The 71,768-nt window shown below is 53.6% G+C and overlaps 1 pseudogene; it reads right to left on the bottom strand.

The window, feature by feature from the left end:
- Positions 1-47,377: 47,377 nt before the first annotated feature.
- Positions 47,378-65,174, bottom strand: LOC149328737 (uncharacterized; annotated as a pseudogene).
- Between the last annotated feature and the right edge of the window lie 6,594 nt (positions 65,175-71,768).

Here is a 71,768-nt window from a genome sequence, read left to right as displayed (position 1 = left end):
GCGGCGAGCAGAACGGCGGGCAGCGCAGAAGACGGCCAGTCCAACCCAAGCGATCTCGTGCAGCGCGGCGGCACTTCGTCTTTTAGCGACGCTTCGTCGTCGTCGGCGCTCTGGCAGCGAACGGCCTAGGCGGTATCAGGCGCGGCCGTCGTGGTTCGCTACAATTGCCCCGGGAACGAAGAGGAGCCAACCTGGCGACTTATGGCAAGGGCAAAAGGAGCGGGTCGTAGTAAGTCTTCAGGCGGCTGACTTGGACTGTTTCCCGACCGCGATGGCGCAGGTCCGAAGAGGGGTTGAGCGGCTCCACGACGTAGTTGACTGGCGACGTTTGCTGGACGACGCGATAGGGCCCGTGGTATTCTGTGCGAAATTTAGATGACAGTCCGGGTGGTGTGCCGGGAACCCATAGCCAAACTAGGGATCCAACCGGAAAAACGCGTTGCCTGCTAACGTTATCGTGGCGATGCTTTTGGTGGCCTTGGGATTCGGAGGTAAAAGAGCGCGCCAACTGGCGGCAGTCTTCTGCATGCTTTGCGACTTCGGAGAGAGGCGTCCACTCGCAGGCGTCAGGATTATAAGGTAATATGGTGTCCATCGTGGACGACGGCTCGCGCCCATACAGAAGGAAGAAAGGGGTAAAGCCGGTGGTGGACTGCGTGGCGGTGTTGTACGCGTATGTCACGAAAGGGAGGACGGCATCCCAGTTGGTCTGATCTGCTGCGACGTACTTCGTGAGCATGTCTCCGAGAGTACGGTTGAAGCGCTCGGTCAGCCCGTTAGTTTGAGGATGGTAGGCAGTGGTGGTGCAATGTACGATGCGACATTCTGCAAGCAGTGCTTTAACGACTTGGTAAAGGAAGGCGCGGCCTCTGTCACTGAGCAGCTCGCGCGGCGCGCCGTGACGAAGAACAAAATGGTGCAGCAGGAACGTAGCAACTTCGCGGCTAGTTGCAGCAGGAAGGGCGGCTGTCTCGGCATACCGGGTGAGGTGGTCGACGCCGACGATAATCCAACGGTTCCCAGAGACCGTACAGGGAAGCGGTCCGTAAAGGTCAACGCCAACGCGATCGAAAGGACGTGCTGGGCATGGGAGTGGTTGTAAGGGGCCGGTCACTTGGGGAGTGGAAGTCTTCCGCCGCTGACAGGCGATGCAAGATCGGACGTATTTTCGAATATAGGCGTACATGCCGCGCCAATAGTAGCGCTGAGAAATTCGTTTGAATGTTTTCAGCACACCAGCGTGCGCACATGAGGGTAAGCGTGGTAAGATGCGCAAATTTCAGATCGTTAATGGCAGGGGATCGCGAGAAGCCTCCGCCGACCATCAGACATGTAGTTGCGGCGGTATAGAAGGCCGTCCCGGAGGGCAAAGTGCGGAGCTTGACGCCGTAAAGTTCTAGAAGGCGCAACGTTTTGTGATAAAGACACGGCGTCTATGAGGGACGCAAGCCACGGGTCTTTTCGCTGCTCCGCCGGCATATCAGCGATGGTAAGAGACGAAAGCACGGGATCGGTCGCCGCGGAGCAGGCAGCGGGAAGGGGAGACCGAGACAAAGCATCGGCGTCCATGTGCTTACGGCCCGAACGGTAGATGACGCGGATGTCAAACTCTTGAAGGCGAAGAGCCCACCGAGCGAGGCGACAGGATGGATCTTTAAGCGACGATAACCAGCAGAGCGCATGGTGGTCCGTGACGACGTCGAACCGGCGGCCGTATAGATAGCGCCGGAATTTCGTTAGCGCCCATACAATAGCTAAGCATTCCTTCTCCGTAACGGAATAGTTGGATTCAGCTTTGGTAAGCACGCGACTCGCATACGCAACTACGTATTCTTCAAAACCATCTTTTCGCTGGGCCAAGACAGCTCCGAGGCCAACGCCACTCGCATCCGTATGGACCTCGGTAGGTGCTGTGGGGTCATATTGTCTGAGTATTGGCGGCGAAGTCAAAAGATGGCGCAGGGTAGTGAACGCTTCATCGCACTCGGCCGACCAGCCAGGTATGCCATTGGTCCCGCCAAGTAGCTTCGTCAGCGGCGCAATGATGGACGCAAAATTGCGTACGAAGCGCCGGAAATAAGAACACAAACCTATGAAGCTTCGAAGTTGCTTGAGCGAAACCGGCTGAGGAAATTGCGCCAAAGCACGGAGCTTTTCCGGGTCAAGGAGAATGCCTTCCTTGGAGACGATGTGCCCTAATATTGTCAACTGCCGCGCTCCGAAGTGGCACTTCTTGAGATTCAGCTGCAGTCCGGCGTCTGTCAGGCAAGTCAAAACCTGTTTTAAGCGTGCAAGGTGTGTGGTGAAATCGGCGGAAAAGACAACAATGTCATCCAGGTAGCAGAGGCAGGTCTGCCATTTCAACTTCCGCAAGATGTTATCCATCATCCTTTCGAATGTGGCGGGAGCGTTGCACAGACCGAACGGCATCACGTTGAACTCGTAGAGGCCGTCGGGTGTAACAAATGCTGTCTTTTCTCTGTCAGTTGCAGCCATCGGTACTTGCCAGTAGCCGGAACGGAGGTCAAGGGACGAAAAGTACTCAGCGCCTTGGAGGCTGTCAAGAGCGTCGTCGATGCGGGGAAGAGGGTAATTGTCCTTGTGGGTAATTTTGTTGAGGCGGCGGTAATCGACACAAAATCGGATTGAACCATCTTTCTTCTTGACAAGTACCACCGGCGACGACCAAGGGCTGTGAGACGGACGGATGACACCACGGTGCAGCATGTCCTCAACTTGTTCGCTAATCACGCGGCGCTCCGCCGCCGACCCACGATATGGCCGCTGGCGAAAAGGCGGGTGAGAGCCGGTGTCAATGCGATGAGCGACGGTGGAATTCCGGCCTAGAGGAGTGTGGGCGGTGTCGAAAGCGGAGCGGAACGTGTCTAGTAGAGCTGAGAGCTGCTTCCGGTAGGCGGAAGGAAGAGCGGCGTCGATGGCGGCTTGGAAGAAGACGTCGGGCAACGGATCGGGTGCCGCTCGTACGAGGCTAGCCAGTCCTCGATGTCGTTGTCTCCGGTACCGCTAAAGACAGCGGGGTCGCGCTGGCGCAAAGCTCCAGCGCAGACGACTGTCGGCGGCTGTGGGGTAGGAGTGTGTGGCAGAAGGATCGATGGCTGGTCGGAATCTTGAGGCATGGTTAAATTCGGAAGCGGACGGCCTTGAAGTGCCAAGAAGGCAGTAAATGCGCACCTCCACCAAGTGAAAGGGGGTTTCTGCGTAAATGGTACAGGGCGTGGTGTTCAGGGCAGGCGACACGAAGCGGCGAGCAGAACGGCGGGCAGCGCAGAAGACGGGCAGTCCAACCCAAGCGATCTCGTGCAGCGCGGCGGCACTTCGTCTTTTAGCGACGCTTCGTCGTCGTCGGCGCTCTGGCAGCGAGCGGCCTAGGCGGTATCAGGCGCGGCCGTCGAGGTTCGCTACAATTCACACACATTCACTTCCTTCTATATTTATAGCAAATATATACTACCCCCCGTCCCAGCCGATGGCCTCGCTAGAATCACTTCTGCGAAAGCTACACCATCTAGCAGGGAAACATCCCCTAATCATCGGTGGGGACTTCAACAGTCAGCATACTGACAGGGGATACACAACCACGACACATCGAGGTCGCAGGCTCTGGCTGCTCCTGCAGAACCTCCAACTCACTGTGAACAACACGTTTCAGACGCCTACACGGATCGGCAACAGTGTTAGCATGGACACCAGTCCGGACCTGACGCTGAGCCGCTGTATCCGCGGCGTTACCTGGAACAGAACACAACATACACTGGGCAGTGATCATTACATTATACAAATCACTGCCCCGTACAAACCACCCCGTCCCGCAAATACCATACACAAACTCATTAACTGGGATGCATTTCCCACGGCACGCACTGCCCTCCCAGACACTCCCATCGCAGACATCGACGCATGGGTGCAGTCACTCAAGCATGACGTTCACCACAACACGCGACACATTGAAACTACAACCGAAACACCTACCCTTGACACACGCCTAGCCAACCTCTGGGAGGCTTATCACAGCATCCTGGTACGGTGGAGAGGCAACAAACTCAACAGAACGCTTAAAAAGCGGCTGGCCGCGCTGCAGACACAAATCCAACAGCACTCTGAGGAGCTCTGCCGATCCAACTGGGGACAGATATGTGACGGCATGGCCGGAAACCTGTCCAGCAAACGCGCATGGCAATTCCTCCGACATCTCATTGACCCCACACGCACAAAATCAGCAATACAGCACCATGTGACACGCCTCACACATGAACACATTGACGATCCCGACACCCTTCTAGACACACTTCAAACCACGTACACATCTCCCGGCGGCCCCATACCTCTACCGCACTACACAGGACAAGCAAATCCCACGCTCGACACCGACATCACGGAGACGGAAGTCAGAACGGCCCTCCTGATTCTCCGCGCCAACTCCGCACCTGGTGCAGACCAGATAACAAACTCGATGCTCCGTAATCTGGATGACCAATCGATCGCCCACATTACGAAATACTTCAACCAGTGCTGGAGGGAGGGTAACCTCCCTCAGTCCTGGCGCCACGCGAAGGTAATATTCATACCTAAACCCAACAAACCACTTACACTTCAAAACCTTCGCCCCATTTCGCTAACCTCATGCCTCGGGAAGCTCCTCGAGCATGTTGTGTTAGCGAGACTCACAAGTCATATGGCGGACAACAATCTTTACCCGCATACCATGGTGGGATTTCACCCCCATCTTTCCGCACAGGACGCCATGCTGCAACTCACACACGACATTTTCGACCCGCTTCTTCCAGGTCACACCAAGGCAGTCTTAGCTTTGGATCTCTCCAAAGCTATTGATCGCATTGAACATCAGGCGATCATGACTGCTCTATCCACATTGAATGTGGGTGCGCGCACGTATGCCTACATTCAAGCATTCCTCACTGACCGCACGGCTGAGGTACCCTTCGGCCCTCTGTCTTCTCCCTCCTACACGCTTCAGAGTATCGGCACCCCTCAAGGGTCCATCCTTTCCCCCTTTCTCTTTAACACTACCCTCATCCCCCTTGCCCGAAAATTGGCAACTATTCCCCACCTGAAGCACACTCTTTATGCCGACGATATCACCCTGTGGACCACTCACGGCAGTGACGGCGACATAGAGAGCACCTTACAGAAAGCAGCCACCCTCACCCAAAATTACGCACGGACCATCGGACTGTCTCGCTCCCCAGAGAAGTCCGAACTGCTCCCCATCCGTCCTAAGAACCACCGCTGTCCCCGCTCCCCCATTGTCATTGGACTGGATGGTGACCCGGTACCTGAGGTTGACACCCTCCGTGTATTGGGCCTGCACATCCAGAACGATGGCAAAAACACGACTACCCTCAAGAAACTCAAGCAGGTTGTAGGCGCGATATCGCACCTCATCCGCAGGGTTTCGGGACGTCATAGAGACATGAAGGAGCGCGACCTATGTCGCCTCATTCATGCCTTCGTCCTCAGCCGTGTGCTGTACACTACCCCATACTTACAACTATCCAAACATGACATAAACGCTTTGGATGCTTTGATTCGCAAGGCTTACAAAGTAGCACTTCATCTTCCCCTCAACACACCCACAGAAAGATTACTAGGCCTGGGCCTCCACAACACGATCGGGGAACTGGTGGAGGCCCACCGACAGGTCCAATACATCAGGCTCACACAAACTTCCACAGGTCGGTATATTCTGGACTCCCTCAGCATCAGAATACCGGCCAACGACCCAACCCTCCTCGCCATCCCACGACCCCTTCACCAGGAGCTTCTCATTAGGCCGCTCCCGAAGAATATGCACCCGTCCCACCATGAGCAGCGCCGGAGAGCCCGTGCGAAGGCACTCCATCGAGCGTACGGCCCCGAGCCGGACGCCGTATGGGTGGACGCTGCCTGCACGGGTGATGAAGCGACAGCAGCTGTGGTGGACTCCTCTTTATCCGCCCTCCTCACACTACCTCTCCCTCCAGACACGTCCCCAGAGGCTGCAGAGGAAGCCGCCATTGCACTAGCTATCACTCGCACGGAAGCCCGGTATATATTAAGTGACTACAAAACTGCGATTTTAAATTTTGCTCGAGGCCGAGTTCATGTCCCTGCTTTTGGAATACTGGACTCGCCCGATGCACCCCCGCCCCGTTATGTGGAGCTTATATGGGTGCCTGCGCACTCCGGGAATCCCGGAAACGATGTTGCCAACAATTAGCCCGAGGTTCTTTAAACCGGGCTCAGGTGGCCTCGGATCGGGGGTTTACGAAGGAGCGCATGCACACATTCAGTAAGCTGACCCAGGGCATATAGAGCCTCACGCTAGCTCTACCCCCCGCCCCACCCCTCCCTAGATAACAAACACGCAACACTCTGGCGCAGACTACAGACACACACTCTCCCCTCACCCCTTAACCTAGCCCACTATCATCCATCCTTTCCTACTCCCGCATGCGCCCTATGCCAAGAACCCTTCGCTTCTTCCCTCCACATCATTTCCCTCTGCCCGGCGGACCCTCCCCCGCGGGACCTAGAGAACCTCAAGACCTGGGAGGACTGGGAGACCCTGCTGCGCTCGGAGGACCCGGCCGTGCAGACCATCGCAACCGGCCGTGCTGCCAGTGTTATGGACCGTAGGAACATAAAGACTTGAGTGCAGTGGTGTCGTGCGGGGACCCTGGGGCGTGCCCCGAATTCCTGTGTAAATAAAGTTTTTTCTCTCTCTCTCTAGCCAAGCGGTGTGCTCGATATGCAACTCGGCGACAATATGCTTCGCATCTGACTGCTTAACCTAAGCTAAGCCTCAGCCATTTTTATGATGCGATGCTCTCCTATGATCCAAGTTTCTTCGGCTGTTATTTCTTGCAAAGAAGTATGGCGATATCTCTGTTGCTCTCTAATTTTAGTGCTAGCTATTCTTCATTAACAACATGAAACAACCAATGAGTACCATTGTTTTATAAAGCTCAGCGAGGTGGTTCTCTATTGTGCCTTCAAAATATTTGTGCCCAAATAAAAATTACCTGGCGCATTCTTAAGGTCTGTTTAATGAAATGAGCTGAGGCGAAAAGAGGAATGCTGGCGCCTTTGACGATATGGGTGGTGCGTTTTCCTGACGTGGAGGTAGAGAAACCTAAGTTGAGTTGCCCTTCGTCCAGCAATCAGTAGAACTGTGCACATTAGATTCGGTCTACTAATTGCACCTTCCGGTCCCGGTAGGCGCCCCCCCCCCCCCTAGAGAGAGAGAGAAAACTTTATTTCAACAGGAAATCGGGGCACGCCCCAGGGTCTCCGCACGACCCCACTGCACTCAAGTGTTTATGTTCCGAAGGTCCGTTACACTGGCAGCCCGGCCGATGGCGATGGTCTGCACGGCCGGGTCCTCCGAGATGGCTTCGGCGAGCCCGTGTATTTCTAGGGCGAGCGTGGAGGGTGGGGAGAGAGAGAGAGAGAAATCTTTATTACAACAGGAATTCGGGGCACGCCCCAGGGTCCCCGCACAACCCCACTCCACTCAAGTGGTTATGTTACTGAGGTCCATAACACTGGCAGCCCGGCCGGTGGCGATGGTCTGCACGGCCGGGTCCTCCGAGCGCAGCAGGGTCTCCCAGTCCTCCCAGGTCTTGAGGTTCTCTAGGTCCCGCGGGGGAGGGTCCGCCGGGCAGAGGGAAAGGATGTGGAGGGAAGAAGCGAAGGGTTCTGGGCATAGGGCGCATGCCGAAGTAGGGAAGGAGGGATGATAGTGGGCTAGGGTAAGGGGCGAGGGGAGAGTGTGTGTCTGTAATCTGCGCCAGAGTGTTGCGTCTCTGGGGAGGTGTATGAACCAGTTGTGTGAGTGGTCGTTGTATAGAGGCAAGGGTGGAGGAAGAAGGCTGCTGTGGAGCCCGCGGTTTCCGTGAGACAGGCGTCTGTGTAGGCCACCGCCGCAGCGTCCAACGGTGCTTGTGGTTGCATGCGTATGGCTGGCGGCGGCCTGCGTGTGTGTGGGCGGGCATGTTGCGTGGAATGGGTGCGAGGCGGAGGTTAGGGGGGTATATCGGAGACTGCGGTGGGTCTGGGAAAGAGATGGGTGCGTAGGGAGTCTGTGATAGTATCCACCGCCCAGCTGATGAACTGGACAGGCGGATGATTTGTCTCTCTCGTTGCAGTTTAAGGAGGGCTGGAAGGGGATGTAAAAGGCTTGTTCTGTACAGTGTGTCTGTAGAAGCCTGAGGGGGGAGCCTTAGTGTTGTTTTGTATAGTGTATTGAGGCCCTGGATTAGTTTGTCTTGTTGCGTACTTGTAAGGGGGCAGTAAGGGATATAGTATAAAAATTTCTTCAAGGCCAGCGCTTGAGCAAGACGGCTGGCATGTGTCTCGGAGAGGTCGGCATCTTTTAAGACTACGCGGCGGAGTAAGCGTGTGATTGAGTGACATGTGCGTATGGACTAATTGATGGCAGAAGTGAAAGTGTTCGAGGTCAGTGGCATACCCAGGATGCGACGAGAGTCGACACGGGGGATGCGTTGTCCGGCTAGGGTGAGCGAGATGGAGGGGTTCATCGTACGTTGATATTAATCTGTGTGAAAAATAACAAGTTGTCTGTAATTTACATACATGCCCTGCTCGAATTCTTTGCCTGAATCTATCGAAAAGCTAAAACAGCAGGTGAGCTGCGCTCAAATTTCGCATTAGGAAGTAACGTAACTGTCGGAAATTTTTGCCACACCCACATCGACATAGTTACTGTCTCTTTTCTTTCGTAGTAACAAATTTATGTTTTCAGAAGGAGGAGGAGTAACGAGTGATAAAAGAGAGAAAAAAATGTATGACATGAAATAAATTCGGGGATGCCCCTGCATCCTCGCACAACCGCACTGTACTCAAGTGTTTATGCACCTAAGGCCCACAAAACTGGCAGCCCGGCTAGTGGTGGTGGTGAAAAAGTTTATTGCCAATAAAGTAAATCGTGGGGGCGAAGCCCCCTACTTTGCACTTGGATGCCCCCTTATAGTGAGAAGGCACCCTTACAACGCGAATGATGTCCCCTGGAGCGCAATCCTTCTGTGAGCGATGGAGATGATCCGGCGCTGGTCTTGAGCGGACGAGCTGATCAGAAGAGAGTGCCGGTAAGGCTTCGCCACGGTTGGTGATGGGGGATGAGGGAAGGTGGGGTATGGGAGGTGGGTGTGTAAGAAGTCTCCTGGTTTGCCGCAAGGTTTCCATGATGAACCCTATCCTAATCCGATCTATACCTTCAAAGATATGACAACCTATTATCACGACAGTCATCGCCGTTACCCTCGCCCATGTAAAGGCCTGAAGAAGGCGGATGAGCGGCTCCTTCTACGCCTTCTCAGCAATACATTTCTGTGCCCGGCAGCACTAAAACATTTTGGCCCCTCCTTTAATGGCAGCTGCCCGCACTGTAGTGCGGTGTCTTCTGACACCTGTCACATGGTGTGGGCCTGCCCCTCCAACCGCCGCCCGAATCACCGCATTGAGGTTCCCGCGGTTGCTCTGTCTAGGCTTGAGGTAGGGTGCCGCATAAACCGCGCGACTGACGATAAACGCCTCAACCAGGCAAACGGTTTCTTTTTCGAGAAGTCCACCATGCTTGTCCGATATCCTGCCAATCATCCTACTAATTTGTTCGCAGGTGGACTATTTTTTGCATGGCCGTCACATTGTTAGCCCGGTTAATTTGTAATCCCAATACCCGAAGCGTCTGCACCGCTGGTATCTGGGTGTCGTTAACGTAAATTTGCATGTTCTCACCTGACCTTTTATCCGTGTTAATGTGTAGAAGTTCTGATTTGTTCGGAGCGCATTCCAGACCACACTCCCGAGCGTAATCTTGCACTACCGAAGCCGCCTCTTGGAGGGCCCCCTCCATCTGCCCCACGCTTCCCCGAGACGACCAGATAGTAATGTCGTCTGCGTAGATTGCGTGGCGTACGCCATCCACAGCATTGAGCCTCTCGGGGGGGGGGGGGGGGGGCATGAGGGCAACGTTAAAAACTGGCTAGACTGGAACTGGCTAGACTATACCGCTGTCGCCTATTACAGGCCGTAACGAGCACCCCTTTTTCCTAGAGTTTTATGCTCAGTCGACATTGGTATAGTCTAGACCTGGCAAGTGTGCCGTGCACACTTCCCAGTTGCCTTGTATCACATAGGCCACCTTTGCAGTGGCGCGCGCAGAAACGTGTTTTAGGCGTGACGTATGTCTGTGCTGGAATATAGGATGGTGTGTGGTCTTCGCTGTAGAGAACATTACAGTTCGTTCGTGAGGAGTGCAGACATTTGACCTGGATCTGACTTAGAGGCGCTACTTACTTCAGTTCGTCATGCTGGATGCCTTTTGGCACCTTTTCCACATTGTTAAACCACCTTTCGATGTCATAAAGGCGGGAGAACTCTACAGTTTTAACGCGACAGCGTAAAGGAGTCGTGTTGCAGAAACGCCGATGTCGGCATTATTCCCCATTGTCGTTGTGACACTAGACTATCCAAATAAATAAATCTTCTGGAGATAAAAGAAATACAACCTGGGTTTTTAAGCTTGCAAGGCGAGCACGGGCAGAACATTGTACGAAAGTTGGATTTTGAGCATGAAATGCTTTTAAAGAACGAAACAGTGCAACTAAAACGAAGGACCAAGAAAAAGAGAGGCACGAACACGCGCTGACTTACAACTGACTGTTTTAATCGGAAAACCACATATAAATAATCTCTAATCGCTGGGTCACAGCCTCACGTCGTCATCACAAACTACTAACATAAAAACATAAAAAGAACGCAAAACCATTGGCGAAAAGTAAGCACCAACAGGCTTCCACGCTTTTCCAACAGATATATCTCGCACTTAGACAAGGCCATCGAAGTGCTGCTCACACATGAGTCAACTTCTGTGCAGATATGATACGCCTCTACTACTTCCCGTACTAGTTGCTCTTTATGGCGATGCATCGCAACAGTTGTCAAAGTACGGAGTGCATAGGCAGGATTTGCAATGTGCCGCCAGTTTTGACGACCCGGAGCCACGCAAAGAATTAGCGTGTTCCAAAAGGCGTTCGTTGAGGCACCTGCCTGTTTGACCCACGTAGAAATGGCCACACGAGAATGGAATCCTGTAACGGAATCAAAACTGGCTGCACATTGCAAATCCTGCCTATGCACTCCGTACTTTGACAACACTGTTGTGATGTATCGCCATCAAGAGCAACTAATACGGGAAGTAGTAGAGGCGTATCATAACTGCACAGAAGTTGACCCGTGTGTGAGCAGCACTTCGATGGCCTTGTCTAAGCTCGAAATATATCTGTTGGAAAAGCGTGGGAGTCTGTAGGTGCTTACTTTAGGCCAATGGTTTTCCGTTCTTTTTATGTTTTTATGTTAGTAGTTTGCGATGACGACGTGAGGCTGCGACGCATCGATTAGAGATTATTTATATGTGGTTTTCCGATTAAAACAGTCAGTTGTAAGTCACCGCGTGTTCGTGTCTCTCTTTTTCTTGCTCCTTTGTTTTAATTGCGCTGTTTCGTTCTTTAAAGATGCAATACCAACTCGCCCACTATGCTATGTTGCTACAAATGCTTTTAGCTCCAGTTGTCGGCAGCGTGGTGGCGTCACGGCGAGACCGAGGGCCAACATCCGGGCACTGAAACGAGAACATCCGGGCTCCGTACGAGATTTAACAAGACTCTCTAAGCCCTCTTACAGGACCGGCATAGAAGCGCCGGTAGCTTCGCGCCGAACGGCTGGTGGCGTTCCTTCCTTCGTGTACGGTGGTGGTGGTGAAAAACATTTATAAGCAATCAAATTTTTTACAGAAAGGTGATTGGGGTAGGACCCTATTGGCCCTTTCCCCTCACAGTACTAGGTAGAGCCCCTATTCCGGGGCCCCATTGACAAGCAACGCCGCCCGCGTCCGTTGAACCAAGGCCTTTTGGCTCTTCAGGTCTTGAGAGCCGAGCAGGGCCGCCTCTCAGTCCTCTCTGGTGGGGTTGGGGTTGGGGGGGATAGATGGGTTAGATTGACACGCCCAAACCATGTGGAAGGTATCAGACACCTCCCCACAGAATTGGCACGTGCCATCAAAGGATGTATTGAAATGTTGAAGCACCGCCGGGCACAGTACAGTGTTAGTGCGAATTTTGATGAGGAGGCGCTCGTCAGCGCGATCCAGACCCTTACAAGCGGCCGGGTAGCGCCGGTGCTCCTCCTTGTAGTAATCGGTGATTTGTTTGAATGTAATGGCCAGATTGTCTGATTGGGAGTACCCTTCCAAGGACAGGGAGATAGCCCGGGAAGAGAGTGCGCGGGCGGCCTGATCGGCCTGTTCGTTTCCCTGGAGTCCCTGGTGACCGGGGGCCCAAATCAGGTTGCGTGGAGTTGGATCTTCAGATCGACAGCTATATTCCAGTATGCGCCAGGCAAGAGGGGGAGCCAAGCCCAACTCCTAGTTCCGACAGTCCCCTCGCGAGTCGGTGATGATGTGTTTTGACTTGGAATTCGTGAGAGCCAGAGCAATGGCAATCTCCTCCGCGTGTGTTGCGCTGTAGGCTTTGAAAGTGAGGCCGTTAGCTGTGTTTGTGTTGTGTACGATTGCGGCCGTGTACCACCCCCCGTGGTGTGGGCCGGCAACGTCTACGTAATACACATGTTCTTGGTTACCATAGTATCGCGCCAACGCTTCCGCGCGCGCCTGGCGACGACCGCTATGGTCTTCTCTGGACATGTTGCGGGGAAGGGGTCGGACCCGGAGGGCGCGTCTCCAGTGCACGGTGCAGTTCGGGTGTCCGCCGAGATGACAGAGAATTACTGCGCCATTTCCTTTCCTCAAAAAGCGTCGCGTTCAAAGGGCAAGGCGTCGCACCGAACGGATGGTGGCGTTCCTCCCTTCCTGTACAGTGCGGTTCGGGTGTCCACCGAGATGACATAGAATCACCGTGTAATTTGCTTTCCTCAAAAAGCGTCGCGTTCAAAGGGCAAGGCATCGCGCCGAATATGTGGTGGCGTTCCGTGGACTGCCTAGCAGCGATACAACACGCTGTCGCGTTACACTCCTAAAGGCGAAGCTTAAGCGTCATTAATTATCAGTTAAATAGCATTTAGTCATTTAACAGTAATTAATCACTAATTTGTAATTTGTCATTATTTCGTCATGAATTATGTGAGACGTAATTCAGTGGTGACGTCACCAGTGTCACATAGGCAAAGTGGTGCGGAAAACGATTTCGCCCCTAAGCACTTTAGATGCTTTAGACAGTTTCGAACGCGCTGCATATACATCCTTGTCACGCCTGCGTCTCTGTCGTGTCCCCGTACGCTTCGTGTCATGCCCGTAAACATTTCGCGCTTACTCTACTCTCGGTTACGGGAGAGGCAGAGAAATTTTTTAAGGCGAAAGCCTTTAATGGCTCATGCTCGAGGTGTCCGTCCATGCTCGCGGTGTCCCTACGTGAGGATCAAAATGTTTTAGAGTTGCCGGTCTCAACATCGTGTTGGTGAGCAGGCGTAGGAGTACCCGCTCGTTGACCTTCCCCAGCCGTTTGCACGGGATCTTGGGGAGGTGTCTGACACCTACCACATGGTGTGAGCCTGCCAGCAGAACCGATCCTTACCCCCTATCCCAAACCCCACCCGAGAGGACTGGGAAGGCGACCCTGTACGGTTGCTGCACCCTCGAGGCCCAAAGGGCCTTAACGCAGCGCGACCGAGCTGCGGCAAACGCCAATGGGGTGCCTGACTAGGCATCCCACCTAGTGGTTGTAAGGGCGTGACCCTTCAGGTCACGACCCCCAACACCTCTCCCTAGGATTAATGTTTTCACCACCCACCTCCTTGCGCTGCAATCGTGCCAACTGTGGCCTCTCCTCCGCGCTGCGGCTCAAATTCCTCCCCACCTTAGCAAACGGCGCAACGGCGCGGTTCGGGTGTCCACCGAGATGACAGCGAATTGCTGCGCCATTTTCTTTCCTCAAAAAGCGTTGCGTTCAAAGGTGTTTACAACGGGCAAGGCATCGCGCCGAATGGGTGGTGGTGTTCTTTAGGCTTCATGGCAGCGCTACAAAACGCTGTCGCGTTCCACACCTAAAGGCGAAGCTGAAGCGTCAATAATTAGTTATTAATTTGTGTTTAGTTAATATTCAATATTTAGCCACTAATTAATAATTTATCATTACTTTGTCATGAATTACTTTGTCATTAGGTGTGACGTCACCAGTGGTAACATCACCGGTGCCGCAGAGGCAGTTAGAGTGGTGCGGAAAGCGCCTTCGCCTCTACGCACTTATGCAGTCAAAGTGCGCTCTGAATTTTTTTTCTTTATTACATGGAAGTGCTCCCACACTGTCTGGCTTCAAGTCCCATTTGACCAGGTCGCATCACGCAACCCGTTGTACGAATTCACACACGCAACTACCTACTCTCACTTTTTGAAGCGAAAGTTTCACTGCCCCGCCTCGGTGGCTCAGTGGTTGCGGCGCTGGGCTGCTGACCGCAAAGACGCCGGTTCCATCCCGGCCGCGGCGCCTGAATTTCGATGAAGGCGAAATTCTAGAGGCCCGTGTGCTGTGCGATGTCAGAGCACGTTAAAAAAATCTCTGACTCTCCCGTAACCGAGAGTAGAGTAAGCATGAAACGTCTCGGGAATAACACGGTGATGGTGGTGAAATACATTTATAAGCAATTAAATTTTTTACAGAAAGGTGATTGGGGTAGGAGCCTATTGGCCCTTTCCCCTCACAGAACTAGGTGGAGCCCCTATTCCGGGGCCCCATTGGCAAGCAACGCCACCCGCGTCCGTTGAACCAAGGCCTTTTGGCTCTTCAGGTCTTGACAGCCGAGCAGGGCCGCCTCCCAGTCCTCTCTCGTGTGATTCGGGTTGGGGGGGGATAGATTGGTTAGATTGACACGCCCAAACCATGTGGAAGGTGTCAGAAACCTCCCCACAGAACTGGCACGTGCCATCAAAGGATGTATTGAAATGTTTAAGCACCGCCGGGCACTGTACAGTGTTAGTGAGAATTTTGATGAGGAGGCGCTCGTCAGCGCGATCCAGACCCTTACAAGGGGCCGGGTAGCGCCGGTGCTCCTCATTGTAGTAATCGGTGATTTGTTTGAATGTAATGGCCAGATTGTCTGATTGGGAGTACCCTTCCAAGGACAGGGAGATAGCCCGGGGAGAGAGTGCGCGGGCGGCCTGATCGGCCTGTTCGTTTCCCTGGAGTCCCTGGTGACCGGGGGCCCAAATCAGGTTGCGTGGAGTTGGATATTCAGATCGACAGCTATATTCCAGTATGCGCAATGCAAGCGGGGGAGCCCAGCCCAACTCGTAGTTCCGACAGGCCCCTCGCGAGTCGGAGATGATGTGTTTTGACTTGGGATTCTTGAGAGCCAGAGCAATGGCAATCTCCTCCGCGTGTGTTGCGCTGTAGGCTTTGGTGGTGGTGGTGAAAAACATTTATAATGCAATAAATATTTACAGAGAGGTGATTGGGGTAGGCCCTATTGGCCCTTTCCCCTAACAATACTAGGTGGAGCCCCTATTCCGGGGCCCCATTGGCAAGCAACGCCGCCCGCGTCCGGTGAACCAAGGCCTTTTGGGTCTTTAGGTCCTGACAGCCGAGCAGGGCCGCCTCCCAGTCCTCTCTGGTGGGGTTGGGGTTGGGGGGGATAGATGGGTTTGACTGACACGCCCAAACCATGTGGAAGGTGTCAGCCACCTCCCCACAGAACTGGCACGCGCCATCAAAGGATGGATTGAAATGTTTAAGCACCGCCGGGCACAGTACAGTGTTGGTAAGAATTTTGATGAGGAGGCGCTCGTCAGCGCGATCCAGACCCTTACAAGGGGCCGGGTAGCGCCGGTGCTCCTCCTTGTAGTAATCGGTGATTTGTTTGAATGTAATGGCCAGATTGTCTGATTGGGAGTACCCTTCCAAGGACAGGGAGATAGCCCGGGGAGAGAGTGCGCGGGCGGCCTGATCGGCCTGTTCGTTTCCCTGGAGTCCCTGGTGACCGGGGGCCCAAATCAGGTTGCGTGGAGTTGGATCTTCAGATCGACAGCTATATTCCAGTATGCGCCAGGCAAGCGGGGGAGCCCAGCCCAACTCGTAGTTCCGACAGGCCCCTCGCGAGTCGGTGATGATGTGTTTCGACTTGGGAGTAGTGAGAGCAAGAGCAATGGCAATCTCCTCCGCGTGTGTTGCGCTGTAGGCTTTGAAAGTGAGCCCGTTGACTGTGTTTGTGTTGTGTACGACTGCGGCCGTGTACCACACCCCGTGGTGTGGGCCGGCAACGTCCACGTAATACACATGTTGTTGGTTACCATAGTATCGCGCCAACGCTTCCGCGCGCGCCTGGCGACGACCGCTATGGTCTTCTCTGGACATGTTGCGGGGAAGGGGTCGGACCCGGAGGGCGCGTCTCCAGGGTGCTGGCACTCTCTCCCTTTCCTCAATATGGTAGTCATGTTTGATGTGTAGCCGGTCCAAGAGGCGGCGACCGGACGTGGTCTGTGCAAGACGCGTGTATTGGTTGACTAAGTGGGCCTCTCGAAGCTCCCGAAATGTGTTCACCACGCCTAAGGCCAGAAGTCGCTGGTTGGACGTGGTGACCGGGAGGTCGAGAGCCCGCTTGATGACTTTCCGGTGGATGACCTCCAGTTGGTCATCATCATGTTTGCGCAGGTGCAAGTAGGGGGTTGAGTAGAGGATTCTACTCGTTACGAAAGCATGGGCAAGCCGCAGTGCATCCTTGCTTCGTAATCCGCCCCGCTTGTTGGAGACCCGGCGGACCATGCGGCCCACCTGGTCTCCCACCGTGCGAAGTTTGGCTAGGGTGGTGTCGACTCTGCGTTGGTGGTGTATGAAGAGACCAAGGACGCGGATCTCCTTGGACTCCCGGATCGGTCCCGAGGGGAGACTGATGCAAAGCGGAGTTGTGTCCCGAGGGGAGGGACGTATGTGCACAAATTCTGATTTAGACGGGGCGCACTGGAGTCCGCAGTAGGCCGCGTAGTCGTCGACTAGGGTCGCCGCTGCTTGCAGGCAGGATTCCATGTGGCCCAGGTTACCTTGCGTGGCCCAGATTGTAATGTCGTCCGCATAAAGAGCGTGATGTATCCCGGGCAAAGAGGACAATTTGGAGGGAAGATGAAGCATTGCCAAATTGAAGAGGAGGGGAGACAGGACCGCGCCTTGAGGTGTTCCCCTCGAGCCGATGGTGTATGGCCCGTGTCCCGCATCTTGTATGCGTATGTAGGCTTGACGGTCTGTAGGAAATTGTTTTATGTAGTTGAATGTTTTGTGGCCACAGTTGGTGTTACTGATGTGGTCCGGGATTATTTCGTTCGGCGCGATGCCTTGCCCTTTGAACGCAAGGCTTTTTGAGGAAAAGAAATGGTGCAGTAATTCTCTGTCTTCTCGCTGGACACCCGAACCGCAGCGTAAAAGAAGGGAGGAACGCCACCACCTGTTCGGCGCGAAGCTACCGGCGCTTGTATGCCGGTCCTTTAGGGCGGCTTAGAGAGTCTCGTTAAATATCGTACGGTGCCCGGATGTTCTCGTTTCAGTGCCCGGTGGAGTGGATTTCAGTGCCTAGATTTTGGCTCTGGGTTTCGTCGTGGCATCACCATACTGCCGACAACGGGAGCTAAAAGCATTTCATGCTTAAAACCCCAGGTCGTCGAAATTTCCGGAACCCTCCACTTCGGCGTCCCTCATAGCCTGAGTTCCTTTGGGACGTTAAACCCCAATAAACCAAACCAAGCCAAAAGTATGCGCATGTGCGCATACATTCATGCTTATGCTTATGCGTATGTGCGTCGCCTCCTCACTGTCGCTACAACTGCGCGCTTCGCCTTCTCGGCCCCCGTTTGACCTTTCGTTGCAGCCACTTGTTGCCCGCGTCGGGGCCGGCAACCCTCATCTCCGCATTCCTGAGGGCAGTTGTAACCGCACCGACATCCGTCTCCTCCTCCGCCTCCGTACAGGCAGTGTGTGGAGGTCCGACGCTTCCATCGTTATCGTGGTGCTCCCAGTGCATAATGCGCGAACTGAGACAGCCATGACGTGAAACCAAGCGTAACTGAAGCTTCTTGCTTGTATATCCAGGCCTAACCTGAGCTAAGGCACTGCCTGCTTTTTTATCGCGAAAGCAATACTACTCGCACTTTAAAACCTTCGGGTGACCCGGCCGCCGTTACGTTTGACCTTTAGCGGAGTGAATATGGGCGACCAACTCGCTCCTTCAGATAGCCCGGCTGCAATAACGGTGTGTGTTTGCCGCGCTGCGCACCTGTGGCGCTACTGCCCCTGTCACGTCATACCAGCTGTAGATTATGTTTTCTTTCTCTCAGTCGCAACAACATCAAAAACAAAATATAAAAAAATTACCGAAGACGCTTTGAGTCGTCGCGCAGCGGCGGCCGGTAGCCACGCGTGACCTGTAGACACGGCGCACAGCGTTCCTTCAGTTGGAGGCGCTCCGGTTTTGGTTTCGCAACCTACGAGACTTAACCAAAGCTAAGCCCCCACCAATTTTTTATTGCTAAAGCAATACTATGCTTGGTTTTGAGCCGTCAGCATGGTCCAGGCGGTAACCACGTTTGACCTTTAGACCACCCTTGTAGTGACGTCACACCGACCGGAGGAAAAAACTGGAGACCAGCTCGGCTCGTTGGCGCGGCCCAGGGTAACCACGGCGCGCCGTGCATCTGCGGCACACCGCAGCCACGAGGAGATGGTCGCTGTGGTGACGTCACACCAAGCAGAGAGAAAAGTCGAGACCAGCTCGGCTCGTCGGCGCGGTCCCAGAATAACCACGGAAGGAGTGCAGGCGCTCCGAGGCTCGTAGAGGGGGCTCGACTCCTGCCCGGAATGTGAGACCTCGGGCTAGGGAATGAGCCTCCTCGTTGCCAGGGAGGCCAGCATGTGCTGGAGTCCAGATGAGGGTGATGAGGCGCCGGGGCTGCCAGAAACGTAGTAAACGAGTGGCGGTGCTGGATATGTAGCCCTTCGCATAATTTAAAATTGCAGATTTGGAATCGGAGACAATTTTTGTGGCAGATGTAGAAATGAGAGCAAGCGCGATGGCTGCCTCTTCTGCCTCTGTGGTCGAATTGGCAATGATTGAGCTGGAGGTTAGAAGCTTTGCATTTTTGTCGGCTACCGCAAGGGCCATACGGGAGCCTGTCGTATATTCCGCTGCGTCCACGTAGACCACCTCATGGTCCTCGCTATACTGTTTGTGAAGGCTCTCCTTCCGTGATATTCTCTCGTACTACCGAGACAAACGAAGGGAATACGCACCCCCAGCTCCATCCCTCACCATACCGCAGGCTGCACATTGGCGACAACTATAAACCCGAACTGCTCCATACCCAATACTGCTTCATGCCCGATACCCAGACAAATTCCCGTCATCATGCAAACTTTGCGGCAAACCAGGAGACTTCTTACACACCCTCCTCACATGCCCCACCTTCCCTCATCCCCCATCACCAACCGCGGCGGAGTCTTACTGGGAGTCTCTTCTGACCAGCTCGTCCGCTCAAGACCAGCGCCGGATCATCTCCAGCGCTCACAGAAGGATTGCGCTCCAGGGGCTATCCTTCGCGTTGTAAGGGTGCCTCCTCCTCACATTGAGGAGGCATCCAAGTGCCATGTAGGGGGCGTCGCCCCCACGATTTACATCATTGGCAATAAAAGTTTCCACCGCCAGAATAACCACGCCGCTCCGCGCACCAGTGCTGCGCGCCGCAGCCGCGAGGAGGCGCTCGCTGTGGTCACATGACAACAAGCGGAGAGAAAACTGGAGACCAGCTCGGCTCGGGCGCCGCTGTCCCAGGGTAACCCCGCCGCTGCTGCTCTCTCTCTTCTTCGCTTTCTCTGAGAGATTACGTGTGGATGTGTAAAGCAATAAATACTACGCTAGGTTTTTAGCCTTCAGCGTGCTCCCGCCGGTAGTCATGTTTGACCTTTAGACGGCCTCCAGTTTGATGTCGCGTGGAGGCGCTCGCGTCTGTGACGTCATACCGTAGTGAAATCTGAGAGCACGGACCCCGCCGTGCGGAAGAAAGCGGTCCATCAGGCGACAGCTGCCGCGAGGAGCCAGAAGCTCCTTGCCTGTCTCTAGTCGCGGAGGTCCCGGCTTCTGCCCCTCGGCCTGCGTGCCGGAGGTAGGGAGTAGGGGGCCTCCATTCTGATGGAAAATAAAGGTTTATCAACAACGACAACAACAATCTGAGCTACCAAGTCGGTTCGTCGGAGCGGTCCCAGCGGTAACCTCGGTGCGCCGCAGATCCCACGCAGTAACAGAGGGAACTGCGTTCACTTCAAGAAAAGGAAAGGCGCCTTGCCAACTCTGTGGTTTAGCGGACACCTCAATAGCACTTTAAGCTAATTCCGGCGTTCCGTGCCGCACTCAGGCTTTCGCCTTTTCAGTCGCTAAAGTTGCTCGTAATTTGCTTTCGCAACCTTCCGGACTTAACCAAGCTAAGCCTCTGCCAATTTTCTTTATTGTTTATTTGGCAATACAGACTGTCTTTTACTAACCACATGATATAAACTATGAGTGACAGTGTTTATAAAGCGCCGCAAGCGGTTCTCTACTGTACTTGCCAAATGTGCACATACAAAACGCAAAATTACCTAGTGCAGGCTTGTGGGCTATTTAATGCTACCTTCTACAGTGAACGCAAAAGAGGCTGGCTCCATGTACGATGGCTCGCTGATTCTCAATGGCCTCATTTGTTACTGTCACGTCTGGCCGTTACAATAAACTTCCCTTTATGATGTGGGGAGGCGCTGTTCCTGCGACGCTGGCATACGTGCTTCGTTGTTTAAGAGGGAAGGCTGGCGATTCCAGTCTTGCTCTATTAGTTGTAAGGTGCGTGGTTTCTTGTGCAACAAGGGTGTTCACTGGTTGTTTTTCTGCACAGGCTCTGCCGAAATGTAGTGTAAGGCAGGGGAAGTTTCGGGGAGGACCCCCCTCACTTCGCCTCTTATCTTTCATGTAATTTTTTTAGAAATTATTGAGTTTCCGGTGTACAGTGTTTCTGCATTGTTACTTGTGTTATGGCTTGTGTAGTAACTCGGGCGCGGCAAGCCTGCCCGCATTAGTCATGTATAGTACCACATGCATTCTACAATTCCTTTTCTGTCTTTTTGGCCTGTAAGAGACTAGCGCTTCTGCAACGACCTTCCTTTTGTCGTGACTGTTTGGAAGTCAATAAACTTCTCTTTGTACAGGAGTGTGCGCTTTTTCTTTCGCTTTGTGTTCAGTCGACCGTGGGCTACTGCTCTGTCGCTGGTGCTCGTTACAGCCACGAGTACCTCTTCTAAGGCCGTGGCTCATGCTCACGGTGTTTGCATTCCGTCCATGGTCGCCGTGTCATTCCGTCCGCTGGAATCGCGCCAACTGTGGCCTCTCCATCGCGCCGCAGCGCAACTTCCTCCGTAATTTTCTTTCCTCAAATTCATTTCCTTTATTACGGGCCCTATTTCTCTTTCTTCTTTCAACCCCACTTCGCCGCCGCGGTGGCTCAGCGGTTATGGTGCTCGGCTGCTGACCCGAAAGACGCGGGTTCGATCCCGGCCGCGGCGGCTAGAATTTCTTTGGAGGAGAAATTCTAGAGGCCCGTGTACTGTGCGATGTCAGTGCACGTTAAAGAACCCCAGGTGGTCGAAATGTCCGGAGCCCTCCACTACGGCGTCTCTCATAGCCTTAGTCGCTTTGGGACGTTAAACCCCATAAACCAAACCAAACCAACCCCACTTCCTTCCTCTACAAATGGTGAAGGGTGTCCACAGAGATATGTGAGACAGTTGCTGCGCAATTTGCTTCCATCAAATACAATTTATACTTTCTTCATTACAGACCCTCTTTCTCTTTCTTCTTTCACTCCTAGTACTTCCCTTCCTGTACGGTGCGTTTCAGGTGTCCACCGCGACAGTTGCTAGGCAGCGGCTCATACAGCCGCGTCAACAACACAACAGCGCGATTCAGGCCTCCACTGACCCAGGGAGCAAGCTTGCGCACTTCCTTTCCTTAAAATGATCGGTATTTAAAACGTCAACGCCAATACCACTGAACACAATGAACGCCGAAGGGTCAACGGCGACGACGACGTCGCAAAACGGGCGCCAAAGAGCTGCGCTCTAAAACACTGCAATCAAATAAGCTACCGCAGTCGCCAAGGAGAATAAAAAACCTCTGCCTCTCCCGTAACCAAGAGTAGAGAAAGCATGAAATGTTTACGGGCATATAACACATTGGTTGTAGAGCCGCCGCGGTGACTCAGTGGTTATGGTGCTCTGCTGCTGACCAAAAAGACGCGGGTTCGATCCCGGCCGCGGCTGCTAGAATTTCTAGAGGCCTGTGTACTGTGCGATGTCAGTGCACGTTAAAGAACCCCAGGTGGTCGAAATTTCCGCAGCCCTCCACTACGGCGTCTCTCATAGCCTTAGTCGCTTTGGGACGTTGAACCCCATAAACCAAACCAAACATTGGTTGTAGACGGTACTAGTCAAAATCTTGAAATGGGTCTAGTGTTCAGCACACCCCACCACATATATAGTGCACTGGTCCATGTGGACGCAATCTCTTCCGCCCTGCCTCGACCGCTGTATCCAGTTTCTGTTTGCCTTTTATCTTTGTAATCGTTGTTTTCATTCCTCTGGACGCTACATGGCGGTTCAAGCAAGCGGACGCGCGTCGCATCGGTACCGCACATTTTGACCGAATTCGACCGGACCGAATCATTCTCGCCACCGGATTTTCTTCGGAACGGAAAGCTATCAAGTGCTAGACATCCAGGATAGAAATTTCAAGCGGTAGGACCAGTTTTCGGCTTTCTACCGGACTTGAAAGTTATAAAGCGGGCGCCGGCCCGCTAACCCTAACGGGCCACCCAGCTCGACATCGTCAGAGCATGGGCCGCTAACCTTGTCGACAACGCCGACGCCTAGCATCGACGCCGTTTCAACGACAGACCATATGGCGGTGCCCAGCCAAGACAACGATGTGCCACTACAGTCACCAAACGTCCCTCTCAACGAATTCTAAGAGATGGATGAAGACGACTTCGGAGACGCCGACTTGTGAAGTGAGGACGAGATCCCGTCCGACTCCTCGTCGAAGCCAGCCGGGTACAACAACGATGCCAGCTGGGAGCTTGCACAATCCAAGCGCCAGAGAAAACAAAGGCGAAAAGAACGCAAAGGCACGGGAATCGGCCCGCCCGCCAAACCTCACGATGGAAAAGTACCGGGTGATGCGACCGGCTGCAACAACAATGGATCAAGGGAGCAGAGCAGGCCTAGGCGAAGAATGCCGCCACTCCCCAGAAGCGACTACAAGATCATTATTCGACCTAAGAAAGGACTCATGGTGAAGTTCCTCACCACCCACCAAGTAGCGCGCGCCATTGTCATGGCGTGCGGCCAGCAATGCAAGGACGAGGACCTACTTGTAAGGCTTCGCACCGGATCCAATATCATTATCGTTAGCACCCCGCACGAGCAAACGGCTCAGCTAGTGCGGCACATTACCCGTCTCAAATTCGACGGAAAGACTTATGATGTGAACGCTTACGTGGCAGCACCGGAAGACGTCCTGCGCGGCGTGATCCACGGTGTAGACCCAGGTACCCCTCCTGAAGAACTCAAAGCACACTTACGAGTCAGAACTCAAGGAGTGACCATACTTCAGGCAAGGATGCTCGGAAAATCCAAGACGGCAGTGCTCACGTTCGACGGCCCAGTCTTGCCGAAATTCGTCATATATTACGGAGGAGAAGTACCATGCTACCAGTACCGCCCTACTAGGCAAGTGTGTTACGTCTGCTTCCAGCAAGGACACCGCTCCGATGTGTGCCCCACACCGAACATTATTGTGTGCGGACTATGCGGAGTTTCAAACCCGCCCGACGACCACGAGTGCGCGCCCAAGTGCATAACCTGTGGCGAGGCACACCGGACGGGATCCAAGGAGTGCCGAGAGAGATTGAAAAAAGCGAGGCCAAAACCCACAGGAGGAAGAGGACGGAGCGACCAACGCGGGCGACCACCCAAGCGATGGTTCAGCTCAGAGGGAGAGACATCGAGGAGCCGATCGAGGTCCAACTCCTTCCCGCCTCTACCACCAGCCGGCCCACAGGAGGGGGAGAAGCAAGAGAAAAAGAAAAAGAAGAAGCCTTCCCAGACAAGCGACACCAAGTTGAGCTGGGCTTCTACCACTGCTTCGCACTCGGTAGGAAAGGGTAGTGACATATACAACACAAACAACAAAGACAGTCGCTTCACAGAACCGAAGGACGCGAACAGCGATGCGCTCAGACGCGAGCTAGAACCCGGTCGAATCAAACAAAACGAGCTCGAACGCAAAGTTGAGGAACTCACAAAAACACTAAAGGAACAACAGCGGGAACTCGACGCGACTAGAGCCCTTCCAAAACGACAACAGGCATCGAACGGAGACCTTGAAACACGAATGCAACAGATGATGCAGCAGATGATGCAGGATATGATGCAGCAAATCCAATCGCAAATGCAACAGATGCAGGTACAATTCCAAGGGCAGATCTGAGAGATCAGAAGCGCTTTTCGAAAACAAAAACATACCTAAAACATTAGGGAAAGGGCGTACAACCGTCCAGCGCTAACAGCTTTCGCAAGCGAATAAGGCAACAGCAGTAACGCGTAAACATGATAAATACGTATCGGCAAGAACAAGAATACTTAGATATTTGGCAATGGAACTGCAGAGGCTACCGCAAAAAGCAGGCCCTCTTAAAACAATATATAAACACACAACTGACACCTCCTGATGTATTTGCGCTCCGAGAGACTGGAATCAAGCCGACTTTACAAGGGTACGAGGTTTACGAGAGTCAAAACGAAGGTAAAGCGGCCGTCCTAGTCAGCAAAACCAATACCGCCATCAGGCACGATACCATCGCCGACACCGACATTGAGCACGCGTTTGCTGAACTCATTCCGAAAAAGCGAAAAGGAAGCAGCACGTTCTTACTGAACGTGTACAGCCTGCCGAGAAAAAGAAAAGCCAAACTCTTCGAACTGTTTTATGGAGCGCACAATCTGACCAAAGAAAATGCACTCATCATCGCAGGAGATTTCAACGCCATGGACAGGAGTTGGGGATACCAGAAACAAGACATCAAGGGAAGAACATTAGTGGAAGTAGCGGAATACTTTGGCTGCAGTCTAATCACAGATCCTGCGACCCCCACGAGAATCGGAAAATAGCGTGAGCACGAACACATGCCCGGACCTCACCTTCGTAAGGAACAGCAGGGAGTCACAGTGGGAAAACATGCTGGAAAATCTAGGCAGCGATCACTTTATCCTCCGGACACGAATAGCATCCGACACTATAAGACGCCAGATTCGACAGGCGAAAATCACTGACTTGAACGCGTTTCGCGGTGCTTGCAACAAATCTGAAGGCGGTATCCAATCACGGGAGGAATGGAGCGACATGCTGAGAGAAACGCGAAAACGATGCACAAAAAGTCTAAGGAGAACGACAGCAACGCCCGAAGTCGACGCCCATCTCCTCAGGCAATGGGAAGCGAGACGCATTCTCACCAAAAGGTGGCGGAAGCAAAAACACAACAGGCAACTAAAACTAAAGATAGCAGAAATTACGGCAAAGGCGGAAGAATACGCGATGCAACTCGCGAAACAAAATTGGGAACAACTCAGCGACTCACTTAGGGGACCTCTAGGCATGGCCAGAACCTGGAATCTCTTAAGACCACTAATCGATCCGACCAAAATAAAATCAGAAAACAATAAAGCCATCCACAGGTTCATCCACTCCTTCGAGGGACCAGACATCGCCCTACTGGAGTAGGCACGAGAAAAATGTTTCGGCGATCACAATCCCCCGCGATACCAAGGAACGTATCGAGGAGCCGAAAACGAGAAACTCGACCGCCCCATAACTGTGGAAGAGGTTTACGCGGCCATAAGAAACACCACCAGAAACACGGTAGCCGGAGCGGACAGAATCGACAACACCCTAATCCGCAACCTGAGCGACGACCTCATACAAGAGCTCGTCAGCTTTCTTAACAAACATTGGGAGGCGGAGACGGTTCCCGAAGATTGGAAGCACGCCGAAGTAATAATGATACCTAAGCCTGGTAAAAAGCTACAAATTGAAAACCTCAGGCCCATATCACTCAAGTCGTGCCTTGGCAAGCTTTACGAACGGGTTGTAACTTTAAGACTGCAAAATTACATGGAAGACAACGACTGTGTACCACATACCATGTTCGGCTTCAGAGCGAAGCTCTCGACGCAGGACGTTCTCCTCCAAATACAAGAAGATGTCCTGCGAAACGTACCTCGGACGGGAGAAAATGTCATAATGGCCCTGGACATCAAGGGGGCATTCGATAACGTCAGCCACGAAGCGATCCTTACGGGCCTAGACAACCTGGATTGCGGACGCAGAATCCACGGCTTCGTCAAAGCGTTCCTGTCCGATAGAACAGCCACCATCGGCATAGGAGACCTTCGATCTGACAAAATTCCCACTCCAAACAAGGGAACACCCCAAGGGTCAGTTATCTCACCCCTACTCTTCAACATAGCTATGATAGGCCTAGCTCGAAAACTAGAGAACATCGAAGGCATCAGGCATGCAATGTATGCTGACGATATAACAGTCTGGACAAACACGGGCTGTCTCGGAGAGAAGGAAGAAAGGCTACAGCAAGCGGCCTCTTGTGTAGAGCAATACCTCGCAGAAAGAGGACTCGCATGCTCGACCGAGAAATCGGAACTGCTGAGAGTCTGGAGAGGCAAGCAAAACCGGTCCGTCCCAACCAACGAGGACCTAAAACTCAACGTCTACCTAGAAGGGACGCCCATACCCGAAAAGACAACAATAAGAATTTTGGGCATGTGGGTTCAATCCAACCAGCGCCGTACTCACACTTTTACCCTACTGAAAGCAACAACGGTACAAGTCGCACGCATGATCACCCGCATCACCAACAGGCGACATGGCATGCTTCAAGAGGACACACTAAAACTAGTCAGAAGCCTAGTAGTTAGTCGAATCACGTACAGCCTACCCTACCAGTGCCTCAACAAAAATGAAACACAACAAGCGGATGCCCTGCTACGCAAAGCGTATAAGACAGCGCTCCGACTACCACGCAACACGTCTACAGAAAAACTCATGGCCCTGAGATTACATAACACCTTTGAGGAGCTACGAGAGGCGCAGCTTGAGTCGCAAAAACTCAGGCTGTTGCAAACAACGACAGGAAGAGCGCTCCTGCAGAGGCTCGGATACCTCGAGCAGATACGAGAAATGTCGAGGACGGCAACGATCCCCGACGAGCTTCGCAAGACCCTCAAGGTAGCGCCAATACCAAAAAACATCGATCCCAACCTCCATCGAGGCAGAAGAGAAGCGAGGGCCGAATTCATCGAGAAAACATACTCTCCTCAAGCCACGACCATGTATACAGACGCGTCTTGGAGAGGAAGAGATACCAAAATCTCTGTAGCGGCGGTGGTCGATTCGTCTTTACGCGAAATGACCAGCGCGTCTCTCCGAGGCTGCACAGCTGCAGAGTCCGAGGAAGTAGCCGCTGCTCTAGCGGTGGCGGAGGGCTATAGAACCGGGCGGTCACTAACAATACTCACGGACTCTCAAACAGCCTGCCGAAATTACATGAATGGCAGGATAGGTCGTCACGCGCTCCGTATACTCCTCGCAGCGAGCGACAGAATTAAAAACCAGGAAGAACAAAACGACAAGATCCGACACAATATTGTGTGGGTACCGGGGCACACGGGTGTGGCAGGCAACCTAGAGGCCGACAGGATAGCTCGAGGATACATTACTTTCCGAGCATCCGACGAGACCACGGAACTCGCGCCAGCACCCAGGGAATACTCGAGAGGGAGAGAGAGAGAGAGAGAGAGAGGGAAAGGCAGGGATGTTAACCAGAAAGGATTCCGGTTGGCTACCCTGCACAGGGGAAGGGAATGAGGGGAATTAAAGAGGAAAGAGAGAAGTAAAGGGAAATAATCACAGTCTGTCAATTAAGGCAGTCGCTCTCAAAAAGCGAAAGAGTGCCTTGTAAGCCTTGATGGCAGTTGACTGTTGTGGCCACGGACCGAGGATCTTGGCCTCTGTGAAAGGGCGAGGGTCCAGGCGGTCCAAAGCACATCGCAGCTTATGTCTTTCGGCTACAAAGGCAGGGCACTCACACAAGATATGGGTGATTGTCTCATCACAGGCGCAGTTCACACAAGAAGGGCTGTCGGCCATCGCGATCCGGAAAGCATACTTATTCGTGAAGGCAACACCGAGCCATAGACGACACAGTAGTGTTGCTTCACGACGCGCTACATTACACGGAAGACGGAGGCGCAGTCCAGGGTCCAAAGTCCTGAGGCGACGGTTGCACAACTCACCAGAGTTCCACGGTGAAAGTGTGAGCTCCAGCCTCAAAGAACGAAGCCCACACGCTGCGTCAGCTCTCGTTACGGGGATATTAACGGGGATTCCATCATTGTGGGCAGAACGGGCAGCTTCGTCAGCCTGGTGATTGCCATGAATGCCGCAGTGGCCCGGCAGCCACTGGAAAATTATGTTATGTCCTTTCAATGTGGCGTCATGGTAGAGCTTGCGGATTTCGGCAACGAGTTGTTTGTGTGACCCACGGCGTAGTGCAGTTTGCATGCCTTGAAGGGCTGCTTTAGAGTCGGTGAAAACTGTCCAGTCATCTGCAGATTCCTGACTAATGAACTGAACTGCAGCCCGTAGGGCAGCTAGTTCTGCACCAGTTGAAGAGGTGAGATAGGTAGTCCTCACCTTCATTAAAATAGACCTGGCCGGTAGAGGCAGAAGAATGCGATATCCCCCACCGCACAAATCTCTCAGCAGAGAGGAAGCTGTCACTTGGAGACAATTACAAACAGGCTCTTTCCCAAACCTACATATACTAAACAAAATGCACCCTAACGATATACACGGACATATGTCCCTGGTGCGACGAAAAACCTACACTATACCACATCACATGGGCCTGCCAAAACATAGACGTGGTCCCCAAAATACAAAACCCGAGTGCGGAGCAGTGGGAGACTCTGCTGTCCAGCGACCGCTTTGAGGACCAACAAGGTCTGGTACAGCGAGCTCAACGGGCGGCAGTGGCCAGCGGAGCCCTGGACTGAGGGCAACCGACCACTGATTAGAGGCGGACGACTTCGACAGAGAAGGCTCCTGGGGGTAGAACCAAGACGTCTCTGAAGAAGAGCCCAAACCGCAGGAAAAACCGTTAGGGGAAATAAAGTTTTCCCTTCCCTTTCATTCCTCGGTTATTTGTGCCACTTTGCCTATGTGACTCTGGTAACGTCACCACTGCCTTACGTCACAGATAATTGATGACGAAGTAATGACAAATTACTAATTAGTGACTATTTACTGATTAATGACAAAATACGCATTAACTGCTAATTAATGACGCTTATGCTTCGCCTTTAGGAGTGCAACTCGACCGCGTGTTGTAGCGCTGCCAGGCAGTCCACGGAACGCCACCACCCGTTCGGCTCGATGCGTTGCCCTTTGAACGCGACGCTTTTTGAGGAAAGGAAATTACGCAGTAATTCTCGGTCATCTCGGTCGGCACCCGACAACTATCACATGGTGTGGGCCTGCCCCTCCAACCCGGCTATTCCCCCATCCCCAACCCAACCCGGGAGGACTGGGAGGCGACCCTGCTCGGCTGCCACGACTTACAGGCCCAACAAGCCTTAGTCGGGCGCGCCCGGGCGGCGGCCACCGCCACTGGGGTCCCATACTGGGGACCTCCACCTAGTGTTTGTAAGGATCGGTCCCTTAAGGGCTGATCCACACATCCTCCTGGCCCTTTTAATAAATGTTTTCACCACCGCCACCCGAACCGCACCGTACAGGAAGGGAGAAACTCCACCACCCGTTCGGCGCGAAGCTACCGGCGCTTGTATGGCAGTCTTGTAGGAGGGCTTAGAGAGACACGTTAAATCTCGTACGGTGCCTGGATTCTCTCGTTTCAGTGCCCGGACGAGTGGAATTCAGTGCCCGGATGTTGGCTCTCGGTCTCGGCGTGACGTCACCACACTGCCGACAACGGGAGCTAAAAGCATTTCATGTTTAAAACAGCACATGCGGGAAGCACGCCGCGCGTCATGCTGTTCGGGGAAGCGGCAGTGGACTCACCACAAGGCTTTCGCCAAGCACACTTTAGAATTTCCAATGTGTCTTCGGTAATTTTGAAGCGAAAAGCTTCACTACGAGGGTCGGAGTCGACCTTCGCGTATGCCGTATGCGGCGACCGAGTGACGTCATGCGCAGCGCAGGTGGCGACGCAGCCGCGCGCTACTGCGCATGTGCGCCGCCTTCTAAATAAATTGTAAATTGGTTTTTGAGGAAAGGAAATGGCGCAGTAACTGTCTCACATATATCGGCGGACACCTGAACCGCGCCGTAAGGGAAGGGAGGAAGGTGGGAGTGAAAGAAGAAAGAGAGAAAGAGGTGCCGTAGTGGAGGTCTCCGGTATAATTTCGACCACCTGGGGATCTTTAACGTGCACTGACATCGCACAGCACACGGGCGCCTCTTGCGTTTCGCCTCCATCGAAACGCGGCCGCCGCGGTCGGAGGCGAAACGCAAGAGGCGCCCGTGTGCTGTGCGATGTCAGTGCACGTTAAAGATCCCCAGGTGGTCGAAATCTCACCGCCGCTACTGCTGCGCGCGCTTCTCTCCTCCCTGCCGTTTGACCATTCGTTGCAGCCGCGTGTTCCCCGCGTTGCAGCCACCAACCCTCCTCTCCGCATTCCTGTGGGCAGTTTTAAGGCGAAAACCTAAAGCTTTCAATGCCGAATACTGTCGTTACCAGCCATGTCAGCAGATTTGTCCGCGTTTCGGCGTCACTACTTAAATTTCAGGGGGGCACTTTGTTGCGTAAAGTGCAGTTAGGCGAAAGCCTTAAGCGCGGCTTTGCTGTTTGTGTCACTGATGTGTGGTTAAGATTTTATGGTTCGCCTCTAAGAGTGGAACTCGACAGCGTCTTGCAACGCTGCCAGGGGGTCCGGAGAACGCGATCGCCCGTTCGGCGCTATGCCTTGCTCATCGGTAAATTGGTTTTTGAGGAAAGGAAATGTATCTGCCTCGCTCTCTCGGTGGACACCTCAACATCGCCGTAAGGGAAGGGAGGAAGATGGGAGTGAGCGAAGACACCGTATTCACTAGACGCGCCTTTGTTCATTCCAAACCATCGAGCTAACATGGCGGAGTGGTTAGCATGCTCGTCTCGCGCTCCGGAGAACGGGGTTCGATTTCCGAACTCGGCCGATATCCTGCTCGGTTTTATTTATTTATCTGGCCTGATTAGAAAGGTTAATTAGGCTAACTGGGTGATTAAGCAATTGACTAAACTTATTCCCACTTACTTATAGAATCACTATACGATCCCTTTAATTGGTTGCATGGTTACTAGCAATAGTACAATTGGCCCCGTTTGAAATTCGCGCACTGTGACGTCACGACTGTTTCGACCAAATGAAAAGCGTGACATTCCTGTCGACAACTCCTGCTTACACTGATGGTGGTGGTGGTGAAAACATTTATTACGAATGAGCAGGAGGTATGTTTGGATCAGCCCGTAAGGGACCGACCCTTACAAACACTAGGTGGAGGTCCCTAGTATGGGACCCCAGTGGCGGTTGCCGCCGCTAGGGCACGCCCGACTAAGGCTTGTTGGGCCTGTAAGTCGTGGCAGCCGAGCAGGGTCGCCTCCCAGTCCTCCCGGGTTGGGTTGGGGATGGGGGAACTAGCGGGGTTGGAGGGGCAGGCCCACACCATGTGATAAGTGTCAGAAGACACTGCACTACAGTGTGGGCACTACACTGCACTACAGTGTCGCTCCTCAGTGCGACGTGCATCATCGGACCCTGAGAAGACTGCGAGTTCCCCTTCGAAAGCACCGGCGGCGGTCAGGGGTAGACGCAAGCAGCTGGGCCAGCCGCACATTCCGGCGAGCGTCGCTGCGGCTCGGTTTACTCGAGAGCGGTTGTTGTGGTGCGCGTCTTGCAGTTCGTTTGGGCCGGCAGCGCTTCCCGCGAACCTTGGAGCGCCGGCGGCGTCGACACGCGTGGCTCAAGTGGTTCGAGTGCATCTTGCTGCAGCCGTTTACACTCTTCGACGCAACGTGTGCGTCCCGGGCGTAAGGCGACGACACGCTCTCCGCGTGGCGGCGAGTGCGATCAACAATAGTTTCCGGCGGCGGGACCTCCCACGTGAGATGAGCGGCGGGTAAGGACCTCGCTCCCCGGAATGCGAATCTCGCGCGTCTCAGACACTGGCGCACGGGATGCAAGCCGCGGACTCCGAACGCTGAAGCACATCTCTCTGCGGCCGTTTACGATCTTCGAAGCAACCTACGCCGCCCGGATGTAAGGCGACGCCGTGTTCTCCACGCGGCGGCAAGTGCGATCAACAACAGCTTCCGGCGGCGGGACTTCGCGCTGTAGATGAGCGGCGGGTAACAAGAACCCCGTTTCTTGGGATGCAAGAATCGCCTGTCTTCGGCAGTGGTGCACGGGATGCGAGCCGCGGACTCCGAACACTGCGTAGTGCGTGACGACCGCAGGAGAGTGCGAAGAGAGTCGTGATTGGTGCAGTGCGTGCGATTGCGAGGAAAAACTGTGACGAAACGTTTGGTTCCGCCCAGATGTATCAACCTCGCACCTGATTGGCGAGGCTGCATGTTCTTTGTCTGGCAAGGCTATTTAATCGCTGGCCTTGGTGTTTTAAGGGGGAGAACGAGATGCAATAAACGATTGAAACTGTTGGTCGGGCATCCTAGCAGTCCTCCAAGGTGCCCGGCAGGCACACCCCAACAGACCGCCGGTCAGCGAGTTCGAGCACGGCGGGTGAGGGGAGGACCTCTTCGAAGGCCTGAAGTTCAACAGACCGTCGCCTCTTGAGACGAGCAGGGCGGGTGAGAGCTGGTCAAAGGCTTCGACAGTTAACTGGCGCAGTCGGACAGGACCTGCTGTGACAGAACTGGAGTCTGCGGGAACGACGACAACACTGGACCTTGACAGCCGCCTGGAAGGCCGGATCAAGCCGAGACACGGCGAGCCACGCCAACGGACGCTGCGGTGATCCGGCGAGTACCCCTTTGGCGTCTGTGGGCGCATGCAATGCCAAAGCCCTGGGTTTTGAGAAGCGATAGCGCTAAGCAAGGGGCCAATATGGAAGAAGGGGACCAGTCTGAAGAGTTGGCAGCCGCGGGCAAGACAGGCGAGGGCGATGTAGACGCCGCACTAGTAGCGACGTCGGAGCAGCTCGCATTGCTGCAGTTGCAATTAAAGATTGTAGAAGCGCAGACGGAGAATCAGAAATTGATTCTAGAAACAGAGCGATTGCGACGGATGCAGAGCACGGAGGCTAGCAATAGCGGAAGCACCGCAGCAATGAACACCGGCGCAGACGAAGATAGGAGGCTAAAATATGCCAGCCTATTGAAGGGCGTCTTGGCACCTATGCCGAGTCACGAGCGGTTAGTGCCTGGATGGTTTGAGGAGGTGGAAGCTACCTTATACTCATACGACGTCCCGACCGAATGGTGGGCCGGACTGGTGTTGCCGAGGCTGAGCGAAAGGGCGCGGGGGTTCCTCGTGCGGTTGTCAGCAGAGGAAAGGAAAAATTTTGCCTCTCTGAAAGATAAAGTTCTTAATGGCCTGAGACTGTCAGCTGCAGAATACAAGAGACTATTCACGTCAAGCAGCAAGGCAGCCGGCGAAACTTGGGAGCACTTTTCTGTACGACTGGAGAATTACCTCGACTATTACCTAGACAGCTGTAAAATGTGCACGATGGAGGACTTCAAGCAACTGACGGTGGCAGACCGACTGAAGGAATGCTTAGGCGCCGATGCGAGGGCATACGTTGCCCTGAATGAGAAAAGGGGATTCCTTAAGCCGAGAGACCTTGTCGAGCTCGCAGAGAACTTCGAAGAAAGTCGGAAGTATAGATCATCAGTAGGATCAGCTCCGGGGGCAAAGGGAAAACACTGTGCCGAGAGGCGGTCCGCTACGTTGTCTCAATCGGGAAGCAGCACAGCTGAGGGGCGTCCTGGGCGACAGTGCTACCGGTGCCATGAGAGGGGCCACTTTTCGAGGGAATGCCCGAGAAGAGGAATGGCCGCAGCACAAGATGGAAGCACCAGTCGCAAAGGCGAGAGGCAGATAGTTGCTCGTGTAGGCGTTCCATTTATTAAGCAGCGCGAGGCGGAGGCTAGCAGGTGTGAGGCGGAGGGGTGTCCGGGCAGACTAAGACACAGGTGCAAAAGTATAACTGTTTGTTTGAGAACGGCCATAGGCGTCCGGCGAGCCCGGTGGCACTCAACCGACTGCCTAACTGCGCTGGCAAGCCAGCGGCCTCCCTCGGGATATGCGCGATATGCGCGTACCACTCTCGACTGAACTAAATGTGAGGCGCTGGCGCGCGGCATGCCGTCGACGCGTAGCGAGAGAGAGCAAGTCCAAGGTGCGCGCGGGGCGCGGCATGCCGTCGACGCGTAGCGAGAGAAAGCAAGTCCAAGGTGCGCGCGGGGCTGGCGCGCACTCGTGCACTCGAAGGGGCGTCGGAGAAGTTATAATATGGTAGTCCTCACATCCCACCCCTCTTTAAAAAATTTCCCATCTTCTTACTTTACTTCTCATAGTCTTCCAGCCACCTCGGCGGACGAATATGACGCCGGGGGCGACTGGAAACACGGGCGAGCTGCTCTGCCTGAGCAATGTTCTCAGTGTTCTGAGAAACAAAGTCAGATGTTTCGGGAGGGAGTTCAGGTATGTCACCATTTTCGCTGTGCACAGCACTTTCGGTTGATGATGGAAGTGGAGTTGGATGTGGGTCTAGGAGGACTTGATCGATATACGGTGGCCGGAATCGTTTGATCTGGCTCATATGAACAGTTCTTTCGTCCCTTGATGAAGTACTGGCAGGATGGGCAGTGGCGCGACGAACTACGAAGGTGACAGGCGTCTTTTGGTCGACTATTCTGTAAAGACCCTTGAACTTGGCGGCAAGCTTGGACGTGCCATCTGTAATGGGCTCTTGGCGCTGAAGCCACACGTACTGACCAACTTGAAAGTTGGTATCGCGATGTGTTTGGTCGTAGCGCTTTTTTCGTTCTTGTTGAGCTTGAATTGAATTTGCATGTGCCTCTGAGCGATGTTCGATGAGGTCTATCAGCCTTGTCTCAAAGTTGGTTGTCGCTACGCGGCGGAATTTCTCTGTTGGCAGTTTGGGAACATACCCATGTAGAAGTTCAAAGGGCGAAAACCCCAAGCTCGCGTTTATGGCAGTGTTGACGGCAAAGGCTGCCGCATTAAGCTTTCTTTCCCAACTGAATGGTTCAGCGCTGCATGTCTTCTTGAGCACGGAGACGAGAGTTGCGTTACTGCGCTCTACGAGACCGTTGCTGGACGCACGGTACGGGACAGAAAAGTGTTGTTCAATGCCATGTAGTCTCAGAAAACGTTTAAACTCATGGGAGTCGAAAGCGCGGCCGTGATCTGACAAACAGTCATTGGGGACACCATAACGGTAGAACACCGAGTACAGATGGTGGATTACTTCTTTGGTGCTTGTTGTGACCACTGCAGCGGGTACAATGAAGTGAGTGGCAAAGTCTATTACGTTGAGGATGTACTTATGGTTGCTGTCATTAGGAGGCATGGAGATGTGGTCCAATGCAATAGCAGCAAATGGCACTTCCGCTGTGGGCATAAAACACATTTTTCCTACATTTCTTGAGACAGGACGATTGTGAGACTGGCAAATCTGACAGCCTTGAACGTACTCAGTCACAGTGCTGGTCATTCGTGGCCACCAATAGCGGTCTTGCACTTTCCTAAGTGTACGCTTTGCATCCATGTGGCCGCCATTATCATGAGTCAGTTCAAGAACAGATTGGCGCAGCTTGGCGGGCACAACAATTGTGTTCAAGTCCGAATGTGTGTTGCGATACAGAATATCGTCCACGATGAGGAAGTCTGCGCTCCCGTCGCCGTCATTCACCAGCTTGTGGCGTATGGATGAGCATTCTTGATCTTCCCGCTGGAGTTGACGCAATGTTGTCATGGGCTCAATGGTGGCACAGGCAAGGCGTGAAAGCATGTCCGCAACCATATTCTGTTTTCCCGGCTTGTGTTGAACAGTGAAGTCAAACTCGACAAGGTCCATGAGCATATTAGTAAATCGACGTGACGGCTTAATGTTGTTAGTAAGGCAGGCCACGGTCCAGTTATCCGTCAGAAGGCAAAACTTCCTGTTGAGAAGGTAGGGGCGAAACTTCAAACAAATCGCCCAGTGAACAGCCAGACACTCCCAAACATTGCTGTGTAAGTTCTTTTCTGGCGCTGACAAAGCTCTGCTGGCATATTCGATGACAACTTCGTTAGCACCTTGGCGTTGAGACAGCACAGCTCCGAGTGCCAAAGCGGAGGCATCCGTTGTCACGGTAGTTGGCGCGGCGGGGTCAAAGTGAGCAAGTATGGGGGCTGTTGTTAGTGCTTGGCGAAGCGATTGGAATGCAGAATCGCAAGCTGCAGTCCAAGTGAAAACTCCTGTTCTGACGATTGCCTGCAGGGGTGCTGAAATTTTGGCAAAGTTAGGTATGAACCGTCTGTAAAAATTTGCCGTCTGTAGCCAGGATAGGACAGACTTCGCATTTGTTGGCCTGGGCATGTTCAGAATCGCTTCCACTTTCGCAGGGTTTGGCTGTTTGCCGTCTTGGGAGAGAACGTAACCCAAGAATGTCAACGACGGTACTGCAAACTGGCATTTGGCAAGTGTCACTTTGAAGCCACTTCTCAGCAGTAGTGTAAGGACCTCCTGTAGCAGGTCCACGAACTCGGCGAAGTTGGTGCCAAAGAGAAGGACATCATCGAGATATACTCGAACACCACACTTTGGATGTCGCGGCCTCAGCTGTCGAAAGATGTTTTGCATGGCTTTCTGAAAAGTTGCAGGGGCGTTCTTAAGACCAAATGGCATCCTAGTCCACTGAAAGGTGCCATGATGAGTTATGAATGACGTCTTAGGCTGATCTTCCTCTCGTACTCGAATTTGCCAGTACGCGAATTTCAGGTCTACACTTCCGAAGAGGGAGCAGCCAGCGATATCGTCCATAATGTCTTCGGAACGGGGCAGGGGCTGGGCAATGCTCACAGTCTGCTTATTGAGAGGGATGTAGTTTACACAGAGCCGCTTTTTGGTACCTCTTGAAACAACAACTGCCGGAAAGGCCCATGGGCTTGTGGATGGCACAATAATGCCTCTTTTTAAGAGCTCGTCAGTTTGCTTCTCAATGAATGCTCTATCATCAGCAGCATAACGGTACGGTTGTCGGCTATATGGCACGGCTCCAGGGGCAAGATCGATGGAGTGTTCAGCCCCCTCATAGAGGCCCAAATCATTGTCATCAGAGGCAAAAAGCTTTATATGTTGCTGAAGAACATCTCGGACAACGGCTGATTGTTCTTTGTCTTGCTGTTTGCCTATCTGTGCTTCACGCAGGATGAGACTCGTTTCTTCCAATGATGAGCTGCCTGCACAGTTGGGTGGCTCGGCTGTCTTTTCATCGACACCGTTATCCTGAGGCGCTATTTCGTGGCATGCCAGTGAAAGCCACGGTGGCTGGTTCACATCTGGAAGGGGCTCGAGCTGTAAGCCTCCAATGGCGAAGTGAGTTGGAGCAAACGGGGACTGGGTCATTGTGCGTGGCAATACAGCGTTCGACATTCTCGGGAACACTTTTTCATTACAGAGCAGGATGGTGTTTGTGCTCGGCTGGTGGACTTCTGTTGGCTTGGGTGGCTTCACGACGAGTTCGGCATGGGCAGCTTCAAACCAGTCCTCACCGAGGATCAGAGGTAGCGGGTTACGTGGGAGTACCGTCACATCTATCACCGCGGAGATAGGTCCAATGGAGATGCATGTAGATATTATCCCTGCTGGTGTCACCGTACCACCACCGACGACGGAGATGGGTGGCTTCGTCCAAGGCGACAATGCAGACGATGTGACAAGGTCCTGGGACAGTATTGTCAGCTTGGAGCCGCTGTCGGGGAACGCATCAACTTTTCCGACACGTGCGACATGAGCTTCTATCACAGCACACTGAACCAGTGATCCCTCGAGGCAAGACATGGCAGTAGTACGGGGTTTGACGTTGCCCGGAGGTTGTTGGCGTGGAGCTCTGGGCGCAGTGCACTTGGCAGACAGGTGTCCTGGTTGGCGACGGTTGAAACAGATAGCCTTACTAAGGTCGTCTCCAGGGCGGTAGGCAGGGGCGCCGTGCTTAGAGGAGATTGTATTGTACCAAGCATCTCGCTGGTCTGGTGGAAGAGCTGAAATGCGTTGTGGTCGATCTGTTCTGGTTGCAGCTATCTGGGGATTTGTACGATCTGGGCTCCGTAGTGGGGCTTGCACTCTGGGCACTGAGAACTTGGCACTCGAACTCTCTGGTGGCATGAGTCGAATTGATGAATGACTTATTGTATGGTCCAGTTGCGTGACAATATCCATGTACGCGGCGACTGTTGTTGGGCGTTGGGCTGCAATGGTGGTGGCAAGATTCGCGTCGGCAATTCCCTGAAGGGCGTACTCTATGCGCTGAGGGTCGCTGAGGTCGACTGGGCACCCAGAAATGAGCTTCAATTTAGCCAGCGAGTAGTTTAGAAGACTCTCTCCGTGGGCTTGAACGCGACAGGTAACTGACTGTTGCCAGTGCAACAAGGTGAGCTTGTCGCTGAACTGATCGAGAAAGGCTTGCCTGAAGCTTATCCATGTTGGGCACTGACGGCCGATGACGGCTTTCCAGTCAGCCGCGGCTCCGCGCAGTTTCCCAAGGGCGACAGCGAGAAGAGTCGAAGGCTCCCACGAAGCCAGGTCTCGAGTTCGCTCGAGCTCTTCGATCCAGTGGGCCGCTAAGATGCTGCCGTCAGCGCTGAATGTCGGAAGCGATCCGGATAGGTCTGGCAGAGTTGTAACCTGGACTGGGGCTACGGGGCGTTGAGACACCTGGAGGAGCTGTTGCACTAAGCCCGCAAGAAGCTCTGTGGTATCGAGACTCGGCGAAGGCAGTGCATGGTCAGGGCGCTGGGCGGATGCCACGGAGTCTGGAGAATGGCCAGGTGGCGTCGTTGGGCGGTTTTTGGCAATATCGGCGAGCAGGCGATTTATTATTTCTTCCTTCGACCCGGTAGCATCAAGGTTTCGGCGAGTGAGCTCTTCGCGGAGATAATCCGCTGTAAAGCCGGCGAGGTCCTCCGGAGTAGCTTCGCTCCAGTTTACGAGGGGCATGGCGGTCGACGGGGTAGCGCACGTGAAGAAACACGAACACACAGGCAGGCGTAGAAACGCAAGGCGAGCAGGACAAAAAGTTCAGGCAGGGCGGGCGAGGTGCTTCATCAAGCAGGCAGGCATCACACAGGTCGGCGTAGCAAGGCAAACAGGCGAAGAGGCGAGCTGATTCGGGTGAAGCGGGCGAATGGCTTCATTTGGCGGGACAGTGACAAAATGGCGGGAACAAGTACCGCACCATCGGAGAAGCGAGCTGGGCAAGCAGTTCGGCGGATTACTTCACCAGGCGGGCAGCTGTCGACGTTCCCAGCATGGTCCAAAATCGACTGCGCCAAATGTGAGGCGGAGGGGTGTCCGGGCAGACTAAGACACAGGTGCAAAAGTATAACTGTTTGTTTGAGAACGGCCATAGGCGTCCGGCGAGCCCGGTGGCACTCAACCGACTGCCTAACTGCGCTGGCAAGCCAGCGGCCTCCCTCGGGATATGCGCGATATGCGCGTACCACTCTCGACTGAACTAAATGTGAGGCGCTGGCGCGCGGCATGCCGTCGACGCGTAGCGAGAGAGAGCAAGTCCAAGGTGCGCGCGGGGCGCGGCATGCCGTCGACGCGTAGCGAGAGAAAGCAAGTCCAAGGTGCGCGCGGGGCTGGTGCGCCCTCGTGCACTCGAAGGGGCGTCGGAGAAGTTATAATATGGTAGTCCTCACACAGGCGACACAAAGAAACAGGTGAAGAAAGAACTGTCGCAATAGAAAGCGGGGGTCAGGAGCTCAAAGCCTTGGTTGACTCAGGTGCCGACGTGACGGTCGTTCGTAAGTCGCTGTGCCGGGAGTATGAAAGCGCGGGCTCAACACTGAGGCTGACAGGAGCGTTTGGGAGTCAGGTAGTCGCCGAACTAGCTTACGTGCCATTGGAGGCAATTGAAGGTGCACCCCTAGTGTCGTTTAATCCCTCTGAAAGTGGAGTGCTGTGTGCTCTTACCGATGAGCTAGTCGCAGGCGTAGACGCCCTGATTACGCCAGGTGACTATGAGGAGCTCCTTGGGGAGAGAGTAACAAGTCATTCAGGCGGGATAAGAGCGGAGGAATTAACCACCGACGAACAAGAGAGGCCGGATACGAGCCTTCGTGGCGATGATAAAATAGCGTTTGCAGTAGAGGCTAAGCCCGCTATCAGCCAAACCGAAATGAACCAGACGGCGAGGCAGCAGTTCCGCAACGCACAGCTGGCTGACGAATCGCTAAGTGAGTCTTGGGCGCAGGCAAAAAAGAGGGCTCACACGGCATGCTTACACAGGACGAGCTGCTTTTCCACCGAGAGCCAGTTGCCGGATGCCAGTGTTGTCAGTTGGTGCTACCATCAGAACGGCGCTCAGAGGTTTTAAGGTTGGCGCATGATTCGGTGTGGGCAGGGCACCTGGGTGAACGAAAAACACTGCAGCGAATAAAGGGGTCGTTCTACTGGCCAAGCATAGCGAGAGATGTGAAGCAGTACTGCCGTACGTGCCGCTCGTGCCAGGTGAAGGCCCCTGCGCGCACTCTCGACAGAGTGCCAATCACGCCTCTGTCTAGACCAGACAGTCGGTTTCAAGTTGTCAACATCGATTGCATAGGGCCAATTGAACCACCATCCATGCGCGGGCACTGGTACGCGCTGTGCGTGGTCGATGTAAACACCCGGTGGCCCGAGGTAGTTTGCTTGCGCGCGCTGACGGCGAAGGCAACGTGCGAAGCGTTGCTACAGATTTTTGCACGAATGGGGGTGCCGGAAACGGTGTGCTCTGATCAGGGCACAAACTTCACGGCTCAGTTGACTAGGGAGCTGCTGTGCAGGCTAGGAGCATGCCCGAGGTTCTCCACGCCCGACAGCCCACAAAGCAACGGACCGGTCGAGCGGTGGAACGGGACTTTCAAGTCCATGCTATTCCATACTGTTGAGGATCACGGCAGGGATTGGGATCGATTTGTCCTATTCCTGCTATGTGCGTACAGAGAGGTGCCTAACGAAACGACGGGCCGCTCTCCGTTGGAGCTAATGTATGGGAGGGTGCCAGTGGGGCCACTCTCCATTTTGCAAAAGACATGGAGTGGAGACTGGTCCGTTCCCGACTCTAACAATTCCAGCCGAGGAACACCTTTTGAAGCTACGGAATAAATTAGCTTAGGTACATGCGAGAGCCGAAGGCCACTGTGCCGAGGCGCAGAGAAAGTACGCCAGTCGCTACAATCTCCGTGCCACAGATAAACACTTCGCTGACGGAGACGAAGTGTTGTGGCTCGAGAAGGAGGGTCAAGGTAAATTGATGGGAAAGTGGACAGGGCCGGCGAGAATTGTACAAAAGCTGCGGCCCTACAGTTACCTGATCGAGTTGGAAGGCGGCACACGCCGATCTGTGCACGCCAACAAACTAAGAGCGTATCATGCGCGCGTTAGCGTCGTGGGGACAGTTTTCGAGGGGGACAGTGACTTCGGTGACGTTCCTACATTCCCAACGCCGTCTGGTCAGGGTAACACCGTGCCGGCCGAGGCTTTGGGCTATCTCACCCCGTTGCAACGGAGAGAGCTCACCGCAGTGCTCGCTAAGAACGGGCAAGTGTTTGGTAGTAAGCCGGGTAAGTGCACCGTCGGCACACACAGGATACGGCTGAAAGCAGGAGCTGAGGTGGTGGCAGGACACGCTTACAAGGTGCCAATGGTGTTTCGGAAGGAGGTAGAAAGGCAGGTCGGCGAACTGCGAGAGTGGGGACTGATATTCCCAATAGAGAGCGCCCACGCACATCCCGTGGTATGCGTGTCTAAGAAGGATGGTGGCATAAGGCTGTGCTGCGACTACCGTAGGCTCAACAGTATTACGGAACCGGACGCATTCCCCATGAACATACCATCGGAGCTTTTACTTCAGGTTGCAAAGGCGCGTTACATCACCCTAATCGACATGCTGAGGGGGTATTGGCAGATACCATTAGATGACGAGTCCCAAGCTCTTACGGCGTTCGTAACGCCGGTCGGGCAATACGCGTGGAAAGTAATGCCTTTTGGGCTCCGGAACGCCAGCTCCACGTTCCAGCGAATCATTAATGAGGTGTTAGCGCCACACAGAGAGTATTCTTGCGCTTACATCGATGACCTGGTCATCTTCTCCGAGACATGGGAGGAGCACCTCAGGCACATAGACAACGTCCTCAAATCCGTAGCGGCTGCGGGATTCACCGCAAATGCAGCAAAGCGCCGGTTCGCGAAAAGTGAGGTAGAGTTCCTCGGTCACATCGTTGGGTCGAGTAAGCATAGCGTCAATCCGACAAAGATACGTGCTATTGAGGATATTCCATCGCCCCAAACGAAGCGGCAGGTAAGAAGCTTTCTGGGGTTGGCGAACTACTACAGGCAGTATGTTCCAGAGTATTCGCGGGTCGTGCTCCCTTTGACTAATCTGACAAAAATACGGACCCCTCAACGACTTCCTTGGGATGACGAGGCGCAGAGGGCTTTCCAAAGCATTAAAGAGTGTTCGGGGCGCGCAACTTCGCTCTATGCACCAGACCCTAACAAGGAATTTATCCTAGCCACCGATGCCTCTGATTACGCCGTAGGAGCATGTCTCGCACAGTGCGACGACGAAGGGAGGGAATGCCCGATCGCCTTCCTAAGCAGGAAACTCAGTCCGACCCAGATTCGGTGGGCCACAATCGAGAAGGAGGCCTACGCAATCATCTGGGCGCTGACTAAGCTTGAAGCTTGGTTGTTTGGTGCACAGGTACGGGTGGTGACGGATCATAATCCGCTTAAGTATCTCACCCTCACCAGCCCGCACAGTGCCAAGCTAACTCGCTGGGCTCTCGCTCTGCAAAGGTTCAATCTGACAATCGAACACGAAAGAGGCACCCAAAATGCTAACGCCGATGCCATGTCAAGGCTGGTGGCTGCCAACTGATGGGGCTTCACCAGGGGCAGAGGTAAGGGGCTTTGGAAACTCTGACGGGGCTTTGTCGTTGTGTGTGTTTGCGGGGGCCGGGGGTATTATGCCTGACGCCTCTCCGTCGCGTTGTTTCGCTTATTGATGGTGTGGCTGCATTATAAAGGCTATGCAGCACACTTGGCGGGAAGGTGTTATGCTCCTCAGCGCGACGTGCATCATCGGAACCTGAGAAGACTGCGAGTTCCCCTTCGAATGCACCGGCGGCGGTCAGGGGTAGACGCAAGCAGCTGGGCCAGCCGCACATTCAGGCGAGCGTCGCTGCAGCTCGGTATACTCGAGAGCGGTTGTTGTGGTGCGCGTCTTGCAGTTCGTTTGGGCCGGCAGCGCTTCGCGCGAACCTTGGAGCGTCGGCGGCGTCGACACGCGTGGCTCAAGTGGTTCGAGTGCATCTTGCTGCGGCCGTTTACACTCTTCGACGCAACGTGTGCGGCCCGGGCGTAAGGCGACGACACGCTCTCAGCGTGGCGGCGAGTGCGATCAACAATAGCTTCCGGCGGCGGGACCTCCCACGTGAGATGAGCGGCGGGTAAGGACCTCGCTCCCCGGAATGCGAATCTCGCGCGTCTCTGACACTAGCGCACGGGATGCAAGCCGCGGACTCCGAACGCTGAAGCGCATCTCTCTGCGGTCGTTTACGATCTTCGAAGCAACCTACGCCGCCCGGATGTAAGGCGACGCCGTGTTCTCCACGCGGCGGCAAGTGCGATCAACAACAGCTTCCGGCGGCGGGACTTCGCGCTGGAGATGAGCGGCGGGTAACAAGAACCCCATTTCTTGGGATGCAAGAATCGCCTGTCTTCGGCAGTGGTGCGCGAGATGCGAGCCGCGGACTCCGAACACTGCGTAGTGCGTGACGACCGCGGGAGAGTGCGAAGAGAGTCGTGATTGGTGCAGTGCGTGCGATTGCGAGGAGAAACTGTGACGAAACGTTTGGTTCCGCCCAGATGTATCAACCTCGCACCTGATTGGCGAGGCTGCATGTTCTTTGTCTGGCCAGGCTATTTAATCGCTGGCCTTGGTGTTTTAAGGGGGAGATCGAGATGCAATAAACGATTGAAACTGTTGGTCGGGCATCCTAGCAGTCCTCCAAGGTGCCCGGCAGGCACACCCCAACAGACCGCCGGTCAGCGAGTTCGAGCACGGCGGGTGAGGGGTGCTGGTGGTGAAAAATTTTAATCAAAGAGAGCTTGAGGGTAAAAAAAAACCTGCTGCATGGTCGGTATCCTTAGTCCGGGACACCGCACGACGAGGCCCCGTCTCGCGCCCGCTTGACCAGAGCCCTTTGGGAATCCAGTGTGGAGCAGTTGAGGAGGGCAGTCTCCCATGCCTCTCAGGTGGGGGTGGGGGAGGGGGGAAGGTGAGGATTCTGAGTACATGCCCACACTATGTGAAAGATATCGCAGATCTCTCCACAGTGCGGGCAGCGCCCATCTGTGTTCGGATCGAAGTGTTTTGCTACTGCAGGACAGAGAAGGGTTCCTGTCTGCAGGCGCCGCAGAGTTCGCTCCTTCGCCTTACTCAGCCCCTTGGCAGGTGCCGGGTATAGACGGTGGCTGTCGCAATAATAAATTAGGATTTCGCGGAACCGCAGAAGCGGTTTATGTGTGAAGGACTGTGTACGGGAGGCCTAGGCATGGCCCAAAAGAACTCGCTTCATCGACTAGCACCAGAGACACTGTGTCTGGCTTCAAAATTATCGCCCTGCCCCGTCGGCGAAGGCGGTTGTGTGGAATGCGGCGGGCGTAGCAGAAAGACGTGTGAAGTAGCCAGAGGGCAACGGAGGAGAGGCCGCGCGGGGAGCCCAGCGCGACCACAGATCCCTGCGACCCATTTTGCAGCGCGTCCCCAACTCCCCCCCCCCCCCCCTTTTGGCGCAGAGACAGGAACGTTTGTGCGTTTGTGTGTGCGCGCATGCACGCCTGCAGACGGCGTTGTTGTGAGGTACGGGCTGCGGACTCGGAGAAGGCTGGGAGTTGGGTCTTTATTAAGAGAAGTTAACCAAAAAGAAAAGAGGGCCCCAGGCCCTTGGAAAGTACAGACTGGCTCCCCGAGCAGCTGCTCTCTTCCGCTACTAGAGGAAGACTCGCTTTGTCCGTTGACGACCGAGTTTTCGAATGCCGTGGTCGCGTGACCAAGCCGCGGTTCTTGGAAGAGACCACCCCGGGTTCTGATGCGAGAGGAGAGAGGACAGCCGTGACCCTCATAAATATGTCAACTTCGAGAGGAGTGCGTCTTCGGCTGAACATGAGCTCCGCATTCGCGAAGAGGCCGGCACCCTGCGGCGCCGAGGGTAGGCCGGAACGCTCGCAGCACAAACAGTTTCCCGGAGTTCGTGGGCCCACAGGGCAGCAGTATTTTGCAGCGCAACGGCCTTAATAACGACTCGAGGTGGCGGGGGAGGCCGACAAGCTAGCACCAAGAGGGCTCCCAGCAAAGGAGACGAGGCGCTGGTTTAGGGGAACCGTCGCCTGCGGAGGGACATCTGATCCCCTTCGACACATCCCCAACGGGGCCCTCGGCCTTCACGACCGGCTCGGCCGCGGCTTCGTGGAAAAATCGGCGGGCGCCCTTGGTCGGCTGCATGAGCAGCGACGGCGAAAAACCGTTGGGCGAGGAGGACACCGAAGGAAAGAAGGAGAGTCCTCAGAGAGGCGTTGGAGACAGATGAGACAAAGGGGAGAACGAGCAGAGACTGGCGAAGTGTACGGACGGGAGCAGATCGCGCTGGTCTGTAGTCGGTGAGGCCGGACCCGCGGGCATCCGTTGCAAACTGACCGCCAGCCGAGGCGCCCAAGAAGCCGGACGCCATCACCCGTCATAGTCACCGAAACGGGGGACCGTCACCAGGCTGAGCACCACCCCCGCCAGAGCAGCCAAGCAGCGAGGCACCTGTTGGCCGGACAGCACCGACGCCTAGTACAAGACAGCGGTGAGCGGAACTCCCAGTTTCACCTTCAGGCAGAGTGTAAATAAATTAGGTTGACTCGGAGGCGTTGTGTGTTGGCTCAATTCTCCTCGCTTCAGCAGAACCCGTAGATAGCAACAAACAACTGTGTTGCATTGTGACTGACCCCCGAAAGGCGGGAACGTCACAAGTGGTGGCAGCGGTGGGATCCTGCTGAAGTTGTGGTGCGAGACATTCACCCTCGTACCCGAGGAGAAAGGGGCCAACATGTCGCTACCGCAATCGCAGAATTCTCACGACGGAACGTTGGGAGCTAGTGCGCTAATGTTGGGCGGTATGATTCCGACGTTCACAGGGGACGACACGGGTCCCAAAATCAGGGACTTCCTGCAAATTTTAGAACAGGTGGCTAACATGGGAGGATGGCAGGAAAAACAAACGATTGGGATGGCACGGTGCAAAATGGTCGCGGCGGCTCAGGATTTCGCATGGAGGGATGAAGAGGTGGCTAGCGCTGCCACATACAAATCTTTCAAAGTGCTCGCATTAAAGCGTTTCGACAACGAACCGGCGAGCACAAAAGTTGAAAAATTATTAAATGCGCGCCAAAACGTTAGTGAGGATGCACGCTCTTTCGCGAGGCGTTTGAAGAGACTCGGGGCGGAGACCTTGAGGGACATTGATGGCGAGGACACGTCGAAGAAAAGTGTAAGGAATCAGATACTAAATGAGCAGCTTCTTTCCCTATTTCTTAATGGCCTTCGTGACCCAGTCCGGCGGTTTGCTTTGTCGCGGGACCCCAAAACCTTTTCCGACGCTGTGGAAGTGGCAGCCAGGGAGGAGGAAATTGAGAAGACTTTGCGTACACGCGCTGCGACTGTCAGGCAGCTTGAAAATTTGGAGGAGAAGGATGGACTCGGAATGCGCTTGGAACGCCTAGAGAGACTCTTAGAGCAAAGCCTCCGAATGCGTAACCAGACTGAACCGAACGGGGAGCCCCGCCAGCGCGGTAACTTGGGCGTTTGCTTTTCTTGCGGCAGGCCGGGACATTTCGCTCGCTTCTGTCGGGCGCGTCAGACGCCCCGCTGGTCCAGGCCAGGGTCAGGAACCCACTTTAATAACCGTCGCGACGAGGACCAGATGACAGCAAAGGTGCAGGGAAACTGAGTACGGCCTCCGTCGTCAACCGGGATGAACGGGGGCAGTGCGAGGCAGTAGTGAACCTATGCCGGGAGACGAGCCCGATAATCGAGTGCAAGGTGGCAGGCAGACCCGTGAAGTGTCTCGTGGACACAGGTTCCAAGGTCAGCCTATTAAAACGCAGCGCACTGGCAGGTATAGACTCGAACTGGGAGAATGTGTTCGAAAGGTGCGAGAGCCAGATAACTCTTATCGGCATCACTGGAGACCGCATAGGCACGTTCGGCGTCTATCGCATACCTTTGGCACTTGGCAGCCACACGTTCATTGGTAAATTTTATGTGTGCGACGACAGTGTCATGCTTCCTGTAGCCGGCATCATCGGACAAGACATATTAAGAGACCAACGGATCGACATGTTGTTCAGCCAGGGCATGATTCGGGTAGGCGGAGCTTATATCCCGATTGATAACTTGGCACGCGATAGGCCGGCGATACAGGATTACGAGTGCGGTGGGCCCGAGGGGAGCATATCCGTCGCGCTGATCGAGACTACGGTGCTGCCGGCGATGAGTGAGTGCATTCTGGCCTGTAGGCCTTTGTCTCCCGTATCAAGCGGACAGATGAAAGTGATAGAGGTGTCTCGACTGGAAGTAAATGGACTTGTAGGAGCGCCCGCCCTCATTACAACACGCGAAGACGAGGCTATCCCCGTCAGGGTGGCCAACCTAACCCTTCAGGACATACGCCTCGGGAAAAACAAGCTACTCGGGGATTTGGTAGACGTGGAGTTAGACAAGCCGATTCTAAACGTTAACTCTGAAGAAACGGCAGATACGCGAGAGAGTTTGCAGAGGATGTTTGAGCTCTCGCACATTGAGGAACCACAAAGGGTCGATATCGAGGGTCTCATTTTGGAGAATAGCTCGATATTCTCAACCAGCAGAACGGACCTCGGGTGTTGCCAAGCCATTAAGCAGCGGATACCCACTGGGGACGCTCCTCCCGTCTACCGTCGAGCCTATAGGATCCCTTTCGCCAAAAGGGAGGAGATGGAAACACAGATAAGTGACTTGCTCAGGGCCGGCGTCATCGAACATTCCACGTCGCCGTGGGGCGCACCCGCGTTACTGGTAGCGAAGCCCGATGGAAGCTACCGCTTCCTTGTTGACTACAGAGACCTTAATAAGGTTACTAGGGTGGACCCCTACCCGTTGCCAAACATTCACGAGACCCTGTCGCAGCTTGGGAAAGCGAAGTATTTCACTGTTGTGGACATGGCGAGTGGGTATTGGCAAATAGAGATGGATGCCCGTGACAAAGAAAACACAGCTTTCAACACTCCTTCCGGGCACTACGAATGGAACCGTATGCCGATGGGACTCGTGAACAGTGCGGCAGTATGGCAGAGAACGGCCGACGTCATACTCGCAGGCCTATTGGGCAAGCTTTGTCATGTGTGCCTAGATGACATCATTATTTATAGTGAGTCCTTTCATAGCCACATGCGGGATGTGAAACGGGTTTTCGGTCTCATTAGAGAGGCAGGACTTAAGCTGAAGCCGGCCAAGTGTCAATTCCTGAAACCACAGGTTAAATACCTGGGACATGTTGTTTCGGCCGCAGGTGTCCGGCCTGATCCAGAGAAGTTAGAGAGTGTGAGGGACTTTCCGCGGCCGAAGAGCAAAACCGAAGTCCGCCAGTTCCTTGGTATTGCCACCTATTATAGGCGTCACATCCCTGATTTCGCTGCAGCAGCCAAGCCACTGACCGCACTAACGAGCAAACAACCTTTTTCGTGGTCTCATCAGGCTGAGGGAGCTTTTCAGGAACTAAAGGGCAAACTTGTGGAGGCACCTGTACTTCGCTTCCCAGATTTCAGCCAACCATTCATACTAGCAACTGATGCATCTAAGCATGCCTTAGGCGCGGTCCTGTCACAGATGCACGATGGCGAGGAACATCCGGTGGCTTACGCGAGTAGACAGCTTAACGCGGCTGAGCAGAATTACGGAGCAACCGAACAAGAATGCCTAGCAGTGGTGTGGGGAGTACGCCACTTTCGTTGCTATCTCTTCGGACGCCCTTTCAAAATTGTTACCGACTGTCAACCGCTAAAGTGGCTAATGAATGTCAGGGACCCGAACTCTAGACTGGCTCGCTGGAACCTGCTTCTCCAGGAATATAGCTTTGAGGTCCTTCATCGCCCGGGGAAGACAAATCAGAACGCTGATGCGCTCAGTCGCTCTGCCGTAACCCGCGTAACCCAGTTTTTGCCCTCTGTGGAGTGGTCCCATCTACACGACGAGCAGAGGAGGGACCCATCAATTAGGAAAATTGTAAACAAGTGTGAGAACGCGGAGGGAACGGAAGCTGGCCGATATTTTTTGGATCGGCAAGGTATTCTAAAGTTCAGGGAGAAGGAGTATGACACGGGTCGGAGCGTTGTTCCATCGTCTATGAGAGGGGAAATCTTGCGGCTGCATCACGACATACCGAGCGCGGGCCACCTAGGTTTCCGAAAAACCCGTCAGAGGGTCAGCAAAGGGTACTTCGGGCCTGGCATGAGGAAGGACATCGCTCAGTACTGTAGGAACTGCGAATCCTGCATGCTTCGAAAAACCCCGAAAGGAAGGAAGCCCGCTCCACTGCAGGTTTTCCAGGACGTAAACGGAACGTTCGAAAGGACTGCCATGGATATCGTAGGGCCTTTGCCGAGTACGACGTCCGGCAAGCGCTACATTCTCGTGTTTGTGGATCACCTGACGCGGTATGCCGAAACGTTCGCTCTGGAAAACCAAAAGGCTGACACTGTTGCGAGGGCATTCGTCGAAGGGGTTGTATTGCGTCACGGAGTTCCTTCACAGCTACTCACCGACCAAGGAGCTAATTTCACCGGAAAGCTGATGCAGAGTGTTTACCGCTTGCTGGGTGTCAAAAAGCTCCAGACAACAGCCTACCACCCTGAATGCAACGGGGCCGTGGAGAGGTTGAACCAAACGCTGATTAAGATCCTTTCGCACTATGTACACAAAGATCAGTGCGATTGGGGTCTTTGGCTGCCGTTCGCTACATCAGCGTACAATTCTGCCGTCCACGAAGGAACTTAGGAAAGCCCCTTCTTTCTACTTTACGGGAGGCAACCAGTGCTCCCCGGGGCAGCATATGAAGAACCGAAAGGCCACTATGGCACCCTAGACAACTACCAGGCTGAGCTTGCGCAAAGGCTGAGTGACGCGCACAAGACGGCAAGAGAGGCCCTCCGGTCGGCCGCAGAGTCACGAGTAAGGCGTCTAAAAATGCAAGCAGGGAGGCAGATTTCAAGGTAGACGATAGAGTGTATCTGCACGCTGAGGTCCCATCAAAGGGACTTGCGAGAAAGCTGTCGCCACAGTGGGTCGGCCCGTATCCAATAGTGGAGGGCCTGTCTAACGTGACCGTTCGCATCCGCCACACGCAGTCTGCACAAGAAAAGATAGTCCATGTTAATAGGCTGCGTCATGCCGGAGGTGCCGAGGCCTTCTCCAGCACGCTAGGAAGTTCGGCGCGACCACGCCTGACGGAGAGTTCTGGGTCTCCCCCGACCGATGTCCCCGAAAATGGCTTGCAGAGCGTCCCACCGGAGGTATTGTTTGAGCTCGCCAATCAAGATGAGACTCGCGCTTCGGGGATACCCCTGCCAACACACAATTATGCTCTAAGAAGCCGCGGACCGCGTATATACCCTCCATAATCACATATAACCTTTGTAATACATCTCGGAATCTAGGATGATCCTACGAGCTGCTGCGGTCATTTGTTTTGTATGCTAATAGCCTGGACTTAAGGAACAAGACGAGAGAGAATGGGGAAAATAGTCTACTTTTACCTGTACTCATGACTTTTCTGCGGTTGCGTGTTTTACTTAGAGGGCGGAATTGTCCGCCGTGTGAAATTTACTCCTCTGCCTGGGGGGACTGAGGGTCCGCCCACATTGTGCCGTGTTGTGATACCAGTGCTTGTGCGCGACGACGATGTTTGGCAGCTTTGTCGTGCTCGAAATATGACTGCTGCCATAAGACTGAGTTGCGAACTTTGCGACGTACTGTTGGTTGGGAAAGTGCGGTGACCACAAAATTTTCATAGAAAATTTCTTTATAAGAAGAGGGGGTTGTGATGGACTGTGTACGGGAGGCCTAAGCATGGCCCAAAAGAACTCGCTTCATCGACTAGCACCAGAGACACTGTGTCTGGCTTCAAAATTATCGCCCTGCCCCGTCGGCGAAGGCGGTTGTGTGGAATGCGGCGGGCGCAGCAGAAAGACGTGCGAAGTAGCCAGAGGGCAACGGAGGAGAGGCCGCGCGGGGAGCCCAGCGCGACCACAGATCCCTGCGACCCATTTTGCAGCGCGTCCCCAACTCCCCCCCCCCCCCCTTTTGGCGCAGAGACAGGAACGTTTGTGCGTTTGTGTGTGCGCGCATGCACGCCTGCAGACGGCCTTGTTGTGAGGTACGGGCTGCGGACTCGGAGAAGGCTGGGAGTTGGGTCTTTATTAAGAGAAGTTAACCAAAAAGAAACGAGGGCCCCAGGCCCTTGGAAAGTACAGACTGGCTCCCCGAGCAGCTGCTCTCTTCCGCTACTAGAGGAAGACTCGCTTTGTCCGTTGACGACCGAGTTTTCGAATGCCGTGGTCGCGTGACCAAGCCGCGGTTCTTGGAAGAGACCCCCCCAGGTTCTGATGCGAGAGGAGAGAGGACAGCCGTGACCCTCATAAATATGTCAACTTCGAGAGGAGTGCGTCTTCGGCTGAACATGAGCTCCGCGTTCGCGAAGAGGCCGGCACCCTGCGGCGCCGAGGGTAGGCCGGAACGCTCGCAGCACAAACAGTTTCCCGGAGTTCGTGGGCCCACAGGGCAGCAGTATTTTGCAGCGCAACGGCCTTACTAACGACTCGAGGTGGCGGGGGAGGCCGACAAGCTAGCACCAAGAGGGCTCCCAGCAAAGGAGACGAGGCGCTGGTTTAGGGGAACCGTCGCCTTCGGAGGGACATCTGATCCCCTTCGACACATCCCCAACGGGGCCCTCGGCCTTCACGACCGGCTCGGCCGCGGCTTCGTGATAAAATCGGCGGGCGCCCTTGGTCGGCTGCATGAGCAGCGACGGCGAAAAACCGTTGGGCGAGGAGGACACCGAAGGAAAGAAGGAGAGTCCTCAGAGAGGCGTTGGAGACAGATGAGACAAATGGGAGAACGAGCAGAGACGGGCGAAGTGTACGGATGGGAGCAGATCGCGCTGGTCTGTAGTCGGTGAGGCCGGACCCACAGGCATCCGTTGCAAACTGACCGCCAGCCGAGGCGCCCAAGAAGCCGGACGCCATCACCCGTCATAGTCACCGAAACGGGGGACCGTCACCAGGCTGAGCACCACCCCCGCCAGAGCAGCCAAGCAGCGAGGCACCTGTTGGCCGGACAGCACCGACGCCTAGTACAAGACAGCGGTGAGCGGAACTCCCAGTTTCACCTTCAGGCAGAGTGTAAATAAATTAGGTTGACTCGGAGGCGTTGTGTGTTGGCTCAATTCTCCTCGATTCAGCAGAACCCGTAGATAGCAACAAACAACTGTGTTGCATTGTGACTGACCCCCGACAGGCGGGAACGTCACATATGAGCTTCTGAGCCATGAGAGCTAGGATGAGGAGCCCGGTGTATAGCGCTCGGGCGGCCGCATCAGCGGCCTCATTGCCTCGTAGACCCTGGTGGCCAGGAGCCCAGATCACTTTTGTGCGAGTTGGATCGGCGAGAGCGCGTCTTAGAATTTGCGAGGCAAGAGGTGATATTTCGCCTGCAAGATAATGTTCACAGGCCCGGCGAGAGTCTGTGATAACCGTTTTCGATTTTGGATGGGCGGCAGCGAGAGCTATTGCGACTTCCTCCGCTCGTGTTGAATTTGGGGCCCGAAAAGATAGCCCATCGACATTCATTCCCCGGTGGACTACGGCAGCCGTGACGAATGCCGCGGGCGACGGCCCTGTGATGTCCACGTAATAGACGCCCTCTTTATAGCCATATTGCCTCTCAAGCGTGCGAACCCGCGCTTGTCGTCTGCCTTCATGTGAAGCCATGCCCATGTTACGCGGGAGCGGAGCCACCAAGAGCATGTGGCGCTACAGCACCGGGGTGTTCTCCGTCCCCTCTGGTATGTATGTGTGTTGGATGTGTAAGCGGTTTAGCAGGCGGCGCCCAGGCACCGTCTGCGATAGCCGCGTATATTGGTTCACGAGGTGGGCCTCCCGAAACTCCTGATAGGAGTTTACCACTCCCAACGCCTTCAGTTTAGCGTTGGAGGTAGCCACCGGGAGGTCCAGTGCTCGCTTTGTTGCCTTCCTGATCATGGCGTCAATGCGCTCGTCTTGTTGTTCGGTGGTGCGTAGGTACGGCACGGCGTAGAGGATCCGGCTGGTCAGAAGGCATAGGCGAGCCGTAGCACGTCCCTGCCCCGCAGACCACCCCGCTTGTTGGAAACACGGTGGATCATGCGCCCTACCTGTTCACCTATGCTCTTGAGTTTCGCTATAGTAGAGTCCGGCGTAAGTTTGTTATTGATGAACAGACCCAGGATCCGGAGCTCTGCCATTTCTGTGATGGGACCGCCCGACAGAGATATGTGTAGAGACGTGTTGTCCTTGTGATTTGTCCTGACGTGTAGAAGCTCTGATTTGGCGGGAGCACATTGGAGACCACAGTCGGCAGCATATGCTTCGACTATGGAGGCGGCCTGCTGAAGGCGGTCCTCCATCTCCCCAAGGCTCCCCTCGGTGGTCCAGATTGTAATGTCGTCTGCGTAGAGTGCGTGTTTTATGCCCTCCACCTGAGCCAGTCGGCCGGGCAGGTGCATCATGGCGATGTTGAAAAGGAGCGGTGATAACACCGCCCCCTGTGGTGTACCTCGTGTACCCATAGAGTACGGGCCGTATTTCTCGTCCTCGATCCGGAGGAGTGCCTGACGCGCAGAGAGGAAGTCCCTGACATAGGCGAAGACCTTCGGCCCGCAGTTAGTGGTGTTCAAATTAGAGAGTATGGTGCCATGCTTAACGTTGTCAAACGCCCCCTTAAGATCGAGGGCGAGAATGGCCTTGTCGTTTTGTTGCATGGCTGTGGGTCGTATTATGTCCCTGTGTAGTTGGAGTAGGACATCCTGTGCAGACATGTGCGGGCGGAACCCGAACATAGTGTCTGCAAAGAGGCCCTTACCCTCCATGTATGGAGAGAGGCGATCCCGAACCATCGTCTCCATGAGTTTTCCCACACACGAGGTCAATGAGATGGGTCTCAAGTTGTCCGTAGTCACGGCTTTACCTGCTTTGGGGATGAACGTTACAAGCGATGTTTTCCATTCGAGTGGGAGTGGACACCCATGCCAGATCTGATTTATGTATTGTAACAAGTGGAGGTATGCAGAGTCGGAGAGGTTCGCCAACAGTTTCACTGTTATGCGATTCCGACCCGGTGCCCCACCTCGGCGCATTTTAGCCAGGGCCGCCTTAAGGTCATGCAACTCAAAAGGGGCGTCTAAATCCTGATTTGGCTTGCCGGAGTACGTGTACTCGGGCCCAGCCGGGTCATTTGTGCGGCAGAGATACCTGTCGCACAAAGTGTCCGCAAGTTGCGCCGTCGTACCTTGGTACCCGTGCAGAGCCCGCCGGAGCTGTTTTTGCGTCTCCCCTTTCGTTTGAGAAGGGTCGATGAGGCTGCTTAAGAGACGCCAAGTCCCCTTCGAGCTCATCTGACGCGCTGCCGAGTTGCAGCGTTCTATCCAATTGGCGTCTGTGAGCTGGGCGGCATATGCCGCAGCCTGCTCCGTAAGTTGTGCAATGCGAGCTAAGGACCTCTTCGAAGGCCTGAAGCTCAACAGACCGTCGCCTCTTGAGACGAGCACGGCGGGTGAGAGCTGGTCAAAGGCTTCGACAGTTAACTAGCGGGGAAAGTACCGCGCCTTGAGGGGTTCCCCGCGTGCCGAGTAGGTAAGGACCGTGCTCTCTATCTTGGATGTGAATGTAAGATTGACGATCCATTAGAAATTGGCATATGTATCGAAATGTGTTGAGGCCACAGTCGGTTTATCTCAGGTTAGTGTTTATGATCTCGTGTGTTATATTATCAAGTGCTCTTTTAGGATCCAAGGCGAGTACTACCCGGTTGTTATGTGGGCATTCGCCTCGCAGTCTGAAAGACCTTCGGTCGACTTTTGACGCGTGCAGTCAGGCAGTTCAGCGAAGGTGTTTCAGACTGCGAGGCGAGCCCGCCTATAACCTTCTACGAAGGCTCTTTGGTTCGAAATGAACAAAAGTTGACCTAGTAAAGGCGGTGTGGTCTCTGACATCGTGTATTGTTTTTGTCTACACACAATTATAAGGGAACCTGCGCTGCCCAGGCGGCACTGCATGTTACCTATTCAGTGACCAAAACCTGCTGCCGTCACCCGCTTGGGTCGCTACAAATGCGAGAGTGCATTCTGAACGATTGGAGGCTCGCGTTTGGCTGATAGCATTCATTACCTAGCTTCTCTCGGCTTAGTCCTGATAGCTGACGCACTTGCACGTAATGCTTCGACAGAGCGCGGAAGCTGATACCAAAAAGCGCATGAAGGTGGCACGGAAAAGTAATACGAGTGCACAAAAAATTGCTTGCTCCTCTCGCTAGGCTGTGTGTAACGGCGCTCCAATCGACACGGCAAACTTCAGCGCAGGAGTTTATCGTTTTTTTTTAGGAAAGGAAATGGCGCAGTATCTGTCTCGCACACCTCGGTGGACACCTGAACCGCGCTGTATAGAAAGGAAGGATGGATGGAGCGGCAGAAGAATCAGAGAAAGGGGTTACATGAGTGTGCGAATTTTGGACGGGACCCGAATAAAAATTGCGTTCTACTCTATATTGGTTTCAATTCACTTCCATGAGCTGTCCCATGGGTTTACGTTCCAAAGCGAGTCAGGCTATGAGGGATCACATATTGGAGGGCTCTCATAATTGCGGTGACATGCGGTTCTTCAACTTGCACTGACATCTCAAAGGGGTTCAGGTTATTATTCTCGAATACCGGCAAACCAAACCTTTGAAGACGTCAACTGGTCCGATCACGGAGCCAGGTGATAACAGTTTCGCCCTTGCGGGCGGCAGCGTAGTGCAATCCTTCGAGACCACTTCGGGCTTGAGATGGTTGATGGTTTATGGGGTTTAACGTCCCAAAGCGACTGAGGCTATGAGAGACGCCGTAGTGGAGGGCTCCGGAAATTTCGACCACCTGGGGTTCTTTAACGTGCACTGACATCTTGAGACGGGCAGGCAGCGGCCAACGGTCCTGTGTGCGTCATGTTTTCTGCGGGTGTCAACCATTGCGATGTCATCGAACCCGTACCGGCCGAGCCCCCGTGATGTACGCGCCTTTGAGCTGTTGCGGTCAATGAATGCGACAGCATCACAGACGCAGACCTCCATTATGGCCTATTTCTTTTTTCTCTTTCTGTCGCGGCATGGTTGAGAAGTCTACCAATGTGTGAGACGGTTACTGCACCTTTCCTTTCCTCTAAACCCATCAGAAAGAGAGAGAGAAAAAATGCCGCCACCGTCTGGTAGACGTTGAAGTTGGTTTGGTTAGTTTATGAAGTTCAACGTGCCAAAGCGACACACGCTATTAGAGACGCCGTAGAGAAGGGCTCCGGAAATTTCCACCTACTGGGGTTCTTTAACATTCACTAACGTCGCACAGTACACGGGCCTCTAGAATTTTGCCTTCATCGAAATTCAAACGCCGCGGCAGGAATCGAACCCGTATCTTTCGGGTCAGCAGCCGACCACCATAGCCCGGCTGCCGAAGACTTTGAAGCAACGAGCGTTAGCTGTTTCGTAGCGCCATCTATCGTCCATATGATGTATTGCCACGTGAGGTGGCTACTTTTCCGTACCTTATGGCGAGCGGGCGCCTATCACCTGGAAGTTGGATGTTTTTGACCAATTTGGGCCGAAAAAGTTTTTTCCGACTCTTTAGAGGGTCATTTTTCCTTACCCCAATACGGTAGGTGGCCGGTCGTCATGAGGCATCAAACTGTGAGCGGCCGAGGGCTGACGACATGGCCGCCATGTTAAGCCTAACCATGAGTAATTCTTAACCTAATTAGACAATAACAGTGTCCAACATGTGCTACTCATCGAGCCCGTTACAAATATCAATTTTGTTGAATCATGATGGTATTGATTAGTTAATTTTAAGCAATTAAATAGAAGCATAAACATAACTAAATAATAACTCCTGTAGTTAATTTTGGTGTCCAACCGGTTCTAGTAATATAGCATATTTCAATTATCTAATTCGTTTTATGATGCCTCATTAATTACTGAGTTCAAATCGACTAAATATTGTCATGTGAATAGTTACGTATGACATCACAAGATCAGTGACGTTGTCAATCACATATTTGATATAGTAATTACGTCATCACCATTCAACCACCAATTGAGTTGCTCTATCGATTTACTATCTGAGCCGTCATCTTGAATTCCTCGGACCGAAGGCATTTCACACCGAAGGCATCGGGAGGTGGCAGCAGACCTCCCAAGAAATCGAGAAACAGGATAAGAGCTAACGCTCTTAGAACTTTATTAGAAGAGGAATTAGGGACACTCCCCAGGGCCCCCCACGACCGTCCTGCACTGAAGTGTTATGTTCGTGGTGTCAAGAGAGAGAGAGAGAGAGAGAAAACTTTATTTACAGAGGAATTCGGGGCACGCCCCAGGGTCCCCGCACGACCCCACTGCACTCAAGTGTTTATGTTCCGAAGGTCCATAACACTGGCAGCACGGCCGGTGGCGATGGTCTGCACGGCCGGGTCCTCCGAGCGCAGCAGGGTCTCCCAGTCCTCCCAGGTCTTGAGGTTCTCTAGGTCCCGCGGGGGAGGGTCCGCCGAGCAGAGGGAAATGATGTGGAGGGAAGAGGCGACGGGTCCTCTTTATCCGCCCTCCTCACACTACCTCTCCCTCCAGACACGTCCCCAGAGGCTGCAGAGGAAGCCGCCATTGCCCTTGCTATAACCCGCACGGAAGCCCGGTACATTTTAAGCGATTCTAAAACTGCGATTCTAAATTTTGCTCGAGGCCGAGTCCATGTCCCTGCTTTTGGCATACTGGACTCGCCCGATGCCCCCCCGCCCCGCCAAGTGGAGCTGATATGGGTGCCCGCGCACTCCGGGAATCCCGGAAACGAGGCCGCCAACCTTTTAGCCCGAGGTTCTTTAAACCGGGCTCAGGTGGCCTCTGATCGGGGATTCACGAAGGAGCGCATGCACTCATTCAGTGAGCTGACCCAGGCGCACAGAGCCTTACGCCAGCTCTACCCCCCCGCCCCACCCCTCCCTAGATAACAAACACGCAACACTCTGGCGCAGACTACAGACACACACACTTCCTTCACCCCTTACCCTAGCCCATTTTCGTGGTGTCAACATTAGCTGCCTAGCCGGTGGCGGAGGTCTGCACGGCCGGGCCCTCCCAGTGCAATAGGCTGAGGGGAGAGCCTCTGTATGCAGTGTGCTCCACACTATTGCGTGTTTGTTGTCTAGGGAGGGGTGCGAGGAGGGGTAAATGTTTCCTGATATGACGCTGTTGATATGATCCAAGTGGCCGATGCCGTTATGTCTTCCAAAGAAGTTTTATAATATGCTTGCTGAGCTCTACTTCTCGCGCTATCTTTTACTAACAGCATTAAATAACCAATGAGAGAGAGTGTCTGTAAAGTGCGCGGAGACCTTTCTCTTCTGTACCTTCAAAGGACTTATGTACCAATTCAAAATTAACTAGTGCAGGCTTGTGGGCTGCACAATCAAACGTTCTGCCGCGAACACAAAATAAAAAGGGTGGCTTCATCGACGTTTTAGTGCTGGATCAGAGACTTTACATTGAAATCGGCAGTGGTAGGGTTTGGCACTGTTGATCCAGGCTACACCCAACCCGTGTATAACGTTTGATACCTTTGCAGAGGTGCGGGCAGATGCTCAGTTTTAGCCGTGACCTACGAGTGTGCAGGAATACGGGATGGCGTGTGGTCTTCGATTTAGAGGGCACTACAGCTCATGCGCGAAGTGCGGAGACATACGACCTACCTCTGCTTGATAGGCGCTACTTAGTCCAGTTTAGCGGGGGGCGTTATAGGGCCCTCCGCCTATAGCGCCCGGCGAAGCTATAAAGCGCAGGCGCTGAGATTGGCGGTACCAGCGCGCGCTAGAGAACAATAAAGATGGGCAGCGCGTGCTCGGGTCATCTTGCTCTGGTGCTCCGCTGCGACCCCGCAAATCTTCAACAGGCAAACAGTTCTATGAGCACGAAAATGTCACGTGGAACATTAGAACCTTCCATTATAGGCAAAAATCTAATAATATAGGGCGTAATCGCAATGTCCTCAATGACCATTGCATAAAGCACCCTTTTTCACGAACCTACGCTTTATTAGGTTAAGCGTTTTCAAGAGATCGCTTGAACAAACGTCCGTTGCACCCGCTTTAATAAAGAGAAAAAAGTTTATTTGAAGAGGAATTCGGGGTACGGCTCATGGTCCGCGCACGACCCCACTGCACGCAGGTGTTTATGTTCCTAAGGTCCATAACATTGGCAGCCCGGCAGGTGGCGATGGTCTACACGGCCGGGTCCTCCGAGCGCAGCAGGTTCTCCGAGTCCTCCCAGGTCTTGAGTTTCTCTAGGTCCCGCGGGGCAGGGTCCGCCGGGCAGAGGGAAAGGATGTGGAGGGAAGAAGGGAAGGGTTCTGGGCATAGGGCGCATTGCGGAATGGGGAAGGAGGGATGATAGTGGGCTAGGGTATGGGGTGAGGGGAGAGAGTGTGTCTGTAGTCTTCCCCAGAGTGTTAATGCACTGTCGACTAGAAAGGAGAGGTGAGGCTGTCATTGCACCGGTACATGAAAGAACGCGTGAATCAGAATTGTCTTCATCTGTGTTTTGCATAGACGGTGGCAATTCTAAGAAAAACAGTACAGTGAGAAAATGGAATGTGTCGGCAACGTCTTTAAGAAAACCCCACAAAGTCACCTCAATCCTATGACCAATGAGCGCAAAAAAGAGTATACAAATGAGCGCTTAATTCTCTGTTAAACGCAGTTAGGAGGAAGGGAGGAAGGGATGGTATGCAATTTTAAAAAAAGAAATACCTTGATACAAGATTATAAACAAACAAGTGCTGAAGGCAAGCTCTGCCAGCCAGCAGAGGACGGAACCAATTGTCTCGACGCATTCCCATTGGGAGCACTGGACAAAAGTCGCAAAAATTCTATAAATTGCCATTGAGCCGCAGCGGTGGCTCAGTGGTTATGGTGTTCGGCTGCTGTCCCGAAAGACGCGGGTTCGATCCCGGCCGCGGCGGTTGAATTTCTTTGCAGGAGAAATTCGAGAGGGTCGTGTACTGTGCGATGTCAGTGCACGTTAAAGAACCCCAGGTGGTAGAAATTTCCGGAGCGCTCCGCTACGGCGTCTCTCATAGCCTTAGTCGCTTTGGGACGTTAAACCCCATAAACCATAAACCCCAACCTAAAAATTGCCATTGCTGTTTTCCATGTACAGTGCATCACCTGCATGACATATAGACGCTTCGAAACCAAGAACATGTTGCAAGGGTGATGAAGCGATAGCAGCTGTGGTGGACTCTTCATCCACCCACCGCACACTACCCCTCCCTCCAGACACGTCCCCAGAGGCTCCAGAGGAAGTCCCCATTGCACTTGCTATCACGCGCACGGAAGCCCGGTACATATTAAGTGATTCTAAAACTGCGATACTAAATTTTGCTCGACGCCGAGTTCATGTCCCTGCTTTTGGCATACTGGACTCGCCCGATGCATCCCCGCCCCGCCATGTGGAGCTGAAATGTGTGCCTGCGCACTCTGGGAATCCGGTAACGAGGCTGCCAACCTTTTAGCCTGAGGTTCTTTAAACCGGGCTCAGGTGGCCCCGGATCGGGGATTCACTAAGGAGCGCATGCACACATTCAGTGTGCTGACCCAGGCATACAGAGCCTGACGCCAGCTCTACCCCACGCCCCACCCCTCCCTAGATAACAAACACGCAACACTCTGGCGTAGACTACAGACACACACTCTCCCCTCACCCCTTAACCTAGCCCATTATCATCCATCCTTCTCCACTCCACATGTGCCCTATGCCCAGAACCCGTCGCCTCTTCCCTCCACATCCTTTTCCTCTGCCCGGTGGTCACTCCCCCGCGGGACCTAGAGGACCTCAAGACCTGGGAGGACTGGGAGACCCTGCTGTGTTCGGAGGACCCGGCCGTGCAGGCCATCACCACCGGCCGTGCTGCCAGTGTTATGAACCTCAGGAACATAAACACTTGAGTGCAGTGGGGTCGTGCGGGGAAACTGGGGCGTGCCCCGAATTCATGTGTAAATAAAGTTTTCTCTCTCTCTTGCAAAATTCAGACACTTTGACAGTCTAACGTGGTAGAGGCGAAATTGGTTTTTGCACCACTTTGCCTATGAGACACTGGTGACGTCGTCACTAGATGATGTCACACATAACTTGACCAAGTAATGACAAATTACTAGTTAATGACTAATTACTGAGTATCGACTAAGTACTAATTGACTGCTAATTAATAGGGCTTAAGCATCGCCTTTAGGATGGAACGCGACAGCGTGTTGAAGCGCTGCCAGGGAGTCCATGTAACGCCACCACCCGTTCGATGCGATGCCTTGCCCTTTCAACGCAACGCTTTTTGAGGAAGGGAAATGGCGCAATAATTTTTAGTCATCTCGGTAGACACTTTAACCGCACTGTACAGAAAGGGACGAAGTGGGTGTAAAAGAAGAAAGAGGGCCTGTAATGAAGAAACTGAAAATTGTACTTGAGGAAAGAGAGAGAAAGAAAACTTTATTGTGGCAGGAATTCGGGGCACGCCCCAGGGTCCACGCACGACCCCACTGCACTCAAGTGTTTACGTTCCTAAGGTCCATAACACTGGCAGCCCGGCCAGTGTTATGAACCTTAGGTCCGCACGGCCGGGTCCTCCGAGCACAGCAGGGTCTCCCAGTCCTCCCAGGTCTTGAGGTTCTCTAGGCCCCGCGGGGGATGGTCCGCCGGCAGAGGGAAAGGATGTGGAGGGAAGAAGCGAAGGGTTCTGGGCATAGGGCGCATGCCGGAGTGCGGAAGGAGGGCTGATAGTGGACTAGAGTAAGGGGTGAGGGGAGAAAGTGTGTCTGTAGTCTACATCAGTGTTGCGTGTTTGTTATCCAGGGAGGAGTGGGGCGGGGGGTAGAGCAAGCGTGAGGCTCTGTAGGCCTAAGTCAGCTCGCTGAATGTGTGCATGCGCTCCTTCGTGAATCCCCGATCCGAGGCCACCTGAGCCCAGTTAAAAGAACCTCGGGGTAAAAGGTTGGCGGCCTCGTTTCCGGGATTCCCCGAGTGCGCTGTCACCCATATCAGCTCCACTTGGCGGGACAGGGGTGTATCGGGCGAGTCCAGTATGCCAAAAGCAGGGATATGGACTCGGCCGCGAGCAAAATTTAGAATCGCAGTTTTAGAACCACTTAAAATGTACCGGGCTTCCGTGCTGGTGATAGCAAATGTAATGGCGGCTTCCTCTGCAGCTTCTGGGGAGGTGCCTGGAGAGAGAGGTAGTGTGAGGAGGGCGGATAAAGAGGAGTCCACCACAGCTGCTGTCGCTTGATCACCCGTGCAGGCAGCGTCCACCCATACGGCGTCCGGCTCGGAGAGGTACGCTCGATGGAGGGCCTTCGCACGGGCCCTGCGTCGCTGCTCATGGTGGGACGGGTGCATATTCCTCGGGAGCTGCCTGATGAGGAGCTCCCAGTGAAGGGGTCGTGGAATGACGAGGAGGGTCGGGTCCTTGGGCGGTATTTTGATTGCGAGGGAGTCCAGGATATACCGACCTGTGGAGGTTTGTGAGAGCCTGATGTATTGGGCCTGTCGGTGGACCTCCACCAGTTCCCCGGTCGTGCTGTGGAGGCCCAGGCCTAGTAATCTGTCTGTGGGTGTGTTTATGGGAAGTTAAAGTGCTACCTTGAATGCCTTGCGAATCAAAGCATCTTAAGCGTTTATGTCATGTTTCGATAGTTGTAAGTATGGGGTAGTCTATAGCACACGACTGAGGACAAAGGCGTGAATGAGGCGACATAGGTCGCGTACCTTCATGCCTCTGTGACGCCCCGAAACATTGTTGATGAGGTGCAATATCGCGCCTACAACCTGCTTGAGTTTCTTGAGGGTGGTGGTGTTTTTGCCATCGTATCTGGATGTGCAGGCCTAATACACGGAGGGTGCCAATCTCAGGTACCGGGTCACCATTCAGTTCAAAGGCAATGGGGGAGCGGGGACAGCGGTAGTTCTTAGGACGGATGAGGAGCAGTTCGGACTTCTCTGGGGAGCAAGACAATGCGATGGTCCGTGCTTAATTTTGGGTGAGTGTGGCTGCTTCCTTCAAGGTGTTCTCTATGCCGCCGTTAGTGCCATGGGTGGTTCACAGGGTGATATCGTCGGCATAAACAGTGTGCTTCAGGTGTGGAATAGTTGCCAATTTTCGGTCGAGGGGGATGAGGGTAATGTTAAAAAAACGAGAGAGGACGGACCCTTGAGGAGTGCCGATGCTCTGAAGCGTGTAGCAGGGGGAAGACAGAGGGCCGAAGTGTATCTCAGCTGTGCGGTCAGTTTGGAATGCTTGAATGTAGGCGTACGTGCGCACGCCAACATTCAATGGGGATAGAGCAGTCATGCTCGCCTGATGTTCAATGCGATCAAAAGCTTTGGAGAGATCCATAGCTATGACTGCCTTGGCGTGACCTGGAAGAAGCGGGTCGAAAATGTCGTGCCTGAGCATGGCGTCCTGTGCCGATAGGTGGGGGTGAAATCCCAGCATTGTATGCGGGTAAAGATTGTTGTCCGCCGTGTGACTTGTGAGTCTCGCTAACACAACACGCTCGAGGAGCTTCCCGAGGTATGAGGTTACCGGCATCGGGCGAAGGTTGCGGAGTGTAAGTAGTTTGTTGGGTGCAGGTATGAATATTACCTTCGCGTGGTGCCAGGACTGCGGGGGGTTACCCTCCCTCCAGCACTGGTTGATGTATTTCGTAATGTGGGTTATCGATTGGTCATCCAGATTACGGAGCATCGAGTTTGTGATCTGGTCTGCACCAGGTGCGGAGTTGGCGCGGACAGTCAGGAGGGCCGCCCTGACTTCCGTCTCCGTGATGTCGGTGTCGAGTGTGGGATTTGCTTGTCCTGTGTAGTAGGGCAATGGTGTGGGGGCACCTGGAGAGGTGTACATGGTTTGAAGTGTGTCAAGGTGGTTATCGGGATCGTCAATGTGTTCATGTGTGAGGCTTGTCACGTGGTGCTGTGTAGCTGATTTGGTGCGTGCGGGGTCAATGAGGTGTCGGAGGAGTTGCCATGCGCGTTTGCTGGACAGGTTTCCGGCGATGCCGTCACATATCTGTTACCAGTTAGATGGGCAGAGCTCCTCAGAGTGCTGTTGTATTTGTGTCTGCAGCGCGGCCAGCCGCTTTTTAAGCGTTCTGTTGAATTTTTTGCCCTTCCACCGTTCCAGAAAGCTGTGATAAGCCTCCCAGAGGTGAGCTAGGCGTGTATCGAGGGTAGGGGTTCCGGTTGCAGTTTCAATGTTGCGGGCGTTGTGGTGAACGTCATGCTTGCGTGACTGCACCCATGTGTCCATGTCTGCAATGGGTGTGCCTGGGAGGGCGGTGCGTGCAGCGCGACAGGCATCCCAGTTAATGAGTTCGTGTGTTGTATTTGCGTGAGGGGTGGTTTGTACGGGACAGTGATTTGTTTAATGTTATGATCACTGCCCAGTGTATGTTGTGTTCTGTTCCAGGTAACGCCGCGGATGCAGCTGCTCAGCGTCAGGTCCGGACTGCTGTCCATGCTGACACTGTTACCGATGCGTGTAGGCGTCTGAAACGTGTTGTGCACAGTGAGTTGGAGGTTCTGCAGGAGCAGCGAGAGCCTGCGACCTCGATGTGTCGTGGTTGTGTACGCCCAGTCAGTATGCTGACTGTTGAAGTCCCCACCGATGAGTAGGGGATGGTTCCCTGCTAGATTGTGTAGCTTTCAAAAAAGTGAGTCCAGCGGGGTATAGGCAGGGACGGAGGGTGGTATATGTGTGTTATAAATATAGAAGGAAGTGAATGTGTGTGATATATCAGTTTTTTGATCACGCAGGTGTCTCCGACGTGATGTGATGAGTTTTGTAGGTGAGGCTGCGGTGAATGAGTGTGGACGCCCTGGGTGTGTTAGTGCTCAAGCAAAATAAAGAAATTTCTTCTTCTTCTTCTTCTTCTTCTATCTGAATGTGTAGATATGTAGCTCGGGAGGGTTGCCCGGCGTGCAGTTCTCCTGGAGCAGAAGTATGCGGAGCGTGGGTGTGATGGTAGGAAGAAGTTGTTGCAGAGTTGCGTGCTTGGCCCGGAAGCCGCGGCAGCTCCAAATTAAAATGGGGAGATAATTAGTGCTCCCCCCGCCATATTGGATAGTGGAGGGATTGAGCAGGGTAGTAAGACGGGCGTCAATTGGTATGTGTTGCTTAGGAAAGGTGGTTTGTGCTTGCGGAGGTAGGATGGAGGGAGTGGAGGGGGTTTGAAGTTGGGCGAAGCGATTGGTAAGGCTATGTTTCAAGAGCTCCATCATCTTGGTAAGCGTAGCGTGCATGCGCAGCTCACGTTTTTCGGTGAGGGTCGCAGCAAGATGATTGAATCTGGCCTCGAGGCCACACTGTCTCACATATCTCGGTGGACACCCGTCAAAATGCGGACACATCTGCCGACACGGCTGCCGACACGGCTGGCGAGACGGCTGTTAACGACAGTTTGAGGCACTAAAGCCTTTCGCCTTAAAATTGCGCTCGGGCAAACAGAGACAGCTTCCTGCCCATCCAAGACTAGGTTTGTCACCTAACAAGGTCTGAGAATCTCAGAGAGGCTCATTATTACGATACCGATGCAAGGGAACCCCAAATGCTGTAAATCTTCGGAGTCCCTCTTGGTGCTGACAAAAAATCTTGGTGTTGTATTCCAATAACCTACCCAAACCCTTTTGATTTATCAAGGTTAACAGACGCATCCGAACTATCTCAAAACCTTGAGCACACTCTTTTTATCACTGCAGAAAATGGCAACGTCATGAGCACAAACAAAAATCTTAATTACACATTGCGACAGTGAGAAGCCACGAACTCCTTTGTTCTTGATGATACAACGAGTTAAGGGCTCAATATATAAAGTAAATAACGAAGGCGACTGCAGACATCGCTGTCGAAAAGATGTTTCAAGTGGAATAGGTTTGGTAAGCTTTTGATTAGCTATCCTTCTTGTAGTGGCTGCTTTATGGCATAGTTCTATACCTTTAAGCAAGAGTTCGCCCGTAGTTACATTCTCAAATACAGCAAGCAAAAAATAATTACGCACCTTAAGAAAAGCTTTTGCCAGATCAATCTGATTAAGAGCCACTTGTCTGACCTCATCTGGCACTGTGTCTAACCCGGAACGTGCGGTATAGATATGGTTTTGATTACCACGGCCTTTGATTCCGGACAACTGATGAGGCCCTAAGAAATGTAGAGCCGAGTCACAAGCTGCAGTCGAGAAGAGAACCTTCGGAAAACCTTATAATCCACATTACATAAGGATATAGAAGGACACTCATCAACAGTTTTCAACCGATCTGCGCCTGCGCTTTTGGGGATTAGTGCAGTGTGACCAGTGTAGAACGTGGGAGGCAAAGCACCCATGTCATTAGCTGCATTGATAACTTCCAAAAAGGCATGTGCTATGCAAGGCATAAAAGCTTTCTACAATTCACTACTTAGACCTTCCGGGCCCAGGGACTTCTGGCCCTCTATAGAAGAAATGGACGATTTGACCTCATCTAATGTAACAGATCCCTCAATGACTGCAGGCTGCTCATTTTCAAGAGGAGCAATTCTTCTTTCAAGTCCCAGAAAAGGGACCCGCTGATCAAGTTTCTATTAAGACCAAAGAGCCGCATTAAACAAGCGGCTATTTGGTCGTAATAGAAACCCAAGCCGCTTATAATGGTTAATGAAAGCCGCAAGAATATCTGGCGCGTAATTATTCGTGTCACCTCCGCATCGAATTTCTAAAACTTCCTTCGAAAGACTAACCTGCCTTTCATCATTAAACACGCGGCCAGAACATTGTTGATTATCGAAACTGCGTGTTTGCGACGCAACCAAGGCACCTTGATATTTTTCTGCGCTAAACTCTTGTATCGGCGCTTTAATATTGTATATATCATCAAGATACTTTCCCGGAGCAATCATTTCCATCTCGTGGATTTCGTTCAGGGTGCGCTTCAATTCACGAAGGTGAAGGCGCTTCAAGAATGTCATCCGTGATGAACGGAGGAGGTGGGAGTGTAAGAAGAAAAAGACAACGGTGGTTTACTGAGGAGAAGAAGGGGCCGTAATGAAGAAAATGGAAATTGTATTTGAGTTAAAAAAGGTTACGTAGAAACGGTCTCACATATCTCGGTGGACACGCGTCATCCGTTTGTAGAAGAAGGGAGGAAGTGGGAAAGGAAGAAGAAAGAGACCCTTATCAAAAACTAATACATTTGGAATATACGGTAGGCTATTGAAATTGTATTTTAAACATATTTTGTATTCGTGAATACACTAAAAATATGTAAGAAATACGGTCCTAAAATTTCATGCTCGGTATTTGAAATATATTTTTAAAATACGTCAAAAATACCTCACTTAAAGCATACTTCGAGCACTTTTCAAATACGTGAAAAAACATGTATGCAGTTTTAGCATCTTTTCAGTGTATTAAAAGTGTATTTTCGGAAATATGAAATTAATTCGTCCAAAGTATACTTCAATTCCAAAAACCGGCAGTCCTTGTAAACGTATATGTATACAGTTTTAGCATCGTGTCAAACTATAAAAAGTGTGCTTTCGTAAATATGAAATTAATTCATCCGTCACATGGGACCACTCTCAAGAGAGAGAGATATTTTAGTTGTGCACTTCTGTGAGGGGCTGAGGTGCACAAATTCCGATTTTTGAGAAGAACATTGAAGACCGCAGCGGCGGGCGTAGCGGTCTACTATCGTCGCCGCTGTTTGCAGGCTGGTTTCAATGTCTCCTGTGGGGCCCTGCGTGGCCCACAGATTGATGTCATCGGCGTACAGGGCGTGCTGCACGCCGGCGACACCACTCAGCTGGGCCGGCAGGTGCATCATGGCCAGATTGAAGAGCAGCGGGGAAAGTACCGCGCCTTGAGGGGTTCCCCGCGTGCCGAGTAGGTAAGGACCATGGTCTCTATCTTGAATTCGAATGTAGGATTGACGATCCATTAAAAATTGGCTTATGTATTGGAATGTGTTGAGGCCACAGTCGGTGTGACTTCGGTTAGTGAGTATGATCTCATGTGTTACATTGTCAAATGCCCCTTTAAGATTCCAGGCGAGTACGACCCGGTCATTATGGGGGCATTCGAGGGGGTCAAGGACTTCCCGATTGAGTTGCAGGAGGACATCCTGTGCGGATCTGTGTGGGCGGAATCTGAACATGGTGCTCGCAAAGACTTGTTTGTTTTCAAGATATGTAGATAACCGATCCCGCACCATCGTCTCCATTAGTTTGCCCACACATGAGGTGAGAGAGATGGGGCGGAGGTTATCTGTGTCAATTGGTTTGCCAGCTTTAGGAATAAAAGTGACCAAAGCCGTTTTCCATTCGATTGGCAGGAGGGTGTCCCCGCGCCAAATCGCATTGACGTATTCCAGGAGGGACTGGTATGCCAAGTCGGGCAGGTTCGTCAAAAGCTTGACGGTGAACTTATCCCGTCCTGGCGCAGTGCCCCGTTTCATTTTGGCGAGAGCCACCCGCAGATCATGGAGCTAGAAAGGTTGATCCAGCTCCGTGTTCTCTCTGCCTGCATAAGAGTACGCAGATACACGGGGGTCTTGGGCTGTACACAGATACTGGTCCCGAAGTTTCTGTGCCAGTTGAGTCGTGTTGCCAGGAAAAGCGTGCAGGGCTCGGTGCAAATGTTTTTGTGTTTCGGTTCGTGTTTGGGTTGGGTCGATTAGGGCTCGAAAGAGACGCCACGTGTTTCGGCTGGACATTTGTCGCGCGGCCGTGTTGCATCTTTCTACCCAGTTGGAGTCGGCGAGTTGGGCCGCATACTCTGCCGCTTTCTGGGTAAGCTCGGAAATTCGAGCTTTAAGCTTTCTATTGTGTTTCTGGCGTCGCCAACGGCGGACGAGGCTGCGACGGGCTTCCCAGAGGTGTAGAAGGTGGTTATCCACGTCCGTGACCGCCTCTGAGAGCTGGATGTGTGTTGCATGCGAGGAAAGGTGTGCCAGCAGCTGTTGGGACCATGCTGTGTAGCCTTGCGCGGAAATGGGTGTATTATCAAGTGAGTTAAAATTTTGCCTGAATTTCGTCCAATCTGGGATATGGGCTTGTGTTCTGGGACGCTTGAGGGGGCGTGTGCGTAGAGTAGTGTTAATGATGCAGTGGTCGCTACCGAGGGTCTCCTCGGTGTTGAGCCAGTCTGCGTGTCGTATGTTGCGAGTGAAGGTTAAGTCCGGACACGTATCCCGTGTCACGGAATTTCCTAGCCGGGTTGGGTGGACAGGGTCCGTGTGGAGAGTGAGGCCCAACGTGGACGCAAGCTCCGCCAGCTTACGCCCGCGCGACTCCTCCTTGCGATACCCCCACTGCTGACTGGGGCGTTAAAGTCGCCCAAAATCAGCAAGGGATCGCGGCCCGCTACTCTTAGCGCGCGGCTAAAGAGGTCCGCAAAAGTCACTCGCTTTAGTTTGGGAGAGCAGTACACGTTGAGTATATGCAACGGTGGGTCCCTGCGGCGGACTGGTAGGAGGGTCACCATTACATAAGAGTACTCTAGTTGGAGGTCGAGATCCACTAGGTTGGCTGTGTAGTCTTTGTGAACGAGAAGACAAGACGCGGGATCCTGTTGGAACGTCGTGTAATTTGAAATTGTGGCGCCCAGGCCTGGCTCTTGGAGGGGAACCGCGGCTGGTAAGGACTCGAAAGTTTCAAGGTAGAGGCGGAAATTGGCCCTCTTAGTGCGGTCCTTAAAGCCTCTACAGTTCCACTGTGTTATTGAAGTTGACATGGCGGAATTGGAGATGGCGGAACTCCTTTGATTAAGGTGTCTCGCCATGATTTACTAATCTTGGGGGGAGGAGGAGGGATTGGCTGCCTCAGAGCCAGCTACTTGCGCCATCAAGGGGGTGATGACGGAAGTAGCGGAGCAGCTGTCCTCATTGTCCAAATCAATAATCAGACGGTTGAATTTTGAAGGGCGGGATACGTCTCTAATGGGTCCCGTCCGACGGAGGAGGCGGGGGTTGTCCGAGATGTGTTTTGAGACCACCGCGGGGACGGCAGATTTGACCTTTGTCAGGATCTGGTACATGGCGGTCTCGATCATATATCGCAATTTAGAGGTTAAGCGCTCCTCCATCGCAGAGGTGGCTGTCACGAGGGCAGGCGAGATCTCCGCGTCGCTCTCCATTGCGTCCGAGTTGTGCGGGCTCGGTGCGGCGGACGCCAATTTTGACTCTAAATTTTGAATTTTGTTGAGCAAAAGCTCATTCTGCGCCCGGAGCACGTCTATCTGTTTTTTTGTATTCCGCGTCGAGTGGAGAGACGGTTACGTGGGAGGGTGAGGGATGGGAGGAAGAGGATTCGATCTCAGCCCAGCTGCTCACCTGTTTGTCGTGTTGAGGCGCTGATGCCCGGGCGTCGGCAGCGCCAATTGTCTTGAGGGCCGGGAAATGGCGCGCCGTGCGGCGCACGAGCTGCGCGGCTGTGACTTCATTCGGCCCGTATTTAAAAATATTTTTATGCGTAGCATATTGCAATCACTCAGTTCAGCCCTTGGGCGCGGCCGGGCAGCCACCAAACCACGTGACGTGACGTCACCAAACCACGTGAAAAAAAAGAAAAAGAGAGAGAAAAACAAAACGAGGGCTGAGCATGGTGGCGGTTGCCGCCTCCCCGTTTCAAAGGCTCCTATCCATCCATTCATCCATCCATACGTCACGGAGGAAAAGCTGCTCAGAAAATCGAGTGCCGCCAAGCAATACCCCGCGCAAAAACACCGCGCAATATGCAACGCATTCTTGGCTTAACCAAGCTAAGCCGGGGCAGCTTTTATGCGAAGCATATTACTAGAGCTACACTACAGCCCGTCGAGCGCGGCGGTGCTGCTACCATTGACCTTTAACGTGACCACGTGACACCACGTCA

The sequence above is a fragment of the Amblyomma mixtum genome, chromosome 9 (assembly GCF_055824585.1).
Source record: "Amblyomma mixtum isolate Tamu chromosome 9, ASM5582458v1, whole genome shotgun sequence".
NCBI classification, from domain to species: domain Eukaryota; kingdom Metazoa; phylum Arthropoda; class Arachnida; order Ixodida; family Ixodidae; genus Amblyomma; species Amblyomma mixtum.
This window is presented reverse-complemented; position numbering and strand designations above follow the sequence as displayed.